This window comes from Carica papaya, chromosome 5 (assembly GCF_054855325.1).
Source record: "Carica papaya isolate Zhongbai chromosome 5, ASM5485532v1, whole genome shotgun sequence".
NCBI classification, from domain to species: domain Eukaryota; kingdom Viridiplantae; phylum Streptophyta; class Magnoliopsida; order Brassicales; family Caricaceae; genus Carica; species Carica papaya.
The window spans coordinates 32618635-32690723 of NC_142313.1; the positions used below are offsets into that span (position 1 = coordinate 32618635).

The following is a 72089-nucleotide window of genomic DNA, read 5'->3' on the forward strand; positions in this document are numbered from 1 at the left end:
TTTGTATGTAGTTATATATATGAAGGTCTGCTATGTGTTTGTATTCTATATATATTCATAAACATTCTGAAGTTATAATTAATATATTTGCAGTAGTTTATCTGTTAAATAGTAACTATAAGTAATAAATATATGTTGTAAGAAAAGTTTATTTTAAGCATAATTAGTATAAGTTTATGGTTGGATATAATTGGTACTAATATAAATATATATATATGTAATATGTATAGGTATGGGTTATGGTTGCTTATTGTTTATATCATATGTTAGGTGTATGTTTAATATGATATGAACTATATACATTGGATATATATATATATATGTATGTATGTGACTACTTGCTTAAATGATTTTTTATGTGTGTTTGATATACATATAAGTTCGTTGTTATGTATACTTGTTATGAGCGAAATGAGTGAGCATCTAAGTTGTGTAAATATGTGTTTTAGAATGATGAGATTGTTTGGCAAAATGATGATATAAGAACATTTAAAAGACAAAAAAAAAAATTTAATCATGCATAAGAGGGTGTGGGAATAGAGTATGTTTGCTATGAGATTGAATAGGCAAACATTTAAGTTATGCATGTATGATATATGTGGTGAACCATGGTGAAACCTATTATAGATACGACCTCAGTCAGACATGGCTGGGAAGTCTTATACTGGACGGGGTTAGGAAATGGTTTAGTGGTGCCTATACTGGATAGTTTATTGGGACGACTGATGATTATGACACTCATACCGAATGGGGTATGAGGAAGGTCATTAATTATGGCACTCATTACTGAACGGACTATGAGGATAGCCGATGATTATAAAAATGTTTGAATATCCATATGTAGAGGGGATCCTTATGGGCCCTTGATGATACTGGTAAAAATAGCATCACTCAATGAAACACTGAAGAATGTACAAAGAAAAATATTCAAATATGTGAAAATGTGCATTTGTAATTGTGGCTATGATTCTTAATTAATGTTACGTAATGATTTTTGTGACTTTGAAAAATATTATATGAGTTGGTTTGGAATAATAGTGATTTGAGAAAGTAATGTATGAACATGAAGTTTGATGAAAGAAATGCAATATGATTATGTGAAAGGGTATATGATTATTTGGAAGCAGATATGAAATTTGGATTTATGATATCATTATCTACAAGAAGGAAAAAGTTATTTAGAATGGAAAATAAAAAGAATGATGTTATGATGGTTATGGTTATGTTTCAATATTGGATTTTCTCTAATGAAATTTGCATTTGTCTTATCAAATTGGTGTGAATTTTTGTTTTGTTTAAAAAATCTTTCAACAATATTTTTTTATAATTAAAATCTCTTTCTTATAATGTGATGCCCTGTTGGAGATTTTTATTTTCTACGGATATTGATGGATTGTTCTGTGAAAAGATAGCATATTTATTCTTACTAAGTAAGTGTGTGCTCACTCAAATTACCATCTCAGTTTTTCGATCAGGATAAACTATCAAGAATACCAGTCCCTTAAGGAAGAATCAATGAGTCAAGTATGAATGATTGCAAAGATCTGAAGTCAAGGTAGTTTAATTTCATTAAGTACACCTACTAAATTCAAGTAATAGAATGTTTATGTGCATTGTCTCATGTATTGGTATTCGATTTGTAAGGGATGTATAATATAATGCTCTATTAATTGTTGCAGATTAGTAGTTTTTACACGTATGATAATGTCAATTCTCATAAGAGAAATTGGGACATTACAGAACCATCTTGCGCTCACACTCCATAATAGGATGAAGTAGCATATGCAAGAACAGTCACCTTTTAACCACCAACAGAGCTTTTCCCTTCCAAAACATCAAAAAAAAATATCGAGGCAAAGTTGTCCTTACCACCACCTACTTTATTAATCATTTGTCCACAAGTGTTCTTCACTTCAAAAGTCTTCTTTAAATGCATCAACAGTTTTATCTAGTAGTAAATATGACAAATTATCTGATCCCTTGAATATTTAGGTGTGTTGTTTTTCTTCATATTGATTCTCATCAAAGAGAAAAACTTAATCGTTAAGCCCCAGAATGTGTTTTGGCGATATATTTCTCATCTCAAAAAGGGTAAGAATATTATCATTTGTCAAGTCAAAATTCTATGTGTATGTTGACGTTAAATTTGTTGAACAAGAATCCTAATTTACCTAACCTTATCTGCAGGAGAGTGTATATGGAAAAATAAAGATATAAAATTCCTAAAGGATTTTAATGTACTACTATTGTCACACATCTCAAAACCATCACCACAAAAGAACGTTTAGAATCCACTAGGAAACTCACAACTTCTTAGGCTTTCTTAGGTACATACAATGAGGGAGATGCCAATTATTGAGCCAAAGCAAGTCCAAGAATTTAACGTTGATCCTAGAACTGAGGTAATCATTTGAAAAGTATACTTTAAATACACTATCAAATATGACCTTGACTTTTGTTAGATATTGTTTTATAAAGGTATAAAAGAATTCACTAATCATCTTTTATATCCTACCTTATAATTTATGTCATTTGATATTTTTCATTAACCTATAGAAATTTCTTCAAAAGTTTAAGTAATAAGTATACCTCTAATACATTATCTAAGAAATTATTTTGTGAAAATAAAAAAATGCTCTGTGCCTGGAAATGCAAGCATTTGAAAAGAACTGGACTTGAAAAATGGTAAATCTACCAAAAGGTAAGAAAATGATAGGATGCAAATGAGTTTTCTCAATCAAATATAAATAAGATGACAATATCAAAAGATATAAGTGAGAGTAATAATAAGAGATTATATACAGACATATAGAATAAACCACCAAGAGATATTTGCACTAATAGCAAAGATGAATACTCTAATCTTGTTGTCATTAGATATCCACTTTGACTAGCAATTATAAAGTTTGATGGAAAAAAATGCATCATTACATAAAGATTTAGAAGAATGAGTCTATATTGATATTCCAACAAACTTTAACAAAGGAGCAGGACCATATAGGCTATGTAAAATAAGAAATGCTCTTTATGGACTTAAACAATCACTAAGAGCATGATTTGAAAAATTAGCAAGAGTGATGATAAATCAAAACTTTAAGCACGCTCAAGTAGACCACACTCTTTTCATCAAACACTCAGGGACAACGAAAGTTACAACTCTCATAATATATGTAGATGATATTATCGTAAAAGAAACTGATGAGAATAAACAATGAACACTAAAATAATATCTAATAAAAGAATTCAAAATCAATAAACTAGACAAGCTAAAGTATTTTTTAGGAATTGAAATTGTCCACTCTGAATCTAAATTTTAAACAAATTAATTTAAAGGGTAAAATTATATTTTTAGTAATTAATTATCTATTTCTTTTTCTGTTCTAAAAAATTTATATATATAATTGTAATATTTAATAAAATAACGTCAATCAAAAAATTATTCTTAACAATAACAAACTCAAATAGAGAATTGGTATTCAAATATCTAGGAAATAATTTTCATTCATCTTCAAATTTTGTTCTAACTCATTAAAGTTTTACTTACAAGAGTGAAAAAAAAAAAAAAAAAGAGAACTATATAGAGCCATTCATTTAAGCCTTCATCCTTCTTGCTTACCCTCTTATTCTCTTCCTTAAATTTTGTTTTAAATTTTTCTTTTGTCTTTTTTTCATGCCCCCTTATTGTTTATCTTCTTCCTCCATCCTGAGTCTTATTCCGGACCCCCTTTTTAATAAAAAATTTGGCTCCCTTTTCAATCAACATCGTCATCAACCCCTCAGCCGGTTTCCACTTGCACCATCATTATATTTCTGTCACCTTCACCTGAATTTCTTACTGAGTCCATTCTCTCTTTGGTTCTCCCTCATCGTGTGCGCTTCTGCTTCAGCTAGCATCATCATCATTCCCTACTTCTTTTTTCCCTTGCTTTTAACTGCTAGATCTCTGCCTTTCTTTCTCTAATTTTGGCACTAAAATCCTTGACTCCCTCTTCTCTTTTCTTCCTCCATTTTCACATACAAACCAAGTCCTAAACTGCCGTCCATTTTTGGGGAAGGCAGTGGAAGAGGCCCAGGAAAGCTTGGCCAATAAGGGGAAGACAGAAAATAGGCTGGGTTTTGAGTCTATGCCGAGAGCAAAGGAAGAAGGAAAAGAAAAAAAATAAAGAAGACTGGGTTGGGCTGATTTTTCATTTCATTTTGGGCCAATTTAAAATGAATAGGGTTTGACACTTTTGGATTTTAATTGGACAGGGTTTTTAGGTTCAAATTAAAAATAAAAGGAGTTTCGGTTTTGGATTTTAAATTAAAAAGATCAAAAAGAAATTTTAGGGGTTTGGAATTGATTTAGGATTTAGAAGGGCTTCACAAATGGGTTAGATTTTCAAGCTTTGAAATGGCTTCAAAATAAAAGAGGAATTTTAATTTACAAAATGAGTCTAATAATAATAATAACTCCATGCAAGAAAAGCCCTCGTTTGCTATCACCTAATTTTATTTTATGATTTAATTATGCTCTTTTCTCTTTGTCTTATCCCTCTCTTTTTCTCTCCTATTTTTTGCTTACTTCCTCTACCTCCTCTTTCTCCTTTAAACCAAAACATCTCCTACATTTTTTCCTTCCTTTCACAAACATCAATATGTAAAAATATAACACCATTTAAAATAATTATAAAGTCATTTTCATTAAAAAAAAAATTATAAAATCATTTCAATTGCCGTAATTCTTCCTTTAATACCTATTTTCAATAAAAGAGAAAAACAAAATCATAACAGGAGAATTTGTTATTCCTGCTTTCTAACACAACATAAATGAGAGAGAAGAGAGAAAGACAACTGAATCTAAATTTTTATTATCACAACAAATTTCATCTATTAGAGAGGAACAATATCATAAACTTTTAAATTTCACATATTATAAACTACAAGCAAAAGCGTATGAGAAAATCAAAGAAAATAATTATCCACCACAAAAATCAGTACATACCTTGATTGATGTTATGTTTTGTGAAGCAAGTTAACACTAGTGGAGACTCTCGCAACAAGCAGAAGCAGAATATGGAAGTGAAAAAGGCAGAAGCATATGAGGAGGAGAAGCAAGCTGCGATGAAGAAAGAATAACTAGGTTTGGGTAGAAGAAAAACAAAATTTGGGTTTAAGGGTAAAACAAAAATTAATAAATAATTGTGATGGTAAATTCAACCACATAAAAACTACAAAATCGGTGGTTTGAAAAATCTGAAAAAAAAAATGGAAAAATAATCTACCACTAAATACCATCCAACCAACCATACCATCTGTTTGAAAGTTATCCAAACAATACAAATTCATTGAATTATCATACCACACATTAATAATCCATCATCCAAATACAATATAAAAGATACCCTCTGTTTACTTTACGAGCCTTCACCAAGCACTCTCTTAATAGCAGCTAAAACCTTGAACGAGCCCATGACCTGCTTCTAGGCCAATTCTATCCACAGCCTCTATGGCTTGGATTTTAATCCAACTTTGGCCTTCTCTTACCTCTAAAAACCTTTTAAAGTATCATAACATAGCCCATTTTTCCCATGTTTCTGTTTCCCCCATTAACTCCACTCCAACTTTTTTATATTGATAATCACCCATGGGAAGCTTTTTGTTGATTTACTATTTGCATGAAACGTCTACATAATCCAACAACCACTCCCTTCTTCAATTTTGTTCTTTTCAACAACCGTCATAGAATTCACTTTGGCATTGCGTTTCATGGCTTTGCATGCTTCTATTAAAAATTCAAAAGTTTGTTTTTTATAGGAATTACATGAGAGAGTCCTCAATCTCTCTCTTATAGAGAATCTGATAATTCACTAGTGTCTTTGGACCTATCATATATTGACTCCACCTCTTCCATCTGAATCCAAGATATCTGGCCATTAACTTCCACTGATAGATCCTTGGAAATATGTGGATCTCTCGGTCCCTCAATGCATAACATAACTTCTTTAAAGGATATCTCTTTTTTGTTTATTTGCTTAAACATACCAATTTCTTAAAAGTGCTAGTTAGTTCCATGAAGAAGCGATTTGACCATACATGTAAAAGGATTCCTCTATAGTTTATCCATACCTTCTTTTCCTCTATATGTCATTCTTTTACCTCCTTAATTAAAGTAGTTTCCTTCCCCTTTCATGCCTTCACTCACTTCCTCATTGCATCTAGATTTAGAAAGCTTACTATATCTCTATTGATTTTCCACCTTTTGCTGTTCAAGATTTGGCCCCAACACTTCCTTTTTAACATATTCAATCTCTACTCCCTAATGGAGTTGGAGTAACGCACTTCAAAGTAACCACCCATATTCCTTCTTCCTATTTTTCTACCACCCTGCTTATGTTTCATTTTTGCTCATAAAGGTGTCTCCATCTAGTACCCATTTCAAACACCTTAGCATGTCGCATCTCCCCCTCTTATATTTCGATCCATCTACTTTCTTTCCTTCCCTAAGTTTCTGTCCTTTTTTATTTTTTATTTTTTTTGTAAGTCTTGCTCTAGTGTTTTTGTCTTTAACAACCAATGAACTTCATCCGAGATTTTCACTACAATCTTTTCACACCATTGAAGATTACACCTTTGGCTTCTTCAATAGCTATGGCGGCCTCCTCCAGTGAACCATACCTAACAATGCCAAAATAATTTCTCGTATTCCTTCTAACCTTGTTTGATAATTACATGTCCTCCATTCTTCCATGCTTGCTGAAGAATTATCCCATCTTAGCACTGATATTGTATATAAACACGGTTACAAGTATGTTTCTCCATTCCTTAATCTTGTTCACCTGTAACTCTTGGCTCTATCCTTCTCTTCATTTCTTTCATGGCTCTTTTCCATTGAATGAGTTTCCATTCCCCTTGAGATGAACATGAAGCTACAATCCTTACTATTTCCTTCATTACTTTTTTTCTACTGCAGTATTTTTTTTCATTCTTGTTGTTGGAAATTCAAGCTTGTGAATGTTTCTTTGACTTGATTAAATTTCAATTAAACAATCAATGTTTCTTAATTGAAAATTGAAACCATGTGATAATGGAGAAAATTTAGAGTAACTAAAACAGGATTAAAGAAATATATTAACTTTAAAAATTAATAGTTTTAAATTTATACCAATTTAAAAAAATTAATTTAACCTTTATTTTTTAAGTGGATTTACACTAAAAAAATTACTGGTCTTATAACTTAAATGGGCCATTTTTTAATGCTTTTGTTCAATAAAATTACTACCTATTACAATGTTCTTCGTCCAAATAAATAAAAAATAAAAAACTATTACAGTGTCCAATTTATCAATGTAATGTTAATAGTCTCCCAATGTAATGTAAGACGAGTATAAACATAATATTATAAAAGTAACAATGTCACTTGAATGAATTCTTATATGCGAAAATAATAGTGTACATATATATATATATATATATATATATATTACTGAGTAGGAGCAGGAGAAGAGGAGATGCATTGACGCTGTCATCTGTGGACTTGCAGAGTGCAAACAAGACATGCCACAAAATAATAGCACACACACACACACACACATATATATATATATACAGATAATCAGACTATTATTTACTTGCCCCCAAACAAATAATAATATATCAAGTTTTTTAAAATTAAATGTAATTTGCCTTAAATGATTATTTACCAAAATTAAAAGTTTGAAAACTAAATTGTGACAAAAGAGTACTTTCATGACTAAATTGTCCCTTGATTGAAAGTTCAAAAACTAAATTGGGTATTTTCACTTATTAAAGTTATACACATTAAGGTGTTAGGGGAATAATATGCAATAATACATGTTGCGGGCTGGATGTTTTGCATTTTAGATTTAGTTTATGATAAATTGGAGACCTTAGTGGTATGAAGGATACTTTAATTAGAGTTATTTGGAATATACGATTCCAATGAAACTTCCACTGGATTAAGATTTCTCTTATAAACATATACAAAAGTTCAAATTATGTTTATAGAAATCTAAAACAGACTAGGAAGAGTCTTAAACTTCCAAGTAAATTAAGATTCTAAAATTATGTAAGAATTAAAAGTACAGGAATGTAATTAATGCAAGATTTAAGAAAGCCCCCTAAGTGATAAAACATTAATATTCCTAAGAGATAAGAATTTTAGGCCAACTTATGTTCATATAATTTATGGCACCAATAATTTTTTTTGGTTATTTAGTTCTCAGAGTTTTGCACTTATTACAACTCAGATCTCTAATATTTTGTTAGTTAGAATTTGGTCTATTATTTTTTTAAGAAAAAATTTATTTCGATATGTTAGAAGATAATTTAAAAATAAATTTGACTAATTAATTTTTAGGATAATTAATCAAGTCATGTCGAGGACCAAAATGTTACCAAAAAATTAGAGATCAAATTATAGAATGTATTAAACTTCGGAGGAGAGTAATTTGGTGATTTGCTTTAACTTTTATTGGTTGCTTGAAGAATTAATACAACACAACTATAAAATATAAGAACTTTTTACCATAGTAACGTCAAGTCCTTAAGCACTAAAAAAACTTGCATCTCAAATAAATATTAGATAAGACCTAAACATTAAAAAATTACTTAAATTTTTTTCTAGTGTAAATATAAGATATTAAATCGAAATGGGTAGATACTTGAAGTGCTAATCATAGTCTTGCATTATGATAATAGAGAGAGTGGATTTTTTATGATTTAAAAAGTTATTGGCACGGCGAAGTCTTTTCTATGAATGAGAAAAAAACATTACACGGTAATGCATGTTAGAAGTTTGTAATTGGGATTTTGTGTTATTTACTTGTCTGGAGACACGCCACATAGATAGCCTCTTTTTTAGAAATAGGATTTTGTTTAACATGAAGACCTATAAAAAAGGGCACACCTAGTTGATTATAAGACAAAAAAATTGCAAAACAAGTCAAAATTATATCATATATAAATGAGAATTATGTCTAATTAAGAAATGAGTAAAAGAACTTGAGGTCACTCCTAATCCTAAAATATTAGGGTTGTGACCCCACTTAGTCCAATGAAACTTGCTTTCCACATTAACAAGATTTGAAATTTAAATTAAATAATAGGCAGTAAACATGTATTAAGATCTCATATATGTGAAATATATTTGAATTACATATTATATTTTTTTCATGTTGTATTTCCAAGATAACATAAATTACTTCAGTTAGAAGTCTACTTAAACCAAACAAACTAAATAGTCCTAACTATCAAACAGGAAAAGAACTTTAAGATAGTACTCTCCCATCAAAAGATTTTTCATGTTATCATTTAACCTATCAAGGAGGAACTTTATTCTAAACCAGAACTTGATGATCATGTCGCCTACATGACATAGAAAGATGAGGATAAATCTATCAATATCCATAAATTAGCATCATTGTCTAATGACCTTAGAAGACACACAAAGACTAAAAGACTATGAAAAGTATCACGAATCATTTACTAGAGTTTTTTGAATATATGTGAAATATCTTTCAATAGAATATTAGCCTTTTTCATTGTGTATTTCTAAGACAATGGAAATTACTCTATTTAGAAGTCGACTTGAACAAAATAAGCTACATAGCCTTAAATTTGAAAAGGAACCTCAAGATAGTACTTTCCCATATAAAAGATTTTATTTTATCACTTAACCAACAAAAGAGGAACCTTATTCTAAAGCAGAAGTAAATGATCATGTCGTCTACATGACATGAAAGGATGAAGATATATATGTTAATGTCTACATAGTGTTATTCTCTAATGACCTACAGAAGAAATAAAAATTAAGGGACCATGAAAAGTATCATGGATCATCTGTAAAAGTTATTTGGTAAGAAAAAGAATACCATGGGGTTTTTCAGTTAATTTGAGAGATTATTTGTAGAACTCCATGAGACATAAATGAAGAATGTAATTGATACTTCAAATTCATATGCCCTTAAGCTAAATAATAACGTGGGAAATAATTGATTTTACATTCCCTTCCTACATTATTTTTTACTTTTGTGATCAATTATTAGATTATTGGTGTGAAGCCTCAAACAACTCAACTTCTAAACATGTTTAAAAAATTTAAAAGTATTTTGAAGTAGAGAAAAAGTTAAACCCTTTGTTCAAATGCCAAATTGTTGCATTTAGTGTAAACATAACCCTAATATGATCCCTCGTGAGAATTATGCCTATAGTAGATATCATTCCTTTAATACATGATCCTTTCTTAGTTGGTCATGATTTCTCTTTTGGCATGTTATGGTAAGTTGGTGCTACCATAACTAAAGGGAAGTCACATGTTCTTTATAAGAGAAAGTCTGACACATACCTTAAAACTACTAAAATTTAGTTTGAGCCAAAATAAAAAAGTAAAATGCCAAATATGTTCCTTTTTAGTGAATTAGACCATGTTATGTAATATCATACAATGTATTAGCCTATAACTAATATCATACTATTTTTTTCAAACTTTTTGGTTAGAAAATATAATCCCTCTCATAGTTCATGCATTATTAAAGGTACTTACCATATTAGAATAATTAGACTTCTTCATCAGACAATGTCCTTGAATTTCTCATAATCATTTTTTGCATATACTTTTTCCTTAAAAGAATCACACAAATTTTAGATATCCTTATATACCACTTGTATGGTTGATATAAGGTTGAGAGGACTTAATGTTATATGTCTTTTTGATTACCTATATGCATGGAATATATGTATACATGCTTAATCTTAATGTTTAATTTTTTAGCCACGAAAAAACGTCTTTGCCTAAGAAGGAGGTTATAACTCTATAGTAGTGTTGAAAAGCGAAAGGTTTAAAGGAGAGGATGTCGAACCAGAAAGGGTTTGAGGAGACTTGTGGAAAAATATGGGCACTTAATAGTGAGGTTATCCAAACAATCATGGGACTATCAAAATTGGTGAACAACTTCTTCATTACCTTGATTGATATCAAGATAATCTAAAAGCATCTTAATGAAGATTAAGAGGAGATAAGGGTTGAGGAAAACCAACTGTAGTTGAAAGACAATAAAGCTTAAAAAGAAAAATGGCTTAAGGAAATAAATTAAAAATATAAGAAAAGGATCAAGGTTAAAAAAGTCCAACCCAAAGGAAACAAATTCATGAAGCCGGAAAAATCCCAACTAAGTTAGGAATAAGACTTGCAAAAAGGGTAAAGCCCAAGGAAAAAAACTTACATGTTTCATAAAACCTCTATTTGAGTTATGTTCAACTCAAGTAAAGAGTTCGAATGCAACCCTTGAAGCCAAGAAAGGTTTGAAACCATTGTCTCAAGGATTTAAACTCGGCGTCTTCTATGTTTTTCACAAGTAACAAGCTAAGAAAAGGATAGCCATGATCTCATATATACGAGATCTATGTACTTTAAGAAGTGAGGTCCTAATTTAAAAACATAACACCACTACTTGTCAAGTCTAAATAATTGGATAAAAAAATATCATTTTTATCATTAGAATGAAGACCATCATCATATAAATATACTCAAGGTTGGGTTATCCAAGGTGATATAGAGATCAATCAATGTCTTTACTTAGCACTCTTATATTTGAAATATGCATTTCAAGTTTTCAACTCTTATGAATACCCCTTACTCTTTTTAAGCATCCTTAAACATTATCTTATTTTCTCTTAAAAAGAATGGAAACCTAAGAAATAATATTCTTAGTAGTATTTTCCTGTCATCTTAGTTTATAACTACATGAAATTTGTCTAGTAAAAATAAGTATCTTAAAAGCAAAAAAAAAACAAGAAAACAAATAAAAATGGTATAATAAAAGAAGAAAGTAAAAGAACTTTTCGAAAAAGAATTGTTCACTACTAAAATAGTCTTCCAAAAGAAGAAAAAAGAAAAAAATTAGATAAACAAGAAAGAAAGAGGTAAGAGGAAATAAAACAAAAGATTAAAAAAAAGCTACAAATAATAGGACTTGGGCATAAAATTTTGAGAAAAATAAGTTAAGAAAATATGCCTATAGAGATCACACTATCAAGAGATCTAAAATTGGGATATAGAAATCGTACCTATTATAAGATTATATATAAAAATTTTACTTGAGCAAACTCTAAGAAGGCTATAAATTGGGGCATAACAATTACACTCTTAAGAATATAAATTATCTTTAAACTGAGGGACAAAATGTTCCTTTTCGCTTCCTTTCTAAAATTGAGCCTTATCATGATTCTTAAAATAATCAACCCATGTTTAAATCTTTCTCTTTATTGATTATTAACATGACTAACATATCAACCATAATGTTTAATGTTTATAATCCATTCTCAAAACAATCACTCAACAATTTTAAATGCACCTTAAATGACCTTTAAAAGAAAAAGAAGAAGAGATTCTTTCCAAATGATCATAATAGTGACGAGTGACTAAGAGCTTTTCACACATAAAGTTTTAAGTAGACATTGAATCATCCTTGTTATCCTAGCCTTGAATAACTCTACTTATTGATTGTCATGACTACCCTAACCCTCTCTTTTTTTTATAATTTTCCACAAGTCCTCGTCATTCTCGTGATAAATAAAGCTGGGAGTTTTTCTTCATAAACCTAAAAACTTGTTAATTTTAGTTTCAGAGGTAAAACAATAACTTTTAGACAATAATTCTTATCCAAAGTAAGGTATATATATACACGCATGCATATTGTAACACTCGCAAACAAATTATGTTTCAAATTTGTGAATTTCTCTTTTATAAATTTTGAAATTTTGATATTTTTTATCTTTCAAATTTAATCTGTTTAGAAGTACATGTGAAATTCCCAAAAATTTTCCCAAATAATTGGAATTGAAAAAATCCCCAAGCCCACAAGTTCTTCATTTTTTAGGGCACAAAGCTATAAAAGGGGAGAAAATTTCCCCCAACCCACGAGGGAAGCAGGCCACGCGAATTCACAAGCCATGTTAATGTGCACATCCAAAAGAAAACCTATGGGAACACGAATCCGCGAACATCTGCATTTTCCCTCCGCCTGCGGAACACCTAACAATTGAAAAGATGGCGACATGAGGCCCTTATTTCATGTCCGCCACTTCGGGCCAGGTGGCCACCCACGACCGCCCAAGACAGGAACCAGTCGGCCACCCAAAAGCTTCAAAGGCCTAGATCACTTGCATATGATTTGATGACTAGAATTGAGAGGGAAAACCCCTTTAAAAGGGAGAGTTCTTTGAGTCTTCTTCTTCTTCTAGACTCAAAAAGAGAAAAAACCACGAGAAAGAGAGGGAGTCAAGAGAGAATGAGAGAGAATGATTTATGTGAGACTGAGCAACACTGCAGACGATGAAGCTTATGCGAACTAGGACCTTGTGACACATTTTTTTCTTTGAGAAGTAAGCCTTCTCCTTTGCCTTCTGTTTTTGTTTTCCGCCGTCGTCCAGTAACACTCTTCTACATACAGCTAACTCCTCAAAGTCGAACACACAATAGTGTCAAACCAAAGTTCTATTTTATGACAAAACAGCTCCTTCAAAACAACAGGTAACAACTGACTTCCTTTTTCCTTTTCTGTCTCCTTTTAGACTTCCATATGCCTCCTACGATAGAAATAATTGAGCTTAAATATTAAGATCAACTGGACTGAACCCTGATAATGGAATTTCTTTAGAAACCCACGATTTGACATCGTTTTATTACTAACACTGCAGGTTACTTTTTCTGGTTACTTATAGGTTTTTTCCTCACATAGGAACTCAAATTTCTGAACGTTAGACTCCAAAAGAGAGGTCGACAGTGTGGTAAGAATATGGGTAGTTTATTTCATGCAGATGATTGGTTTTCTAAAGGCATTTAATCAGTAAAAACTTTGCAAAGCTCATTCATGCATACTGTTTTGATTTAGTATGAGTGTGTGCGTGCGTTCATGCATTTTTCTGGTATTTAATCGGTTAACTTGATAAAGATTTATGTTTGTTTTATGATTTCGAATGAATGATGATGTGTTTGAATGATTTATAGAATAAGGAAATTGATGAAAAACGCAAGGGAATCGGGGATAGGCTAAACTGCCTCTGCCCTCATCTACCAGGTGCTAAAAGTGCTAACAAAAATGGGTGGACACGACTCTACCATGCACGATACGCATGTGGGATGTTGTCCATGCACCCATTAATGCTGGGACAAGGTCCCTTGGCACGCTACATACGCTTAGCCCGTTACACGAAGACCCACAGGCTCTGTTAGGTGCCCAGGCGTCAAAAGAGCCCAGATTGGCACTATTCGTACCGCGCAAGAGAATGTGCATAAGTGTGTGCGGGGTTCCATGCCTAGGTGCTTGAAAACATTAGGACAGAGTCCCCTTGGCATGCTACTACACGCAGCAGGCCCTAAAGTGTTGTGCGGCTTTATCAGGCACTAGGCGCCGAGAGGAAAAAACATTGTCCGTGTCGTACGAGCACGGTAAAATATCCCCCTTCAGCGGACTATACTCCAGCTCTTTTTTCGGGCCAAATTAAATGAATTCGAAATTAAACGAACATGGAATTTAAAGTGAAATTGGGCCAAGAATCAAAATAAAATATTAAAACATTAAAACCAAAAAAACGAATGTTAAGAGACCAAACATTTTTTTATGTAGAGCAGGATGTCACACATATATTTTGTGTTGTTAAACTGCAGCAGTTGAAAAATCTAGCTCCTTAAAACATGGAACCAAGGAAAGGAAAAAGGTTAAAAGGTTAAGAGACCAAACTCAAAGCTAAGGTATTTAAAAAGTATGCCAAGTACATACTTCAAAGCAAAATTAAAAAATAAATAATAAAATAAGTTTGGAAAATGAAGAACAAAATTTATAATAATAAAGACTAACTCGAGCTCTGTAACTACAATTATCCTGCAGCCACGTTATTAATATTAGATAGTGGTCTTCTTATGTTATTATGCTTTCAAAATTTTAAATACAAATTTAAAAAAACAAAATGTATTAGATCTTTTTAACTCCTTTGCTTGTTAAAATGGAGGTTGTATATTACGTGAAATAGATAAAGAAAAATTTCAAACCACATCATTTTGGGTGTGACAAATTTTCTTTCTAAACTCCACATTTTTGGCTTTCAATTTTAGATGAGTAAAATTACGAAAATTACAAAAAGAAAAAAAAAATTGAACCAACATATGGGTTGACTATTTTCTATCAATAATTGCATCACTAAAATTAAATAGAAAAGAGTTTCTAAGTCCTAACCTAATATGATGTGTTTATCATGAGATATATGTTTTTCTTAATGAATTTATAAAGTAAGAAGACAAAAAAATGGAAGGATAAATATTCCAACAAAAACTATATTAAATAATATAATTCTGATAATATAATGATTAACTCCAAGTTAATTGTGGAATATAAATACTGGTCCCCACAGACTAAAAGTGGTCCCCTTTTTCTCTATTTTATTTTATTATTATTATTATTTTGGTGTTTCATTAAAAGAAACAATGTAAATGGTCTCAGACTCTTGAGTACGATAAGAGAATTTGGAAAACGCCATCCCCTTCATTTACACGTGGCAAGCACCCACAGAAGCAAGTACTTATCTCTTTCCCTGTTTTCTCGGAACTCACTCTGTATTACAATTTCTTCATTCCCATTAATTACAAATTTAAAGAGGGAAAAGTTTTTATCCCATGGAGCCAACACCACCTTATTACCATTTTAGATTATATGAACCGTACACGTGGTAATCACTAGACATTCTGATTCTCCATTTATTGCAGTGGGACCCTTCTAAACTTTGGATACCCAAAACTGAAACAGGCTTGATCAGCCACCAGATTGTCAGCTGACAGCTGGTGAGAAAACTGTGGCCTGGTGATCTCTTTCAACTTTTGCAGCCACAGCTTCTTAGCCAATGGATGAGAGACATGTGTCTAGCGGGGGCTACTTATCCTCTAAGCTCTTGGATAACGAGTTAAATTTTATCATTATTTTTTATGAAGGTGGAAATTATTATTGTAAGATTTGAATCATATACTTGGTAAGAGCATTGTGTAACTCATTGCCACGAGAACCACATTTCTGGGTTAATTTGATTGTTAAATTAGTGGTCTCTTTGAGTAGCAGCAAATATTTGCTTTATATATTAAAACAGATAAAAGAATATGTTGGCTTATGGATTTGCTATATATATATGTGTGTGTGTGTGCGCGCGCGCGCGCGCAATACATGCTATGTTTTTTACTAATAAAATGGTGGTTAAATTTTTTATATTTTATTAAAAAATTATATTTTAATTTTATTCAGAATATATTAAAATCTTATGAAGAACTTAAAATTCATTATTCAATGAGTGTTTTATGAACCGGATGTGATTATTTTGTAATATTTAATTTAATATAATTAAAAATTTAATTCATTAATATATTAATGTAATTTCAATAATTAAATTGAGTTAATTTTTTATAAGTTTATTATTTATATATGAAATTAACACTTTATAGTTTAATTTTCTCTACTTAAAAAGTTATAACGGATTAAAAACTCAATCTACTATTTTTTTTATTTTTTTTTTAAAATGCTATGTTTTTTGCAATTATATTTGTTAATTTTTTAGCAAGATACTTTTTTTAATGTTTAATAGTTAAAGTTTATAACATTTTCAAGGTAACAACATTTTACGTAGTTTAAATCTCTCGTTATATTCTACTAATAATATATTCGATAAGTCAATTGTATATATAGATATCAATAATATTGAAATCATCTTTTTTTATAAATAAAATCATTATTTTAAATAATAATAAAAGATAATGTATAAAGATAATTTTCATATGAATGTCTAAGATTACTTATAGTTTTCAATAAACTATATAATAAGAATATAATTTATAATGATATCATAAGAAGACATATTCACTATAAACATAATTTACATAATTTTTTTAATCATAAAATCAATATGGAATTTACAATATTTTCATATAGATTAGTATAAATAAACTACTTCTTTAGCAATTTTTTGATTTCATTATAATTTATTTTAAAAAATATTCTAAAGATTTATTGTACTAATAAAGTACAAGTTATCAATTTGTTCCACTTAAAAATTAAACTCAAAATTCATAGCTTAATAATAGCCAAGACATTGTCTCATACTAAAGTTAGTTGAGTAGCCGCCTCAATTAATTTAAAAAGCACAAAGCTAAAATTAATAGGCTCCACTATAAGCATTTTGAGCAACTTGACATACATCAAAATGATAATAAGTCTATGAGATACAACATATGGGAATTTTAGGAGGCAAATAAATGGTTTTTAAATTATTTTTTATGATAAATTCTTATGCTAGTTATTAAAAAATGTTTATATCGTGATTTTTTTTGTGTGCAAAACTTAGTAAATGGATCATATGTTTCTTCCTTGGAAGCAATAAAGAACTCAAGTATCTACCATGTTTATCAACAATTATATATACATATTTATGTCATCTCATACTTACTGTCTTAATTGAGCAAAACATACATATGAAGAAGCTGCAAGAGTCTTGTGGTGGATACAATATTTTTAGATTTAAAAGAAGTTCTAATTTGTTTCCTAGCTAACATGCTTTATAAATTTTATTTTATTTTTTCCAAATTTTAGGTTTGGTAATCTAATTATTTTTAGTTAATTTAGAAATCAAACCTATGCTCTCTAATTTATAGGCTATATATTAAGATCTTTTACTTATAGTAGAACATATATATATCTGGACTCTTGAAACGTATGGGAAAGACAAGAACAATAGATTTTGGCTAAAAATAAACTATTTTTGAATTGTTTGTAACACAAACTTTTGTATTTAATTTTAATTAGGTTTTAATATTTGTAGCACACCAAAATTAGATTTTTTTTAAATACATAGTACACACCAAATATGAAAATAAATACAAGAGTTTTTTCAATTTATTCAATTCTCTCTCTCTCTCTCTCTCTCTAGTTCCTTCATGGCATTAGAAACATGAAAAATTATAATTACTATTTTTCTGCAACTTACCCCATACCACCATACCCACTACTCTATCATTAGTGTACTATAGAAATAAATTCTTTTGCTACAAAGGCAGAAACTCTTCTATTTCCATAAGCGAAGGATTCTCTGGATCATTTGTTATCAGGCCTGTATAAAATAAGGTGACCTGGCCCAATGACAAAAGACCAAAATGCACTAGTTCACTAAAGAGTGATCTGGTGCGTTCGAGCTCATGTAAGCTCGAGGACATAACATGTATTTAAACTCGTTTTTTTTTTCTTGAGAAACCCTAATTTTCTCTCCTCTCTGCTACTGTCGACGGACACCGAAAGCTTTCAATTTGTTTTGTTTTCTTGCATTTTATTTATGGTTGTTTTGCAGGTGAATATATACACACATTGCACACACACTCTTGCAAAGAACTTTTCTCTCCGTTCACTCGACTTTGTGCCTTCCACCTTTACCGAGCTTCTCTCTTCATTCGCTCTCCTTCGTGCCTTCCACCTTTACCGAGCTTCTCTCTTCATTCGCTCTCCTTCGTGCCTTCCACCTTCACCGAGTTTCTCTCTCTATTCACTCGCTTCCGCAGCTTCCATCCGCAGCGAGGATCACCTGCACAATCTAGTATTTTCCTTCAACTTTATTTGTTGTTTTTTATACAAAATGTTGCTTTCTGGATAGCTTGAATAGTGAACTTCATTTTCTTTCATGGTATCACATCATATTAGGAATAGATAGTCAAAATTCTTACCAAACCACTGCAAACCTGAACCCCTTAAATGTCAACAACGCATATTATCTTGATAAATCATTACATTCTACGACGGTTCTTATCCCAGAACTACTTAATGACAACAACTATTACACATGGATAATTTTCATGGAGCGAGCATTGAGTATACAAAACAAGATAGGATTTATAAATGAAATCCTAACACAACCTACAGATCCAACGGACCCATTGAGAATGCACTGAAAATGGTGCAATGATATGATGATTATTTGGATACAGAATGCACTATCACCTGATATTAAAACCGACACATTTTATTCTCAAACAGCATATCGACTATGGCATGAACTATAACAAAGACATTCTGAACAAAATGCAACTAGGGTGTATCAAATTAAGTAGTCGATATATACACTCATGCAAAACCAAGAGCCAGTACGAGCTTATTTTTTAAAGCTCAAATTTTTTATTGATGAACTCCTAAATTATGAACCCATTCCTATTTACAGATGTGGGGGACTTAAACCGATTATTGGGTACCAGGAGAGGGATCACACAATAAAGTTCTTAATGGGACTTAATGAGTCATATGGCAACTTGACATCCCAAATCTTGGCAAGGAAGCCTCTCCCTAATCTAAACGAGGCATTTTCTATCATCCAATAAGAGGAGAAAATGAAGAAAATTTTTTCGAAGTTTGTCACTAACCAGGCTATGGCCTTCAGCATAAAAGAGGCCAACAAGACACAGAGAACTATCAACCCAAATAAGGAGAAGTATTATTATACCTATTACAAGAAAACTGTACACTTTTTGGAAAGATGCTTTAAGGCCAATCCAAATAGACCTATATGCACTAACTGTAATTTGCCAAGACATATAGCCAAGGTATGCTATAGAGATAAGAACTAAGTAAAGGGACAAAGGACCTAAAATAAGATAAGACAACCCACTATCAATCAGGTATCCTCTGTTGATGCACAAACTAAACTCAAGGGAGAAGAGCACAATCTATTGATAAAGGATCAACTACACCAACTTATGACCTTCATTCAACGAAGTTAAGCTACTGTCAATATGGTACAAATAACTTCAGAGCAAACTCAAGATCAGAAACTCATTGCATTCTCTAGTATGTTTTTTTGTTTCAATATATGCACAATAGATAGAAATATCACACACACACAACTTAGATAATTGATACTAGGGCCTCAGATCATATAGTACATACACTACAATTATATGTTGAGATAACATCGAATGTTAAATCTAAAGTTGAATTACCGAATGGAGAAACTGTAAATGTATCTCATGTAGGAGTAGTAAAATTAAGTGATAAACTTATGTTAAATAATGTGTTGTGTGTGCCTTCATTTAAATTTAATTAAATATCTGTAAGAAAGTTAACACAGGATATTAGGTGTTGTCTAATTTTTTACAACAATATTGTGTTATTCATGACCTTTTGACCTGGAAGACACTTGAGATGGGCTAGATTAAGGATGGACTATATCAGCTTAGACAACCTAAGGATTCAGAAAAGGCAAGTCAACAAATTTTTGCAGGAATAACACTACAAAGCTCCAGCAAAGAGGAGAGGGACTTTGATTTGTGGCACTACAGGCTTGGACACCCTTCATTTAAATCTAGTTTTGATTTTGATATGTTAGCAAACAAAGACTTTAAGTTATGTTATGTATGCCCATTGACAAAGATGCATAAACCTTCATTTTTTGATAGTAGTAATAAAGCATAACAATGTTTTAATTTAATATATTGTGATATTTGGCGACCTTATAATGAAATTTCTTATGTTAGTTTTAGATATTTTTTAACCATTGTTGATGATTTTACTAGATGTACTTGGGTATATATGATGCAAAGTAAGGCTAAAATAGGTTTACATTTGCAACATTTTTGCACCTTTATTGAAACCCAATTTGACAGGAAAGTAAGAGTAATTAGAACTGATAACGGAAGAGAACTCGAAATGAAGAGATTTTATAATGAGAAGGAAATCATGCATCAAAAGAGTTGTGTGGAAACTCCACAATAGAATGGTATAGTGGAGAGAAAACGTCAATAAATACTCAACACTGCAAGAGCGTTAAAATTCCAAAGTGGAATGGACACCAAATATTGGAGCAATTTTGTTCTTACTGCTGCATATTTAATTAACAGAGCACCCTCCTCCATATTAAGTGGGAAGACCCCTTTTGAGATTTTACATGGAAAGAAACCAAATTATAGTCACCTGAAAGTATTTGGATGCTTAGCCTTCGTCTACTTTATTGAGTGGAAGACGAAAATTCGATGCAAGAGCAAGAAGATGTGTGTTCATTAGATATCCTTTTAGTACAAAGGGATACAAATTACTAGATAAAGAAACTGGTGAGGTCATTATTTTTAGAAACGTAATATTTCATGAGAAAGTATTTCCTCACATGGAAAGGAAGTGTATAAAAGATATGCAAACTATACATGAGTTAGGAATATATTGATAGACGAACTAGAATCAAACATATTTGTGCAAGATAATATCAGGGACCAAGTGATGGGTCAAGATAGCCCAGATATAGAGGTTAGAGACCTCACACAGATAGAAGAGGTATCCAACAGTCATGATATGATTGATGAGGAAAGAGAAAGAAGAGAAGACCGTATGAATGACAATGAGATTCCAAGGAAAAAATCAACGAGGACAAAGAGGCCATCAGAGTACTTTAAGGACTATATATGTGATCGGATTCAAGGGAACATCGATTGCATAAAGCTGTCTGAACCACAAGTCTACAATGGTGATGTTGTTCCCCTATCAAGCACAGTTGCATATAATAAATTTATGGGGGAAGATAAGAAGTACATACTTGCTGTAGCATCCCATAATAAACCAAGTTCATATGAGGAGGATAACAAGGACCCAAACTGGAGAAATACTATGGAAAACAAACTCCAAGCTCTTGAAGAAAACAAGACTTAGAAAGTAGTTGATTTACCAGCAGAGAAGAGAGCCATAGGGTGTAAGTGGGTTTACAAAGTAAGATTCAAAGTAGATGGAACCATTAAAAGACACAAAGCTAGACTTGTTGCTAAGGGCTTCACTAAAAAAAAAGGTCTAGACTATCACGAGACATTCTCACTTGTGGCCAAAATCATCTTTATAAGAGTATTATGGCTCTAGCTGCAATCAAAGGATGACACCTTCAATAGTTAGATGTTAACAACGCTTTTTTACATGGAGAATTAAATGAGGAAGTGTACATGGAACTTCCTCCTAAACATCCTAAAAAGAAAAAAAAGGAAAAGTATGTAGACTTCAAAAGAGCTTGTATGGACTTAAGCAAGCATCTTAACAGTGGTATGCCAAATATTTTGAGTTTATTACTCAACAAGGATTCAAGCAATCCAAGGCCGACTACAGTTTGTTTATAAGGACCAATGGCGAAAGCTTTACCGTACTACTTGTATATGTTGATGACATTATTATGACAAGTATTGATGAATCTGTTATTAAAGAACTAAAGATAACATTGGATAATAAATTTAAAATTAAAGATTTAGGAAACTTAAAATATTTACTTGGTATTAAAGTTGCTAGGTCAAATGAGATGGGTTTATATATGCCAAAAGAAATATGTCCTAGACCTTTTGAAAGATGCAGAGGTTTTAGGAAGCAAGACCTCATCGCTCCCCTTGGACCAGAATATTAAACTTTCGAAGGATGAAGGAGAGCCAATACAAGATCCAACAATGTACAGGAGGTTGATTAGAAGTTTGATGTACCTCACATTGATAAGACCTGATCAGGTTTACTCTGTTCAAGTTCTAAGCCAGTTCATGGAGAGTCCTAGAGATTATCACTTAAGGGCTACATATAAAGTTCTAAGGTATGTTAAGGGTACACTAGACCAAGGTTTATTTTACTCAAATACATATGATAAAACTAAATGCTTATACTAACAGTGACTGGATGGGATGCCCAGACATGAGAAAGTTTGTTACAGGATATTGTATTCTTCTAGACAATTCATTGATATCTTGAAATTCTAATAAACAACAAACAGTTTTTAGATCTTCAACAAAGTCAGAATATAGAGCCATGGCCAGTGTGTGTTGTGAGTTAACTTGGATAAGATACTTACTTGATGACCTTAAGGTATGTAATTTAAGGGCAACAGACTTATACTGTGATAACAGGGCAGCCATACACATAGCTACTAATCTTGTGTTCCATGAAAGAACTAAGTACATTGAGATAGATTACCATTTAGTTAAGGATAAAGTACAAGACGGGAGTATAGTTACGAGACATGTGAATAACAAACAATAACTAGCAGATATTTTAACTAAAACTCTATCTAGTTGGCTTTTCAAGGAGCATATGATCAAGATGGGAGTAGAAAACATCTACTCACTATCTTGAGGGGAGATGTTATCGGGCTTGTATAAAACATGTTGATCCGGCCTAGTGACAAAAGACCAAAACGCACCGGTTCACTAAAGAGTGATCCAGTGCATTCGAGCTCATGTAAGCTTCGAGATAAAACATGTATTTAAACCCGTATTCTTACCCAAGAAACTCTAATTTTTTCTCCTCTCTAGTACCGCTGGCGGACATTGAAAGCTTTTAATTTGCTTTTTTTTTCTTGCATTTTGTTTCTGGTTGTTTTGCAAGTGAATACATACACACATCTCACACCCATTCCCACGAAAAACTTCTCTCTCCATTCACTCGACTCAGCGCCTTCTGCCTTCATTGAGCTTCTCTCTTCGTTCGCTCGCCTTCGTGCCTTTCGCCTTCGTCGAGTTTCTCTCTCCATTCACTCACTTCTGCGACTTTCACCCTCACTGAGGATCATCTGCGCAATCTGGTATTTTTCTTCAACTTTATTTGTTGTTTTTTTTATACAAAACGTTGATTTCTGGGTAGCTAGAATGGTTAACTTCATTTTCTTTCATCATTGTATGGAGTAACTCAAAAAAATAACAATAGAGCCTTTAGAATGTAGGAGAGTTAGCAAATTGGTGTTTTGAACCCATCACATATGAAATGAAGTGTTGCCCTAAAAAAACGTGTAAGTAATGGAGCTGAATCCCTATAAAATAAATGTGTTAGTCCATAATGTATCAAAAATAGGCTGCAACATAGAATTTCACATGGGTGTTAGACTTAGATCTCTTAACTAAGAATATAATTAGTTGTATATACTGTATTTCTTTTTTATTTCAATATATATTACGCATTTATCATAAATAATAATAATAATAAGAATATATATGTTGTCTGAAATGGAGCAAAGATTTTAGTGATATAAAGTCGATTATAGCGATGAGCTGACTACCGGCCAAACGAATCTACAAAGATCTTCCACGAGTATCACAGTCGTCGACCGATTCCAGCGCGTCTCCGTCACGGCCATTTCATGCAGGATAAGTAAGATAAGAGTAAAAAACACTTGGGGTTTTACGAGCGCTTTACGTGGCGACTGCATGAAAATTTTGTTTTTAAGTCGACGTGTCGTGCACGCGCTCGTAATGCGCTTGAGAAAAATATACAAGTCATGTTTTAAACAGAAAATCTGAATCATCGAATCATATCGGGTCATATCAGATCTCTGCTTCTCTCTCTCAGTTACTTGTTGCGGTGTAATCAACCCACTTGGGCCCCACTCTCCTCCTCTTTTCTTCGCACGTGCGGCCATTCCCTCCCACGTGCCAATCCAACTGTAATAAAAACATATTGCAGCTTTGAGAGGGGAAAAAAAAAAAAAACAAAGGAAAAAGTGAAGAAAGAAATCTCAAACTCTCATTTCGTTTTTAATCTTCCCGTTTGGAATAGTACAACGAGAAAACATCCTGACTACTTAAGAGTACCTTTTTCTTCTTTTGCAATTGTCACAGGGTCTTTCTGTATGGACAAAACCAGGAAAAAAACTACGGGACTGCCATTAACCTATCAAAGTTCATGATCAGTATCCATTTCAGGACCTAGAAGCCGTAGATTTAGAGAGATGGAAGTTGGTGGAAACATTTTCAGTAACAGTATTGGTAATAATTGGGACATATGGGAGCTCAACGTCAACGCCTCTGCATCCGGCAACCTCTACACCCCACAGCCGCAGACGGCAGGCAGCACGAATCCGCAGGTATATCAGCACTCGCTGTATTGTGGAGATGGATCTCGGTTGCACCCGGACCCGCACCTGATGTGCTTGAAACTTGGCAAGAGGCAGTATTTTGAAGACGCTAATACTCCCGTCGTTGAGCGACTCAAGAGAGGTAAATCGTATTACGGCCTTAGTGCCGGCGGGAGTGGAGGAGTCGTGTGTTCGGCGACGGCGGTGCCGGTGCCTAGGTGTCAGGTAGAGGGTTGTGACGTGGCGCTGGTCAACGCCAAGGACTATCATCGGAGACATAAAGTTTGTGAGATGCACTCCAAGGAGGCCAAAGTGGTGGTACTAGGGATAGAGCAGAGGTTCTGTCAACAATGTAGCAGGTAACGTTATCATTGCCTTTATTCATAAAGTAATTATGTCATAATATTGGCCAGCTTTTTTCACTTTTTTTTTTTTTTTTTTTCCATAAAAATTATTATGTATTACTTTAATATTAATATGAATTTTTTTCGTGGTCAATTTTCTAATTAGTTAGCAGTATTTATAATTAATACTTAATATATCTTTGTGGGAATGTATAGTGTTTGTTGTGCATATAAGTGGCTGACGTGTACACTGTGTATATATATATATATTATATAGGTTTCATGTAGTGTCAGAGTTTGATGACTCGAAGAGGAGTTGCAGGAGGAGATTAGCCGGGCACAATGAGCGAAGGAGAAAGAGCTCCCACGATTCTGTTGCTAAGAACTCTTCTCAAGGTTAGTGGGGAATGGTTTAAATATTTTCTTTAACACTCTTTCCCACCATAATTTGCATGCCGCATACCCTTTTATTTTTGTTTCCCAGTTTGATTTTTATATATTTTTTTATTAACAATTAATTGCTTTTTAGATAATTGAATTTAGAAAAGAATCATCTCTTTCATTTGTATTATATATGAATATTTAACAGTCAAAATTAAAAATAAATCTTAATTGTAAGTAAGATCACTAAGAAACACTCCTCTATTTTTTAACTACTTAAGGTCTTTTTTTTTTTTTCCAGTTTTTAAAATAGTTTGAAAATAACTTTCAAGAAAAATATTTTAAGATGAAAAGTAATATTTAGTAAAATTTGATTAAAAAGTAATTTTAGTGTGTGCTATTATTTTTAGCTGATTATCTTATAAAATTAGTAATAAATGTTGAAATGATAAAACTTGCATAGTCCTTAAAAAAATTAATTGTTATAATTATTTAAACAAAGTTAAATTTAAAAAAAAAATAATAATAATTTATATTATTGTAAAATATCTATTTTATTTTAATTATTTTCTTTATTTGTTTCACATAAAAATTGATTTTAAATTATTATTATTTAATTTAAACAATGTATGATAAACATAAATTATTGATAATAAATTATTATTATTATTATATTTTAAAAACATTAGATTAATAAATTAATAAAATATAAAGCTAATGAACGTAAGCATCAAAAAAATATTTTTTATTTTCTATTATAAATATTATTTCTTAAAAATATTTATTTATGAAAACTGAAAAATATAGATATTTTAGCCAAAAACACTCTTGATTTTGAGTGTTTGGTGGTTAGGTCTTTTCTTTTTGATAGAGACAAAAAAAAAAAAAAAAAGGAAAAAGAAATCAGGTTAAACATGTATTTAAACATGCTTTGTGGTAAAGTATAAAATAATTAGTTGAGCCATATTTAAATCAACTTGAAGTTCTTAGGGTGATCAATTTAGTCAATCATTTAAGATGGTATCAGAGACAAATGCCTAAGTATCTGAATGCAAGTTGTCCTAATTCGTAAAAAGTTAATTTTCCACAAGGTTGAACGCGTATCCAAACTTCTATGTAACTCCTATGCACAAATTTTCCAAATTATCAACTTTCCAAAAGTGAATGTAGAAAGAAATTCAATCAAACTAATCTTGTAGAGTGAAAAAAGGATGCTCAAAAGCCTATGAAAACCGATTTAGAACTAACACAAATTGATATTGAGAGTGGATGAACCAGTAAGTCGAACAAGATGAAAGTATAGAATAATTAATTGATTCATTTCCTATTAGGTTAAGCTTTTGTGATAATCTAATCAATTTTCATTTTCATACATTTGAAGAGATTTGATTAGGACAGCCTTACTAATTTTTTTGTAATCTAATATTTTGATAGTGGATATTATTTTTAATTTTAGATATTTTCATGTCACTTAAAAATATTTAGTAAAAGTAAATATAATTATTCGTCAGCCCATTTAAAAAAAAAAAAAACTTCACTTTTTTAATGGTTGGAATTGATTGTATTTGATGATACACTATTTGGGCTTGCAATATCTTTCAACGTTAAAAGCTCAAACCCTTTTCGCCATAGTTCCTCTTTTCATTCTTGTTAGTGTTCACCATGTATAAGACATGTAATATTGGGGTTTATTGTCTCTAAAATTTTCTAGGTTAAGGAGTTTGAACTTTTCTGTGTCAAAAAAATTACTGTCATTTTCATAAGAATGAAAACAAGTTTATAAAGTTTATTGTTGATGTCAATATATATATATATATATATGCATAAAAGGCACCCTTTCAAGAATATAACAGTCGGTTCTTTTTTTGAGTGGAATAGAAAATGAACCATTAATAAAATAATAGGATGAACGTCATCCGGTTCAAGCGAAGGAACCAAAAAATTAGATGGTTCTTGACTAAGAAAACTCCCATCCGGAGTATAATGTGCCTTATTTTCCAGTACATAGCAACCGAATTCAAGAAATCCTTGTAAAAGAAACATATAAAAATAAACATGAAAAAGAGAAAACATCTTCTGTTAACAACACTTTCAAGTTAGATGTATCACTCAGAATTAAGCATAGAATAGATTCTCTGTGCATCTCCTTCAACTTGAATGGCTTACATGTAAGAAATTTGATACAAAAGTTAATTTGTGTAATTTTAATACATCTTAAGAAAATTAAAAAATTAAAATTACGTACCATTCGAAAAATAATGCGACTATAGTATGATTGAAAGATCAAAATTTTAAAAAACCTTCAATTCTCTTATTCACTTCTTTTCTCTATCTAAATAATATACATAGATATTCATCAAGATACATTTTTCTTTATAACGATTATCTATTATTTAGTCGTACTTTTAGTTGCCTCTAACCGTTATAAATGAATGTGTAAAAATAAAAATTATATTAATGAGTCGTTTCACTTCATTACTAGAATTAACATTCTCTTACTTGACCAATTAACCCGATTATTAAAACTATAATGATATATATACATTTTATACTAAAATATATTTGTTGATATATGAATTTAATACGTGATCATATAAAATTAGCCAACAAACTCAGCATTACTATATCATAATACTCAAATAATCTTAGATTATAAATGCGAACAATAATATGACTTTAATGTCATATTTTTTTTTTATATACCATATATCAATAATCCTTACTAATTCAGTCCATAATACCAAAATTTTGCACTTATAATTGAAAAAGGAAAGAATAGATATAAACTTTATGCAAAATATCAATTACACCACCACTCAAATATCCATCATCATATATATTATAAATTACTCAAAAAACTCATTCTTATAACATGTTCTACATATATTTTTGGAGACTATTTTAATCAATGAATCAACAATCATAAGTATAGTTTTAATATTTTTAATTGACACTTGTTATTTTTGGACTCTTTCTTTAACAAATAAGTACTTTAAGTTTATGTGTTTAGATCCACTGGAATATTTGTCATTCTTAAAGAAGAAAATAGTTGCAGAGTTATCACAAAATATTCTCAGTGGCTTGGTAATAGAATCGACAACTCCAAACCCTGAGATGAAATTTTATAACCACAAAGCATGACTTGAGACCTCAAAACGTGTTATAAACTCGACCTCCATTATGGATGAGGCAGTAATTGATTGCTTTACACTCTTCTACGAGATTGCCCCATTTGTTAACATAAAGATAAAATCAGAAGTTTACGTTAACCTATCAAAGCAACCACCATAATCTTAGTCTGAGTATCTAATTACCTCTAATTGTTATGATATTTTATATATGAACATATAATCCTTTGTCCCTTAGAAGTATCTCATAACCTTCTTTACAACTTTTCAGTATTCATTTCTGGATCATTTTGGTACCTTCCCAATATACTAACAACATAACTGATATCTAATCTAGTACAGGTTTGAGTATATATCAAACTTCTTATATCAGATGCATAAAGAATTTTCTTCATCTATTCTCTTTCTAAGTCATTCATTGGGCACTGACTTTAATTTGTCACCTCTCAGAATAAGTACAACATTGGTTAAATATAACTGCATATTTAATCTCTCTAAAACTCAGTTAATATATCTTTTATGAGACAAATCCAATAATCATCAAGATCGATCTCTGAAGATTTTTATTTCAATAACATAGGTTCCTTCACACATATCAACCATCTAAAAATTTTTAGAAAGATACTTCTTGATTTCGTATAACAAATCAAGATCACTATTATATAATAAAATATCATCAACAAATAGTATCAGAACTATAAATTTACTCGAACTGATTTTTAAATATATGCACTACTAATATTGTTTTTTTAAAATTTAAAAGATGTAATGCTATCATTAAACTTTATATACTATTGTCTGAAAACTTGTTTAAGGCCATATATAGATTTCTTTAATTTGCAAACTAGATGTTCTTTTTCTTTCTTTGCGAGTTCTTCAGTTTGTTCCATATAAATATCTTCATTCAAATTCCTATTCAAGAAGACAGTTTTCACATCCATTTGACATAATTCTAAATAAAAATGTACTACAAGTGACATAATAATTCTAAGAAAGTCATTTTTAGAAATTGGAGAAAAGATATCTCTATAATTTATACCTTCATTTTAAGTGAAACTTTTGGCTACTATCTGGTTTTAAATCGTTCGAAATTGCCTTTAGTATCGCGTTTCCTCTTGAAGACCCCACCCATTTACAACTGACACTTTTATAATTATTGGACAATTTAATAAGATCAAGATACCGTTATGGTCCATAAATTTAAACTCTTCTTTCATAACTTTTATTTATTTATTAGAATCATCACTTTTCATGACCTGTGAAAACGAAACTGAATCTTTTCGTATCCTAATATCAAAATCAGATTCTTATAGATATACCATTTAATCATCTAATATGACATATTTTTTTTCTCTTTGAGATCTTCTCAAAGGCTTTAATTGAGGTTATTTCACAACATTTTCAATGACGACATCTTCTTGTGGTAATGGACTATTTCCATTATGTAACTCATTTCCTGTAACTTGTTGAAAAAGTTGAGAAAAAATTGTTTATTGAGGCAAAAAAAAAAAAAAAAAAGTGGGATATCCATTTTTATTTCCTTAAGGTATAGTTTTCTTGGTTCATCATTCCTACTAATTTCGTTATTATTTAAGAATCTGACATTATCGGTCTCAACTATTCTCGTACAATGGTTACAACAGTAAAATATATTTCTTTTAGACATATTTGGATAGCTAATGAGATATCTAGATACTGTTCTTGAATTTAGATTTTGTTGTGAGGATTTAAGATTCTTGCCTTCGCTGAATAACCCCATATATGTAAATATATCAAATTAGGTTTCCTACCGATTCACAACTCAAAAGGAGTTGCAAGAATTACCTTACTAGAAACTTTGTTCAAGATATACATTGCAGTTTTTAAGGATTCATCCCATAGAGAAATAGGTACAGAAGAGTAACTCATCATATTTTTAACTATTTTTATTAAAGTACGATTACACCTCTCAACAACACCATTTTGTTATAGTGTAGCTGGCATTATGTATTGAGCAAGAATGCTATGCTTTTCTAGTAATTTGGCAAAGAGTTTAGCATTTTGTCTTGACCATCATATCTACCATAATATTTACCATAATGATTTGATATGATAATCTTAATAATTCTATCTAATTTTCTCTCAAACTTTATAATGTACACCTTAAATATATCAATGGCTAGAGACTATCATGCATTGAATATATACAACCATATCGATATAGATTATCTATAAATGTGATAAAATATCTCTTTAATAAAATAAGAAATGGAGAGTGGTTCACAAATATCTGTATGAATTATCTCAAGAAGCTCATTGCTTTTTGTGACATATTTCTTTATACGCTTAGTTTGCTTTTATTTTATGCAATTTACATATATTTGGAAATCAGTGAAGTCAATATCTTGTAAAATTTTATCATTCATTAATCTCTCAATTCTTCCCTTAGAGAAATGTCCTAGCCTTTTATGCTATAAGAATGAAAATTTTTTATTCATTAAGCCACATTTTGAACAAATTGAATAAAGATAACTAAAATTTGTACAAATTCATGATTCAAACAAATTTTATATAAACCATTATATAAAATAACAAAAATAACTATCATTGAATTAAATACCAAACTTAGTTTTTCACAACTAAAATAAATTAAATATCCAATAACATTTAATTTGGATAGAGAAATTAATTTCTTAAAAATCAAAAGTACATAAAAAATGTTCAAAAGATCTATATGATGACCAATCTCTAATAGCAAACGATACGTATCCACAGTTATCACATCTCCAGAATTAATTCATCAAGTATTAAAAAGAACCTCAGCAAGAGTTAATTTATAACATACGAAAAAAATATATACATCTCTTTTTGAACTGAGCCTTACAGTCATTACATTCATTCTTTACATAACATTTCTTATAAAAAAGTAGCAATTCAAAGTAAATTTTCCATCATGACTTTAACTAGTCTCCTAAAGTCTCATCTGTTCTTTGGTGGAATGTTCTTTACTTTTTAGGAGTTGCTTTTATTCTTTATAGCTCCGTGGATTACGATAAGCGTAAAATTATGCTTATCTTGCTTTAATCTCATTTCCTCCTTAATACACTTACTAGTAAGCTCATTCATATTCATCTGCACATTATTACTATTATAGTAGATCTTGAATGGAGGAAACTGCGAAAGAAGTTAAGGACAAACTGTACTAAGGACTCATCAATGCTCATGCCAAATGCCTTAAGTTTTGCAGTATTTTCAGCCGTGTTCAGAATGTGTTGTTGAATTCCTTTATGACCATCATATTTTATGGTAGTCAATTAACACATTAATATATCTGTAAGAGACTCATCAGTACATTTGAAAGGTTCCTCCGTAGATTTTAGAAATTCTGAGGCTATCTTACTTTGAGAGAGGGAGGTCTTGATGTTTGTGGTAATGATCATTCGACCTGGTCCAAGCTTTCAATTGTTTCATCTGCTCTAGAGTACTAGCATTCGTAGCTTTAGGAGGTTTTTCAATTATTAAAGCCAAGTTAAGATGTAATACACCCAGTGAGAATTTTACATTTTCATACTACTATGAAAAATTCAACTAATCGAAAATTATCATTCCAGATATAAGAGAATACATGGAAGTGAAAACTATACATATAGGATAATACTCATGGTAAGACCTCAACTATATCCATAATGTAGAATTGAAATTTATAAATAATGAATTATTGATATCACTGTAGTTTTTCCTTTGGATAAAACTTTAGCATATATAATGTTCGAACACTTGAAAGGAGCTTAAAATATTTACTATTTTGTGTCATTTACATGTTACATTTGGGTATTCATCTAAATAATTAAAATAAATCATCAATTCATAATTAATAAAAAATGACTCTCATTTGGGTTAGTGTCAATCTCCTAATTATGAATATTTTAAAAAATATATTATTCTTTTATAAGTCTCCCTTAATTTTTTAATGTAGTTTAATTAACTTAAGACTTAGTAACTAAGTAAATAAATTTTAAGTTATAAAACTAGTCAACCATCATTTGTATAAAAATATATACATATATATTTACATTCTGAAATGATACTGTTAATGTAAATCACAATATTGGTTAGGTCCAACTCTATATTTAATAGTTAGCAGAATCAAAAATTCATTATGCTTTATAATTTATACATGTTATCATGACATGCAATCATCATATATACAACCATGATATATAAACATATAAGCCAAACGTCATAAAATGTTGTCACAACATATGAACGTGTCTTGCTTTTCAGAAATGAACATGTGAATTGTCAACAATAAAATATTCCAATGAACTAGAATAAAAAACATTAAAACATCATGAAGGAATCATCGCATCATTAATGGCATGTAAGGATAACATGGGTACTTATGCAACATATTGGTAAGGATGCAGAATCAACAAACATGTATTGGTAATAATTGATCAATGGAACAGACGTAAATTGAAGTTACCAAAAACATGTCTAATGAATTCAAAAATTTTCAATCAAGGGTTATGCGTAAACTTTAATAATCGCATATCAAAAAATCGATTGCCATGATAAAGATCAAAATAAAAATTCGAGATAAAACAGAATTATAATAAAGTCATATTTCTAAGATGTATGAATTCTACCAATCTCTAATACCAAATGTAAGAAATTTGATATGAAAGTTAATTTGTTTAATTTTATTGAATTCAATACATTTTTAAAAAATTAGAAAATTAGAGTTAAATATTATTCGAAAATGATGCAGTCATTATGTGATTGAAAGACCCATTTGATAAAACTTTTAATTCTCTGATTAACTTTTTTTATCTATTTAACTATTATGCACAGATATTTGGACTATAATTGATGGAAGTGTACTATGAAAAGGAATATATGCTTCTTTTATAGATAAAAGAAGAGGGTTAAAACATGTTCATGATAACTGAATATATTGATAACCGTTTTTCTATAATTATCTATAATTATTTATTTTATTTTAATGTTATCCATTCCATCAAGACATTTTTTCTTTTATAATGATTATTTATTTTTTAGGCATGCTTTTAGTTAACTATAATCACTATAAGTGAATGAATAAAAATAAAATAATAAGTTAGTAGACCATCTACTTAATTACTGAAATTAACATACAATTCCAATTATTGTCATTTGCAAAGCAAATCATATCACTTGAATCTCAGCCACATCTATTGGCAAGGGTGTTCTCATACTTCTCATAGCCACTAAAGCCACTATCTCATCATATCCCATATACATAAAACCAAGTTCTAACTAGCCATGATCCCCAATAGATGTTTTACAATTAACTTATACATGTCATAAGTAGGAGGTAACCATGATGTAGGAGCCAATCATCATCTATCGCCTAGATTACCATCATTATAATAGCAATCTTTAGTTATTTCTAATTCTTCAATATTGTTTAATATTCTTTGATGTAGATCAAAAGGCCTCATCAATTTTCGTTGTTGAACCTACTGGTTCTTACTCCATCATACCTGTACTGAGCCAATTATTTTGGCTAGAGCACTAAATAGGAAAACCTTTAAAGGAACTCAATTTCCAAAACTCTGTAGCGTAAGAGCATAGATGCAATACACTTTTTCTAGGTTAATTGTAAGTGTTATTATTTTATTATTTTTAGTTTTTTCTAGTTTAATTATGATATTTATTGTACTTTTTTAGTTTTTTTTAGTATATTATGTTTTTAGTTTGATTCTTAATTTCTTAGGATTTTCTACTCCTTGTTGGATTCTTGTTACAAATTTTATAAAAGAACTTATTTATAATAGTTTTATATATAACTTAATATAATTCAATATTGTTCTTTAAGGTTTTAACATTTATTGTGAGTAATCTAAATATTCTATGTTTGATCTTTTTAAACAAAACTTCTGCTAAACAAAAATTGGTTTCAAAACAAGGATTTTCACCTCGAGCTGACGACTGGGGACGGTTCTAGTGGACAACGAGCCATCAATGATGAATGGAGGTCCGAAAATATTGAATAAAGACTCAGTGGAATCAATGGAACTCTTTGATAGATAACCTAGATGTTATCTGTGTTATCTTACTAAAGAAGATATGAACATGAACAATGACAAATAGATTTGTGCAATGAATGACATGACTCTGGCAACTCTAAAATTGGAAATAGCGAAACAAAAAATGGTTAGGGATTCTTGTGTGGTGTAGACAAGTTCACATGAAACCTTAGGGAAATGGATCATGCGAAGCTAGCTCCTAGGGCACTACAGTTTGTTGATCCAATTAGGGGTAATTAAAGGATGTCATCGCCTTCGTCAACAACATCAATTGTTGCTAGTCACAAATCTATTCAGAAATCGATGTGGATGAACATCATTTCAAATATTGTGAACCAAATATTGTCTTTCGTGATTGGTGAGGTTTGTCCCCTTTGTAGGCGTACGAGCAATAACAATTGGGCAAACAACAGTAGTGTTAAGGTGGATGGATACAAGCAATCCCTTTGACAGCCTGTATTAAACCTAGATAAGGTTTTCTAGGAGTAGGTTTTTGAAATTTCGTCAAAATTTTGAAAATCCATATGGACATTTCCACCTTTAAGTGAGAAAGGCAATCTAGTACACCAATAACGTTGAAACCTCTATTAAAGACAACCATTTAAATACTGACTAATGAACGACATCATAATAATCAAGAACTGAAGATGAAAATGAATTTTTCCAACTTCAACAGAAGCTTAAATATTAAAAGATTTTCTCGATTAGATCCATGCTGTTGAAAACTTTTTTGTATTTGAATATTTTAGAGAAAAGTTAAGTGAAGCTTGTGGCATATAAATTTAAAGGTGGCGCCTCTATGTGATGGGAACAACTTCAATATAATTGCTAATGCCAAGGGAAATGTGTCTATTCCTAGCCCAAGATGAAACGGTTATTCCTAAGATAGTTTTTACCTCCAAATTATGAGTAATTTTTATACAAACAATATCAAAGTTGTTGGCAAGTCACTTTTACTATGAATAAATGCACGAAGGAATTGTATCATTTAAATGCATATGTTAATTGATTAGAGACATAAGATCAATTAATTGCTTGTTAGATTTCAAGCTTAAAACTAGCTATTTAAGATTGTTTGACTCTTTGAAGTATTTGGACCTTGTCATCTGCAGTTAAATTTGGCAATAAAGGTGGAAGATTAGATTAATGGATTTTAGGTACCCCATCAAAACATTTTTAGATGACCAAGTGCAGAAGGATCATCTGGTCCAAGGGGTTTAGTGGCTTCTAGCAATAGTGGTTACATTACAAAGATACTTGATTTTTACAGGACCTGATATTCTTTGTGGTTAGACTAATAAGTTGTTTTGTAGAAATTCCTATCACCTCCTGCATGAATATTGGTAAAAAAATTCTATTTTAAAGATACAATTAATTTTTAGTTATTTTATTCATCATTTAATTATTTTAACCTTGTGAGATTTGGTGAGTGATTTTGATAGAGATGTTAATGAGAGAAAGTACAATTGATTTTGTCTTTTTTATAGATGATTGTGTAATTACATAGAGTTGTAAGAAGCAAGTTATTGTTAAGTCAACTTATGAATCTAAATATGTGGTGGTAGATTTTTGTTCTTGTCATTCCGTATGGCTTAGAAGATTTTTGGAGGAACTTTATTTAACACAAGATGGAACTACTGAAATTTTTATTGATAATAAGTTTGTATAAATATTAGTTAAGAATCTAGTGTCTCATGAATGAAGCAAGCACATAAATACAACGTAACATTTTATTAGGGGAGTACGTTGCTAAAAAAGAAGTTGAGCTCAAGTACGTAAAGACTCAAGACTCAAGATCAAGTTGCATACATTATTTTCCAATAGGTTCTTACAAGTTAAAGGACAAAAAAATTGGTCCATTTCCAATCTTTAGAAGATTGATGATAATGTTTATAAGATTGTGTTGACCAGAATATTATGTTACTCCATTAGTAGATATATTTTTCATTATAATTCTTTCTATAATCTTTTCCATAATAATGTAATTAATTATAATCAAATAAAATTCTTGCTATAATGTTAATTTCTTTATCTGTAGATAAAAATTCTGTATATATACATCAGTTGTAACTACACAAGTGGTATGAGAAAATAAAATTAATATTTTTTCTCTAAAAACTTTATAGTAAGAGTCAAATAATGTTGTTTTTGAATTCTAATTTCAGGGTTTCTTTTAAACCCTACAATAACACAATAGCCTTAATTGATACTCACCTATCAAACCCTATTCTCACTACCACCCCAAATCGGATTGTAGCCTTATTACCAGCCTGCTGCCCTACTCTGGTGACTATTTTTTCGAGAGTGTGAGCAACACACGCTACCAGAAAATTTGCAACCTAGCCCGAATCGTGTCACTTCTTCCTTTATTGGCTTTAACTTCTTTTTTGGCCTTTTGGTTTTACGCACAGGGTCTAGCTTCATAGATCTAGTGTTCCTTCCTCTTTTTCGTGCAAATCCGATCACACTGGGGATATATCACTATGTAACTTTGTTCGGATTCCTTAGGCGACTGCCAAACACGCAAATCTTTTTCTCCTGTGGGGTTTGGTCTCAAATTATGCTGCATACCAACAAATCTTCTACTGCATGATCTTATCGCGTCAGACTTCTATTCTCTCGGCGCCATGCATCCGCAGATCTGACTCTCTTAGATTCGGCTTTGGTCCTTATGCATCGCCAGATAGATCTGACTCCAATGATTGTCTTCAGGCTCACAATGTTTTTCGGCCTCTGTTAGTGTTGGTTAGAAGGTCTATTCTATTCATGTGAGATTAGTTACTGATGAGATACATTTCTTTCAGTTGCTCATCTTATCAACAGGATGCTTTTACGAATTCTAAATTTTAGAAGTCTTTTAGAGGTTTTATAAGGAAAAAAATTCATATACTGTTTCCTCAAAAGTGTTTGCATGTATTTATTTTGTGTATACTAGAAATGTTGATAAGTTGTAACCTAGAGCTTTCAAGTGTGTATTTTTTAGATGTTTCTATACTTAAAAGGGTTACAAGTGTTATTATTTATTATTTAAAAAATATTTTATGGCTATTGATGTTACTTTTAGAGAATCTGAGACTTACTTTATTTCAAACCTAATCTCTTTAGGGGGAGAGTAAGAAAGAAGAGGTTATGGCCAGATTGCTAACTCTCGATAGTTATGTTCAGAGGGAGAGTTTTATTTGGGAAGGTCTTATTCAAAGAGAAAACATCGGATATCTGGATAAATTTTTGACTTGAAAAGATATTCAAGGAGAGATAAGACAAAAAACCCTAATGTAGTTTGTTTTAGGTTAATAATCTTATTCAGCTTTTGAAGACGCTGGTGAATTATCTTTACTTTGTGATTTATCTGATAAATTCATTGTTCTTAAAAAATGAATCAAGACTTGCACTAAGCATCTTATGTCCAACTTTGTTTCTTATGACTCTCTATCTCTAATTTATAGAGTTTTTATCTTGTTTGTTTTCTCTGTATGTATTTCATAGCTTTAAAATAAAGTCAAGGAGATTCTAAATGGCAGGAAGTCATGATTGAAGAAATGAAAATTTTGGCAAAAAATGAAACTTAGAAACTTATTTCACCTCCATAGAGAAAGAAGATGGTTGCAAATGGGTGTTTCCTGTGAAATACAAAGTGAAAGGTCAATTGAAAGGTACAAAACTAGGTTGGTTAGAGGGTTTGCTCAAGCCTGTGGTGTTAACTATCTGAAGACATTTGCATCGATCACGAAGATGAATACAATTAGAATATTGTTATCTTGTGCAACTAATCTTGATTGAGACTTACAACAATTTGCTGTCAAAAATACCTTCATCCATAAATAGTAGAGGAAAAGATATACATGAAAATTCCTCATGAATTTGAAAATGAAAGAACACAAGGGAAAGTTTGCAAATTAAAGAAGGCTTTACACGGTTTGAATTGTATCCAAGAACATGGTTTGAAAAGTTTAAAAGGGTTATGGTCTCTTTTAAATATCAATAAAGTAATGCTGATTATATCTATTTATCAAACATTACGAGGGTAGAGTCATTCTTCTCATTATTTAGATGAATAATACTATAATGATTGGAGATGATACAAGGGAGATGACTCGATTGAAAGAGCTTCTTACTCAACAATTTAAAATAAAGAATTTAAGAAAATTGTAATATTTTTTAAGAATTGAAGTTGACAGAAATAATAAAATGATCTTTATTTCTCACAAAAAGAATACATATGCTAAACTTATTAGAAGAAACTAATATGATGGATTGCAAGCTGATAGAATTTTTTAATAAAAATAATCACAAACTACAAGTAAGAAATGTTATATTAGTTGACTTAGAGAGATATTAGAGATTAGTTGGAAGACTCATTTCTGTCTCACTTACCAGACCTGATAGAGCATATATAGTTAGATTGGTGAATCGGTACATGCATGATTCTCGCGAGCTTCATTTACATACTGTTTTTTTGTATAATGTAATACCTAAAATTTGCACTAGAAAAATGTATACTTTTCTCCAAAAATGATCATCTTAATATAGAAATATTTATAAATGCTGATTGAGTTAGATTTTTAGATGATAGAAGGTCATTTACTTGTTACCGCACACTCGTAAGAGGCAACTTAGTTACATAGAAAATTTAGAAATAGAGTGTAGTTGCGTGCTTCAATGCTGGAGCAGAATATAGAACAATGATTCAAGAAGTATATGAATTATTATAGTTGTAAAAGTTAATGAAAAATTAAAACTATTCAAAAAGAGAACATATCTTTATTTTATGACAATAAAGCAGCTATTAGTACAACTCATAATCTAGTTCAATATGAGCGGACAAATCACATTGAGATTGATCGACATTCATTAAAAAAAAAGTGGTTGATGGCTCCTTAGTCCTATATCATGTACTTTCTAGTGAGCATGTGACATATATCTTCATTAAAGTACTTTGCAACAGATCTTTTCATAACTTGGTCTGCAAGTTAGACCTGTATGATATATTTTTGCATCAATTTGAGGGGGAGTGTTGACCAAAATATTATGTTACTCCATTGGAAAGATATTTTCTCTTATAATTATTTCCGTTATCTTTATCATAATGATGTAATTAATTAAAATAAAATATAATCCCTACTGTAATGTTAACTTCCTTATCTGTAGATCAGAATTCTGTATATATACTTTAGTTGTAACTACACAAGTAGTATAAGAAAATAAAAATAACATTTTTTATCCAAAATCTTCAGATTGATCTTCCTGCCAATATAAATCTCTAATACTTTCAACGTCTATATTTTCAAGTAGTATCATCTTGATGAGCTTTTTTTGCTAACCATATAACTCGTGGATAAGTTTTCTTCAAGAGGAGAGGATTGATACAATACACTTTTTCTGGTTCAATTCTTGGTGTTGTTATTTTATCATTTTTAGTTCAAATCTAAGATTTATTTTAGTTTTTCAATTTTCTCAGTATTTTCAATTTTTATTTAGATTATTATTTTCTTATGATTTCCTATTCGTAATCGTGTTCTTGTTATAAATATTATATAAGGACTCATTTCTAACAGTCTTAGATATAACTTAATACAATGCAACATTATTTCTTAAAGTTTCTGCCTTTATTGTGAGAACCCTACATTTGATCTTTTCAAACAAAATTTCTGTTGCACCATGTACATTCTAAAAAAATGGTCAACATTTTATTCATCCTCCATTCCTAGGACATTTTGTCAAAAAGTACCTTCTTGTTCACAAACAACATTCCATAGACACTATATCTCGAAATAGTTGCCAACCATAATGCTTTATCCTAGGCAAAGTGGACATATTCCAGAGCCTCTTCCATAGTGGATCATTCCCTTATGTAGAAGTTTTTAGCTCAGTTACTGTTCTCTCTTTCCAAGCTACCCTATACTCGGACTTAATTGTATTAATACCTGATTGTTTAATTTCCTACCTCAACTTGTCAGAAGACCTTCTAAAAATCAAAGGAACAGAGATTATCTTTCTTGCTTCCTGACTATTGAATGGACATTTAATAAGTTGTATTTTCCATTGGGTTGTTGTGAAAATATCGGAATCCTTCCCCTAGGTTGAGAGTGAAACCATTTATCTCCCAAAATCCAAATACTTTGGCCATCCCCTACTCTTCATGAAAGACCTTGCGTCAACAATATCCTCCCATACAAGATACTCCTCCAAGTATAGCTAGGTCGATGTCCTAGGGTCACATCCATAAAATCCCCTTTGCGGTAATATTTAGCCTGTAACAGCAGAGAAAAAATAGGGTTAATGTTACACAATAACTGCCACACTTGTTTGGCACAACATCGTTTTGTTGAAACAGTGGAAGTCTCGGAATTCCAAGGTGCCTACTGTTTTTGAGGAGCCTAGATATGTCCATTGGAGCCAATAGATATTTGGTTTACCCCTTCTGCTTTTTCCACCAGAAATGTAATCTGTCTCTCTACGCTAGCATTGGATTTTTGAAGTACAAATATTCTCACAGCATATGTGGGAATTGAGTGAGCCACTACTTAATAAGAGTTTCCCGACCTGATTTAAAAGAGTCAATGGATTCAATTTCTTCGGTCTCTTTGTCATCCTGTCAACTTAGCACCCAAATGTCTCATTCAGTTATCTACCTAGCATAGCAGACAGTTCTCAAGTATTTACTATGTGCATCAATACCACGAACACCTAACAAATTACAGAGCTGCTTCTTTCTTTCCTTGGTAAACACTTTCAAGAAAAATACAGAAGACTTCTGAAGATTTATAACTTGACCCCATAACTCCCCGTGATCTTTTAAAATAGGTTGTATTACAACTAGTTCCTCCATCTTCTCACTCAAAGATTATACTATGTTAAAATCCTAGAAAATCATGAATAGTTGGAATGGGTGATGGGAATTCTCATGCATCTGAATAGTTACAATGGTTGATAAGAATTCTCATATAATTGAATATTTGCAATGGTTGATAAGTATTTTTATGTATCATTTCATGTTTATAAATGAGAGTTGGAAATTAAACACAGAATGTATAATTTTATTGAATAAAATCTCAGTTAAATTTTTTTATCTTTCTCTTCTCTCTCCTCTCTGCTCTCTTCTTTATTTATAATTTTCTCTTTCTCTCTCTAACAGCCTCTCTCTCTATATATTTCTCTCTTTTTCTCTGTCTAGATATTTCTCTCTCCTTCTCTATCCAACAGTCTTTCTCTCTTTCTAAAACATTCTTTCTTTCTCCCTATTTCTTTCTCCCTCTAAAATCTCCACCTTCTCTCTTACAAACTCTCTTCTCTCTCCCTGACTTCCTTTCTTCTCTCTTTCCAGAACCTTCTCTTTTCTTTTAAATTCATTTTTTGCTCCGCCCCAATCTTTTAAATTCCTCAATTAAGGTTCTGAAGAATTACACGTCAAAGTCGGGTCCTAAAATACTATCTTTGCCAAGCATAAGATGATAAATAGGAGAGGCAGATTGTGATATCTTTACACCGTGAATCCTGCCATCACACTCTGCCCCTGTGTAAAAGAGATGAAAAAGCCTTTGGACAGAGTTAGCAGGTAAGGCGACGAAGGTTCTCCCATCGGAGTCCCTTTTTACAATAGATGACCAGCAACAGTTCCCCATTGACTAATATGGAAATATAAGACCAAAGACAGCATGCCATTGTAAGAAAGACAAGAGCATCATGAAAGCCCAATTTGCTCAACATTTTCTCTGAGACCAAGCTAGTCAATCATAAGTCTTACTAACATCCAGTTTCAAAGTAAAGGTTCCATGCATTATTCTACACTTCTTAAGAAAATGAGAAATTTCAAAAGTAATGAAAGCATCATTAGTTATTAGTCTGCCAGGAATAAAAGCTGATTGAGAGGGTGTACAACTTTGTTCAGGAAAGTCTTTAAACGATTTGCAATACATTTAATAACATTTTTCATGATGACATTGCATAGACTAATGGGTCAACAATCCGACGGGACATTTTGGAGAAGGCACTTCAAGAACCAATGGAATAAAAGTATGATTTATCGATTAAAAGATGCAAGATTTTTAAGAGGATTTAACACAAAGTGAACGAAATCAAACCTGGGAATAGGCCAAAATTTTTGAAAGAAAATAGATGACATACCATCAAGTTCTGGAGTCTTTGTAGGGTGCATTTGTTTTAATATAACAATAACTTCTATATACGGTACAATAAGATGTGCATTCATTTTCTCTGTAACCTTACAGTCCACACAACTCAATATAGTGTCAACATTGCTCGCAGCACTCTCCCCAAATACCCTTCTGTAATGATTTACAAAAACTTCCGTGATATGTTGTTGATTAATCATCCAAGCTCCTCTATCATTCTTCACCTTCCTAATTGTATTCCTTTTTTGTCTATGAGAGGCCCTCACGGGAAAAAACTTAGTATTACAATCACCCCATTCAAACCCAATCAGCTCTGGTTCTCTGCACTCATAAAACTTCTTTTTTATAGATTTCCATCTCACTCTAACAGTTTTAATGTAGTCATATTCTCGTCTCTCCCACTCTCAGCTTGTAGTATGAGAATCTCCTGTTTGCTCCTTCCAATTCTTCTCTTCGCATTACCTACCACATTCCTCTCATTGTTTTAGTGAGCAAGCTACTCTATTCACTTCATTAACAACACTCCCCCTTCACTATCCAATACATCGGATATCAATTTATGACATGCAGGTTCCTTTAGTCTCATAGAAAAAGCTTATTTTTTTCTTAACTAAGGTTTATGGGTCTAACAGTATTTAAAACAATTGCAGCATGATCAGAGGCATACCTCAATAATTGTTTCACCTGATAATCTGAGAACAAATGCTTCCAAGCCTCTGTAGCGAGGAACCGGTCAATTCGCTCTCGAAAATTACCTGTCCATTTCCTTCCATTATAAAAGGTGTAATAACCAGAATATTGCAAATCTGTTAAATTGCATTCAACTAAGGCCTCCCAAAACAGATCCAACTTTTGCCAAAGAATATTTCATCCCCTTTTTTCTCATGTCTTTAGAGAATTTTGTTGAAGTCACGTCCACTATCCAAGGACCAAAAAAAATTCCCAATAAAGTTTTTGAATAAAGTTCATGTTTTATATTTTTGATCATTAGCAAACCACTTCTATCACCGGTAAATCAATATTGTGTTTCAGCAGAAGATAACAAAATATCAATATGATGATCAGAGGAGGACAAAACTTTAGCAGTACAATCATCCGGCCAAAGAGCACAAAGACCTCCTGATCTATTTGTTTAAAAGTTGGGACTCCCTGCTGGAGGTTATAGTCCCCTTAATCACTTCAATACTTACTGTAACAAGTGGAGCATAGTATGACTCGAGTTAAGGAACTCCTACTACTGAGGGATCAGTTCTTAGATCGTAGACAATAACTATTAATTACATATATAAATTTAATGATTGAACATATACAAGGTCCGTAGTCCAATGACTTCCTATCACTGGAGTGATCATCTCTTAGGTGGCAGATTAGTTATATATTTATACAATTTAACGAGTGAATACATATCATATCCTGCCAAGCTGAGTGCGGGAGCATGCACAAGTTGACACCCATTGCAATAAAAAATGTTTTGAAGTAAATCTCTTTGCAAATATATCTGCCAAATGGTCTTGACTTGGGAATCTATTTCAACTTCTAATTGTCCCAAGTATTTCCAGTCTCACATGTTTAAAATGAGCAAGTTGAACTAAATTTGCTTACATTTAATCATATATATGTATATATTCTTTATTACACAACATGTGTGTTTTTTGTTGAAAAGAACTGTGTAATTATGTTATTAGCTTACCAAATTAGCAGATGTCTGATAACTAACTTGAGCAACAAAATGATATTTGTCCTCTGTGGGTAATCATAATATTCTTAGGTTTTTTTTTGGCGGTCGAGGAAATAAGATTAGATATAAGGGAAACGTAGTAGTTTATGATTGAATCGTATCTTTAATTTATTTGGATAATCGCCCCAGTTAACATCCAAAAAACCTTTGATATTGAGGTAAATAACAAAGGCATCTCCATATAGTCATTGATTTAAGAAAGAACTTTGTTATGACTGAATTCTTTAACTAATAAATAATGAAGACTAGCAAAATCATTCATCACAAATTTTTGATCTCAGTCGCTGTGAAACCAGTCTTATCAATTTTGCATGTAGCAGGACTAATATGCCAATACTGCATTACTTAATAGAACTTTTTGCCTTCATAATCCATGCCTAGATAAATTAACACATGGAGGATCAAGGATTGTTAATGATCTAAAAATTTTTCTTTTCTCTGTCAAAGTTGAAGAAAAGAGGTGAAGTAATCTAAATCTGAAGATCTGATAATTTCTTTGCAGGTAACAAATTGATGACAGGAAGATTATCGTACTTATCATCTCCGACAGGACGTGCTCTCTCTCTTCTGTCATCCAAGTCTGAATCCTGGGTTTCTCCATCTGATCTCTCCTTTAGATCTAGTGAAGCGCTACGTGAGCTCATTGCAGAAAACCGTGCTGCTACCTTGGCTCATCAGCTCATACAAAACCGGGAATGGCACTTGCACCATCAGGGAGTCCTAGATGTTAGAGAATCTGACGCCGGCCCCAAGTATTTAACAATCCAACAGCGCCAGTTGTTACTTGAGTCATCACAAAGTTGGAGCAAACTTCATGAGTCAAGTGCTCATGTAACATTGAACCTCATGCATGGTACGAGCTCGGCATTCGGTTTATTGTCTGTGAGAGGAAAGACTAAGGAAGAGGAAGAAGATTCTGAACTATGGAATTATGGAACTAGTTTGGAGGGAGCCAGTGTTGGCTAAAGTACTAGACAAGCAATTAACCTTTTTCCTTTTCCATCTCTTCTGTGCGTTTTTCCTTTTTTTTTTTTTTTAAAATTCATTTTTCTATTTCCTGTAACTTAAGTTCCATTCAATCTTCTTGAAAATATTAAGTTTCGATTTATGAAAACCTGTGAAAATTTCACTATTCGGATTTCTTCTTGAAAATATCTCAATATATACGACATGACAATGTTGTATCAGTTTAAATATCTCAATAACGTGTATTTTCTTTCTTGAAAATATCTCAATATATACAACGTGACTATGTTTACAAGAGAATGAAATGAAGTGTGTTAGAGGATCGCTAAAAATCTGTTGTATATTTAATAAACAATAAAAGGTTATCTAGATTAATTGGGTTGGAACTCCATTCAATTTAAATAATACGAGAGTAAATTCATTAAGTTTTGTATAAAAAAAATTTAATAGTCTATATATGTTTCTCATGTCATTTATATAAATAAAATATCATATAGGTTATTGTTTCATTAGAAAAAAGTTCTCACATATATGAATAGAGTAATATATGAATTTTTCCATTGAGAAAAAATCATAATATTGAAAGGCAGGAAAATTTCCTAGTGCACAATAACTATTTGATTCCATATACTCTTACATGCAAGAACCCAATATGTTTTTCCAACTAAGGAACCGAGGTCGAAAAGATAGAGAAACAAAACCCTTTCCCTTATTGTGTCTTTATATTAATCTAGTGTTATTCCAACACTTTATCATCTATGTAAATTGAAGCTATCTTCGCCTTCCACTTAGTTGGGATTTCTTCAATCTTGAAGTATATATCTTTAAACTTTGAAAATCCATCCATTCAAATTTTCTCCTTTAGAGTTTCAAAGTTCGTTTTGGTTTTTGGAAATTGAAGTCCTATCCAGGTTCTATACTTCTATTCAAGCTAGCTCTTGAAATTCCTTTGTCATGTTGTACTAGACTTTTCTTAAAGTTAACTATATTACCACTATTTAGTACATGGATCAAGCTCAAGACAGGGAGGATTGAAGACAAAGGAACCCAAGAAATCCAAAAGAGAGAGATCGAATGAAAGTAGGATAACAAAAGGGAGTTCAACTTTAATCTCATTCCTTACTATTTCTTCAATTTGATAGGTACTTATTTACGATTTAGTTATAAATAATCATCCATACCAACCTACTTAACTATATGTTAGTGAAGGTTTGCGATTTTGTTATTTCCTCTTTTTTATACAAAATAATTGTTGCATAATAGTTTTTTTGCATTAATCCAAGTCTTTTATTTTTAATAAGCTTTTCTTTTAAAAAGTAGGTTGATACAAGTTTGTTTAGACATAGAGAAGTTACTCTATTTGTATCTATTTTACGGTTTTATAGAGCTATTGTGTTTTAATAGAATTAATACAAATAAGAAGATACTTTTAATTAAAGGTTATGATTTTTATGCTTCCTGGATCATTTTACAGTATTTCAGCAACAAGAATAAATTGACATGGAAAGATGAAGTTAAAATAATGTTTACTCTAAAGAAAAAAGATTATTTTTGCAATTGTTTTTTAATTTTGAGGCCTTGAGTAATTTTATACAAATATTGGATAATAATTAGATGTTGATTATTTTCTTTTCACTTATAAATTTCTACCTTTTATTGTTTATCCATATCTATCTAGAATTTCATTTCAAAGAATGTTTTTTGGTTCTTTAATTTTTTCCTCTACCTATAATTTAAAAATTAGGTCCTTAGCCTATATTTTCTATTATTTTTTCAATAATACCGTTAGTCATTGAACTTGTTGAGGTGGAACCCAAATCATCCCTAGTATTTCTAAAAGTTTTGGGTTGTCTTGGTATTCTTTCACTTTTGTAGATTCAATTACTTCTCGTGCTCTTGGTGGAGCTTGTGTTTTTTGCTCATCCAGCACCTTACGATTTATTTTATGCGAACACCATGCCCTAGATTCCTCACTATGTCTTTAGCTAGTCGTTCACATTTTTGTGCTTTATTTGTTAGCATGATTGACAACCTTGGGCATCAGTTGTAGCACCCGGAAAGGAGGAGAAAAAAAAAAAAAAAGGGGCCACGTCAGCAGCCACGTCAGCAGGCCCGGTCAGCAGTCCCGGCCAACCGGGGCCTGCCACGTGGCAAGACCGCGTCACTCCGAAAGGAGCCACGTTGGCGATCCGCGTGGGTGCGATCCGACGGTCCAGATCAATCGCGCGATCGGACGGCCCAGATTCAATCGCACGGACGGCCCAGATTCAATCAAAAACGAACGGCCCAGATTAAAACGAAATGAACGGCTGAGATCAAAAGGCAAGGGGTTATAAATAGAACCCCCACACCAGACCACAAACCCTAGCCGCCCGCCGCTCGCCGGAGAAGACGAACCAGAGGCCGACCGCCGCCACCCGCCGCCGCACCGGGGAAATTTCCGACCGCCGATCGAGGTAAATTTCATACCCCCGACTCGTTTTTCTCCGCTGATTCCTCCTATGGCCAAATCGAGGCCGAAATCCCGGCCAAACGGCCAGAATACGCGGCCGAAGCCCAGCGGCGCCGCCGCGCCCCCTCTCGGTTTTTGCCTCCGACGAGGCCCTTCCCGGCCTCCGTTCGATGCAATTTTTATATCACCGTGATCACCATTCTTTTCTCTACAGGTTGACCGGAGCCGAATCACCAAAACACGAACCTCGCTGGAGAGCCGCCGCACCCGAGAGCACCGCCGTCGGTAAGCTCCGTTTTTCTGTGATTTTTTGGCCCCCCGAGGGCCCTAGGGTTGTTTTCTGACAAGGACCAATGCGAGTGTGGCCGAATTCGGCCGAAAACGGCCGAAAACAGCCAACCCGAGGCGACTCGCCGCCGCCAGCGGCGGCGCCGTCGCCGGAGCACGGCAGAGCCGCCGTGCCGGAGTTGCAATTTGGGCCGAAAGAGGCCCTGGGCCTAATTTGGGTTTTTTTTGGAACACGTGCAGGTACTGTTAGTGTGTTTCAGTTCCCCGAAAAAAATTCAGGGGAAAATTAGGGACGGCCTGCAGGCGCACTCTGAATCGTATTCGGATCCCGAAAACAAGTAAGGACCCCTCACCCTATTTCCTATCACGGTATTAAAGTTCAAAATGATAAAACGGTATTTCTTGAATTAACGAATGTGTGAAATTGCTTAAGGTGGCTAATGGAGCCCGAGTCTAGTGTGATTGGTGATTTACTGTTATTTGGCCTGTTTACAGCTTTAAATGCAAAATGAGGTTCGATGTGTTCATTTTACAGATTTGTGTGCATATACTACGTTTTTATCAATTATGGTTGAGTGACTGAAAAACTGATACTGTATGTTGTCTGTTTGGCATGAATTACGATTTGTTTGTTAAAATGTGAATTGATGATGCTGACTGAGGAAAAGGAAAATGAAAGATTGTGTAGACTGATAATTGTATTATGGGGGTCAGCCTGACTAGATATCCTGGGAGATGGTGGACGGACCGGGTCCGTAGGGAACCCTACCGGGATTGTGGTCTCACATGCCGGACGGGGTATGGAGATCTTATGGTTTTGGCGCCCATACCGGACGGGGTATGGGGACGGCCCGTTTCACCCTCATACCGGACGGGGTATTGAGGTTTATGGTTTTGGCGCTCATACCGGACGGGGTATGGGGTCGGCCCGTTTCACCCTCATACCGGACGGGGTACTGAGGTTCATGGTTTTGGCGCCCATACCGGACGGGGTATAGGGACGGCCCTGGAAACTGGTTATGAATGTTAAAGGTTAACGGGTGGCGGAACCCCTATGGACCCCCACGGATACTAGTAGGCAGGTAAATGAGAAAAAGATATGTTGTACAATGATTGAATTACAAGAGGCGTGATAAGTGTTATGTTTTACAGCTTATATTATTCAATGATTATGATAATGTTATTGTTTTTCTTATATTGTTTTCATAAACTCCACCGAGGTAAGTGGATGGTAAAGGTTTTCATGTTAATAAACGAGTTTGTTGTAAATTATGCTCCATTGGTCTTTTTGTGTTTTTCTACCCACCTTTACCTCCGTGACGGTGAGATATCGTGATGTTCTTACTGGGCTAGTGTAGCTCACTCCTTATTTAACCATTTCAGATCAGGAAGACATGGTTCCCGAGCCCGTTCCGCAGGAGGACGACGAAGGGGATGCCTAGAGACTCTGTAGTCATACTCATAGTTTTATTTTCGAGTTTCTCTCTTAGTTAGTTTAATCTTTTATATTTTAAGTACGTTTTTGGTTTTTCGTGTAAGGGATGTTAACTGAAATTTTGATATCGCTTCCGCATTTGATATATTTAAATACTCATTTCATTTTAATATTTCCGTGGCCGTTACATCAGTAGTGGATCCCAACATTTGAAAATACACAACTTATTTTAGCTAGAAATTCTTGCTATGGGACTCTTGAATTATTTTATATGTGCTTAATTCAAGAAAAGTTCATTGTGTTCTTCCTAAGAGTTCCATATCCATTCTTTCAAGAGAAGACCTTTACTTATATAGCTCTTCGGCAAGAAGAAATTTCTTAAACTATATTCAACCTTTTAAGTAAAATTCCTATGCTAATATTTTAGTTTTAGGCTTTTTCTTCTCTTGTTTGTCATTATTAAATTGTTTTAGGGTCTTTTCCATTATAGAATGTCCACCTTAAGGTGTGGGGTATTATTTTTCATTCTTTCTTTTCCTCCTCTTAAGTATATATATGTTTTTTTATTTCAATCAATTTTACTTACTATATGTGCATGCTCAAAAGATAGTGCACACCAACTGCGTGGTAGGCACAAACATACCACTTCAAGATTATGTTTGTTGCACACAAAACCTTGATCTCAACCATTTATAGAACACTAGATGGACATCAATAGTGGAATCGCAATATGAGTAGTAATTGTGATTCTAATTGAAAGACAGGTACAAGTTTAGAAAGTAATCAACGAATGTGCAAAATATTGTCAAAATGCCATAAAATCAACATAAAAGTATGATATTACAATGAAGGGACTTGCCAAAATGGTGTAGGATCTAGAATAACATAATTAGACTTGAATAAGATTAAAAATCTATTTGAAGCAACATGAAGGGAAGCCAATAGTGTGTGAGAGATCAAACAGTATGACAATTAGCAAAATCACCTTAAAGGCATATCATTGAGAAAAGAACCATTAGATGACCATGAAAAAGGATGAGATTTTTGAATGGAAATGGATTGAAATGAAACTTCTAAAGGGGTATCAATTTAAAATAACATTTTTTATATAATATGATTTGAAATGGAATTATCAAATATGAACCAATTAAGTAAGCATTATTGTTGAATGAACATTAAATTAGAATCAAAGATCTGAATGGGCCCTAAGTTAAAATAAGATTAAGAAAAGTGAAAGAATTTGAAAGATCTAATGCATTTTAGCCAAATTACTAACTTCATGAAGATGTTTAGTAATAGTTGAAGATACAAATATATCCAACATCTAGTAATTTTATTTGTGGGAAAGCCCTAGAGACCATACTAATAAGTGTTTTTAAAGGTTTAATAAATGCTAATGTCCAATAATTTTGAGCCCATGAAGATCTCTAAGATGAGAATCTCGAGAATATCAAGGATCGACATTAGATATGATAAATGCTATTAAAGAGAAAGCAACCTCAGGTGAAAACGTTGATGTATGTATCACAAGGAGGTGGAATGCTCTCTTTTAACATTGACTCCTCATATATGCACTTATTTTCAATTATAAGCGGTGGTAAGTAGATTGATACCGCAAAAAAGAACCAAGAGGTAAAATGAGAGGAAGAAGAGCTCATCATATTTTACTTCAACAAAATTTGAAGAGAGAAGTGTATAAAAAATGAAAAAGTTATTATTTCTACTATACATATTACCAACCATATAAGTACAAAAAAATTTACAAGCAAATAGTAAATAGGAAATTATAATAAAAAAATTTAAATATTTTTAAATAATTAATTGTTAACAAAACCAAAATGAAAAAAAAAAAAAAAAAAAAACCATGAACGAAGTACAATCCTTTAAATCATTTTGAAGACAGCTTGAGAGGATAAGGGGGGCAATTATTTGAGGTGAAAGGTTGTTAGGAAAAGGACTTTCCTCTCCAACTCTTGTTTCATTCACCGACAGAATGAGACACTCTTCAAAATCCTTTCAACACCGACTTTTATAGGGCATCTATTCTATGCCATGGGGCTTCATGAGCGTCCAAGGTCACCCACTGGCATATACTTACAGAACGGGTATATACATATAATTTATATATGTAACTATATTTACATTTCTTTTGTTTGTTGTCTATATACTTTTGACGGTAAATTAGGCATGAGGTGAATGAGGGTCCAAAGGCACCCACCGGTAAGTGGGAGTGGGCGAGGGTACATTAATGGGTTAGAACAAGATTTGTTTTTCACATGACACCACCCATAAATTAATTTTGGTGGGTCATGCAAAAAAGAAAATTGGTCCATTGCTTACACAAATTCATGTGGCTCTCACTCAACAATTTTCACTCTTTAATATATATTAGTAATTAAAAAGTATCACTTAATATTATTTTATAAATTAATCCCTGGACAACTATGTTCCTTTAAGAAAAAAACATTACTCCAAGAATCTATCATATTATATAATAGTTAAGTTAATATAAAGAAAAGTGTAATTATTTAGTTAATTGTTATGTATTAATTATTTCAAATATAATAAATGAAAAATTTAAAAGGAAAAATTAAAGAAAAAAGGAAAATTTAAAAATAAATTAAAGAAACAGTAAAATTGTAATTCACTATATATATATATATATTTAAATATATATTTTTAAATATCTGTTAGAATCAAGAACTTTCTTTGAGTCACACAAAATTGATAGTAAAGCCTAAAAAGCGAAATACAAGAGATTAGCTAATGTAGTGACTCTCATACTCCAATTAACTATAGAAACAAGGTGAAATCAAATTGGTAAATTAAAGGGCCAAATGCATCCATGGGGTAAAATCACCTATGAGATCCTTAAACTAGAATTAAAGCCTTATAAAAGTAGGTATATTAGAAGTTAAAGATTCATTTCATCCTTTGTGCCCGACCTAGCCTTAAGGAAGACAAGTCAAAGCCTTTGTCTGTCTTAAAGAGGTGATGTTAATTTTAATATAAGTAGATGACCCACTATCCAACTATTTTATTTTTCATCCATTTATAACCGTTGAAGTCAATTTAAAAGATACCCAAAATAATAGATAACCGTTATAATAGAAAATGTATATTGATGAAGTAGGTAACCTTAAAATATATTATAGAATTATTATATTTTATGAGTATTAAACTACAATAACAGAAATGGTTATCAACACATTCAATTACCTTGAATATGTTTTAACCTCTCTCTCATCTATAAAAGGAATACAAATTCGCCTTTTAAGGAGTTTTCCATCAATTAAAGTTATAAAGTTCTTGTACATAATAGTTAGATAGAGAGAATAAATGAGTCCGAGAATTAAGGATTGTTTTAAGGGATCTCTCAATCACGTTATGATTGCATCATCTCATAATGGTACGTAGCTCTAATTTTCTATTGTTATTCTTTTTTTTTAAGAGATGTTGAATTAAAATAAAAAATAACTTTCACATAAAATTTTCTTACAGGTGAACCAATTTAAGGAGGCTGAAAAATCCTAAGAGAAAGCTATCTAACAAGGTGAAGCATATTAGGAGATAGAGTTTTCTAAGAAAGAGATGTTAATAAGGAGAATAAGCTACCTTCAAAGGAAAAGCTCCCTAAGAAGGTAAAGTACAACTTTGATTTAACTAATGAGAACATTAAAGAAATGACTGATCTTCAGAAAAGGAAATAAGTTTAAGAGAAGAGAATAGTTTTTCATAACTACTCATCATACATATAGATATACACAAAAATATATAGACTAAATCCATGTAGGAGAATCCAACTTGTACAAATGTGCAGATGAGGAGTTAGCATTTTACATTTATAATTAAATCCCTAACATCTTCAATTATATTAATTATATTAATTAGTTTTTCAATTAACAATTTGATTAACAAAATCAACTTCTATACTTTGTGCCATACTACATTGTAAAAGCACCACTTAAACATGCCACATGGATATACCATGTGACTCTCTATATTTTACATAAATCTTTTTTTGTAACTCTAATATGGTTGGTAAAAAAATATTTATCAGACCAAAAAAGCCATAATTTTGATTAATTAATAACCAACATTAGTAAATATGTGGGTACATTTCTCTTAAAAAATAAATAATTATGTCATTGCTAGCTAACTCTAATTTTTTAAAAAAAATAATCAAGAAAGACTAGCTAGTTAATCATCTCTTCCAGCAGGAAGTAAAGAAGAAACACAACCAAGTAAAGGGAAGTGGTAAATTCAACTAGACATTCCACTTTTTTATCTTCTTTTCACTCAGTTTTTTCCTTTTAATTAATGATAACCTTAATTGACAACAATAGGATGGTTAAAAATAACCTCATCCTATGCATAAATATAAGCTCTTTATATATATTGATCACATTAAAATATATTAGAGAAAAACAAATATGTTATTTATATATAAAAAAATTGTTTTACTTAAGACAAGTTAACCACCAATAAAATGAATATTACATAATCCTAAAGTAGCTAATAGTAAACATAGAGCTCTTTTAAGGTTAATACGCAAGCTATATATGGAGTCAGTTTTTTATTCCATCAATTTTTCTCATGAGTCATATGGGTCACATTCCTCCAATATCAAATCTTTTTTTCCATGCATCCCATGGAGCATAAGGATTCTAGCTCCGTGCCATTTGCTCCATGCATCCATAAACCATAAGGATTCCAACTCTATGCCATCTACTCTAAGTAAGATTGCAACAAGGCCAATCCCATCATTGATAGAGAGAGATCACATGTTTTAACACATTTTTAGCATAGGTATATTGCTCTCTACTTCTTATTTTTGTATTTAAGAAATTGTAAACATGCAGAAAAAATTTAGCATTGAGAAAGCTTGCACCAATATTTGGCTTTCTAGTGGCATCACACTATAAATGGGATTACTCTATATGAGTATGTGAGTTGCACATAAGGTCTGTGTCCAAGCGTTACAGGTGACATGCCACCTACACACATGAGCTCATCCTCTTTTTTGTGTGTTTTCCTATTGTGGTTTTGTCTTGCATACCTTTCATGAGTATTTTTAGGTCTAAAGGTGCATGTTTGTATGTTTAGTTAACCTCTAATCATTTTAACGAAGCCTAAAAACAATATAAGTGACGTGGGAGGGGCCGAGGAACGATTGTTTAGACTCTCAAAACCTCACACAACGTATAAATCAAAAGACTTAATCACCTAATTTACCCTGCCTACTTGAAACTATACTCACCTATATGACATTCAAAATCAAGATAATAGGAAAATGAAAAGAATAAGGAAGGATGTTATTACTTATCTAATAAATCAATCCCAATTTCTCGGCTTAGCAAGTCTTCAAAAGCTCCATACCTTGAAGAAAGTTGAAGAAACTTAAAGAACTCTCTCAAAATTAGCCAAAGCTAATTTAGAAATAAAGCAAACACTTTAATTTTATTGATCTTTTGAAGTTGTGATTACGACTTAAGGATTGAGGCCTTTATAGAAGCTTTTATTTACTAATTCGACTTGAAGTAGGATTACAAATTCCTACTTAAACTCTTAAAAAAAATTTAACTAGAAAACAAAAGCAAAAATATTAAAATAATTAACTCTTATATGAACTTAATTAAAATAATAAAAAACAATCAAGATAACTATTAAAATAATCTTCTCTCATTACCCAAATCTCCATGTGGCTTGATCTTTTTTGGACTTCCAATTTGAGTAGAATTTCTCCTCCAATTTTGTATTTTAAACACATGATAAAATTTGTAGAAGTCCCTTGCTATAGAATCCTTGGAAAATTAGGAAAAAAGTGAGAAAAATAGTTCAAAAGGACTCACTTTGCTTCTACCTACTAGGTCTGTGTGGGTAGAATGCAGATGATATGCAGGTTGTGAGCTCTTGGCACGTGGGTCGTGTGCAAGTTAACGTAATAGCTTCGCATGTGCGCACAATCTCCTAGGTGTGTGCCTGGGTCTATCTACACATATGCAGGTGCTGCGTATGCAGGTGGGTGGATGCGCGCTTATGTTCGTGCATTGTGGCACACAACTGCTGCTACCTACTCATGCCGTGTGCTTTTTTGCGTAGGTGGAAATCCCGTATGCGCGGGTGTCTTACCTTGCACATGTTTACGACCACATACGTATACCCAATGGGCACCCATACCTAAATTATGTTTTGGGCTTCCATTTATAGCAGGATTCGTGGGCTGAGCCTTTCCTTGGCCATGAGGCTCAGTAATTTCTTCGTTTTCCATTTTTTCTGATTCCTCTTTTTTTAGGCCGAGGTTCAGGTCCATTTAACTTCTCTTGGGTTTTTAACTTACTTTCCTTCAGGTCCTGGACTTGGATATGGTGGGATCCGGTTTGAGTGCTTTTAGTTCGGGACACTTCCTAACGTGCTCTGAAAACACATTGTTATATGATGATTTCTGCCCTTTTATTATCATAAGGCTTTTCCTCATTTATTATCGCATCAATAAAGAGCTGGTTTTGTTATCTCATATGTCATCTCTCTGGTATCCTCAATCATCATCTTTTTCATTATCATCACAGGACTCAACATCTTCATGTATAAGTTTTCGTCTAGCTGGGGTGGACTATTGTTTTTTTTTTTTTCCAACCATCATTGCTTCTAGATTCTTAATAGCTAGACTGAGCTATGTAAACATGGTGTCTACATGCTCTCTTAAATTTGCTATACTATTGTTTTCACTTCGTTGAGACTTATGAAGCACCTACAAGAAAAAGGTTAGTAACAAAATACTCTCCCTTATAATTCACTCCTATTTACACTCACCTCACAATCTCTCAACTCTCAATCTTCTTCCCTCAAGTTGAGCTTCAAAACTGAGCCCTCTTGAATCAAGACAATCAAGGTTATATTAAGACTTTGTAAGGAATCCTGAGGGGATCACCTTTTTAGAAGCTCAAATTTAAGCACACAGATGAAGAATATGTGTAGCTTTTATTATTCTTATGGTAAGTAACTAGAATACAATTAGCTGCTTAGATATGTCTCGGATCAAAAGCTTGACTAAAAGAACGAAACATGGAGTATAACAAAGACAAATCGAAACATAAAATGTAATGGATTCAATTTACCTCTATGGATGAAACCGAGAATGCAATCCTAAGATTTCTACCTGATGACGTCTATACTCTATGAGATGATTTAAGTTTATGTTATATATATATGTGTATGCAATGGATGCATTATGATCGATGATGGGAGTAAAAGAATCACATACCTTTTATTTTGTGGTGGATAGTTGGCTTGATTGATGAAGAATGAGATGGATCAAGCTTTGGATGCAATAAACAATTCCTACTTTGCCTTTTTGATGAACTATTAGTTTCTTTTACATGCTTTTTTTACTTTTTTTTTTCTTATTGTAATAATGAAATCACTTGAAGAGCAAAGATTGATGAATTTTCATGTGATATGCACAACAAAAGATTAACACTTTATGATTGTGATGCTAATCATGTAAAATTTGAATCTAAGGTAATAAATCGAAGATAATGGATTCATTGGAGTCTAAGCTTTGATACCAAATGATGTAGAACCTAGGATCAACACATGCAATCCAAGATGCTACATATAATTTTAGCATGCAAAACTTATATCCCCTAAGTTAGCTTACATCCAACCTATGAATACAAACTAAGGTAATCGAAAATTAAGAAAAACAAAATTAAAAAATGCCACGAGATTACCTTGATAAATAGATTTAATTCTTGATTCAATAAGACAGTTGAAAAACCTCCTCAAGAGTACTCACACTTAGTAAAAGCTAAAAGTAAATAATTCTGAAATTTTATTAATTTGAAAGTGATGAATACAACATAATGGTGAGACCTTTATATAGGCATTCACCTTGCCAATTCTACTTGAACTCAAAAATTAAAATCCTATAGTAATTTTAGCTACAACTTAATTAAGAAAACTATTAAAATAATAATTAAACAATAAAAATCAAGTAGAAAATTTTTTTTCTCTCTTGGAAAGAAATCCTTGGTGTGAACGAATTCTATCTCCCATTTGTATTCGAATTAGGCTTCCAATATTTCTCAATCTATTGTTGAAGTGTTTGTGTTGAAGATGATCCAAGAGGCTTCCAAGTTGTAATATATTCCAAACTCCTTTTTCAAGTAGAACTCCAAAGAAGAATTCGGCTAGGAGAAGAAGTTTCCCTCTCTTGATTTTTTATTTATGATTCTACCTTATTGAAATATGAATTTATGAAGACTAGAACTCATTTAGGATTCTAAAATTACTCTCATTCTACGTAGTCGATCTTGCTACAAATCCTAAAGCAACTAGAGGTAGGAATCTCGTCATGACCAAGATTTCTCCCTTCCATGCATTGGGGTTGGAGAAGACTCCTCATTAGAGGAGGTTTCCCTTGTGAGAAGGAGTTCTCCCTCCTTTTATCTCTCAACCATGTGTGATAATCAACAAATTCACACAAGGCCACATGGGCCGCGTTCTGCCAAGGCCACTCGGGCCTTTCCTTCTTTGTGGGCCTTCAACTCTTCTTCCTTATTAATCTATTCTTACACAAGTAATTGGAAGGTTTATTGAGACTTTTTTAACCTTGATCTTGTGATTGTGATGTGATAATAACTAAGGAAAAACTTGGTGAAAAGTAGGAGATTCTTATGATAACAGAAAGGTTAAAACGATCAAAGAATAATTTGCTTCCAAGGCATAGTAGAAAGAGTTCTCAAACTAAAAGAACTCAGACAGGATCCACCTAGGTCCAAGTCTAAGCTCTAAAGGGATATACATCAGGAACCCTAGAAGAGTTAAATAGACCTAAACCTTGGTATAAGAAAATGAGGAAGTTATTGGGCCTCACAGCCAAGGAGTGGTTCAACCCATGAATCCCACCTCAAATGCAATCACAAAATGTAATTTTGGTGTGGGTACCCAATACGTGCACATGTGTGCCTACACACGTGCATATCATGGCACCTGCACATGGGGGAGTTTCACATGAGGGGACAAGCATGCAGGGCGTGTGAGTAGGAGCAGCTGTATGCCACAATGCGTGCACACAAGTGTGCACGGTGTAGCCTGCATACGACATCTGTGCATGTGGAGACAAGCCCAAGTGCACACTAAGGATGCTATGCACGCGCAAAGCAGATTCGCCCGCCACTACTGCGCAACCCGCGCATTTGCAACCCATGACCTGCACGACAATTTGAAGCCACCCCCACTGTAACATTTCAGATACCTGGTGGGGTAAAAGAGAGTTTGATAATAGAAATAGATATGAGTGCAATTATAGAATATATATGTAGTAGAAAATTAAAAATCCCTTACGACAAAATCAAAGGTTCATTTACACTTGAGGCCAAATGTTGGCTACCAAAATATAAATATAAAAAATTAAGAGTCATTGTAATAATTACAAACAAATGTCATCAGTCTGCAGACAAAATATTGCACTCGTGAAAAATCCTAAGGATCCAAGAAGGGATCCAGACAAGCTTCAAGGGGCAACTTAGCGAACGAATCATCACTTTCATCATCTGGGGGGCATAGATTGGGGTGAGTTTCATAAACTCAATAAGAAAAATAATATTTAAACTACACAACTAAGGTTTATAAAGGCAATTAGCTTTTAAAATAAGATATCATTTCTCAATTAAACAACTTACCTAAGAAGTCTCCATAGGGTGAGCTCAATTCAAATACTTAGAAAAGGCCGTTATTTTTTTTAGAAAAGCATATGGTTATAATCAACATATCGAATAATAAGGACAGAGAAAGTATACAATCAATCATAAACAAGCATTGCAATAGAAACTAGTTGAACCAACTACGAACACAACAAGATCAGGATAAAATAAAAAAACCTCATAAAAAATTGCCATAGGATATCAACAACTATCTTAATCATGTTTTTGTCTTATTAAGTCTTTTATAGATCTCCACATAAAGCTGTTCTAACATATATCCACTAAGGGTAGAGGGGATCCCCGACTACCATTGTGAATGACCAATTAATTTTATTTCCATATCGGGTTAGTTTCATTTCCATATTGGGTATAAACTATGACCATGGTCATACATCACCACAGTGATCCTACATATCATATTGCAAATCCATTCCTATTAAAAGGAATAGTAATCATTCATAGGGAGCAGTTCACCAACATTTCATATTCAGAGTAGGGAGAGACAAACACTCCTTAGAGATAACAGTTAAACGGATTTTCATTATGTTCTCTTTCATATTTAATGTGCACTCGTAATAGTCTCATACTTAGAATCTAGCGGGGATCTAAATACATATATGGCCCAAGGCCTATTTACCAAAACTTTATATTCGGGTCATCCTCTTGAGCCAAAATTCACTAGAATAACCCTCTTCGCCATTATCAAGGTAAAGCGAAGGGCCAAACTCACATGCATTTCCAATCATCATGTTTTTGTGTATCATGCCCAATATTCACATTGAAATAAACAATGGTCACTCACTATAAAGATTTATGCATTAAAATCATCATGCTTCAATAATTTCGTATTTCATGTTGAAATAAACAATAATCATCATAGAAATTCATGAATAAAAAATCATCTAATAATTAAGTTTATCTTTATAGAAAACTCACTTACAAATATAAAAGAAAATAATAAAGAATTCCTTATCATAACTGAAGTCAAATTAATCTTTAGGAAGAGGAAGGAAGGACTTTTAGTTGTCCTCGAACAACTCCTTAAACTTCTACTTCCTTCTCTTCCCTCTTGCTTCTATCTCTCACTAAGATCCTCACCCTCTCTCTCTCTTTAAAGTTTATATAATGAAGAAGGGAAAATAGTGGGAAAAATGTGAAGAGAGGTGGGTCTTTAAATAGCCATGGAGGGGCCATGGATGGGCAACAAGTGATGCTCATCCAGACAGGACACATGGCAGGTAGGTGTCCTAAAAAGCTGCCACAACACGGGGCGACGTACCTGCAGAGGTGACAAGACTGCAGACGGGACAACTTGTCACGTATGCATGTGGGGAGACGTGTCCGCAGAGTTGTTAGCATATATGGCCTGCACGGCTGCGCACGTGCAGACAACCATGTCATGCACTGTGTGAGGATAGTGCCTACACAAGAACTTGCGTGCACATCTGTGCACATAGTGTGCGTACACGCTCGCACTATATCACATAGGGGCTAACACACGGGCCTACACGAATGTGAGCAGGCACAGTGCCTGCAAGCCCCTTTTCGTGGGTTTTTCGGGGATTTTCCTTTCTTTTTTTTTCCTAAAAATAAACTTAAAAGAATGTAAAAATAATTTAAGGAAAAATTAAAATAATTAATAAAGATAAAAATAAAATAAAAATAAATTTTAAAGTAAAGTACTGATAAAATTTAAATGCTCATGAGGCCAAATATAATAGATTTTGATATGACGTTTAAGCGCAAATATTTGGGGTGTTACAATCGTTTCACCTTATAAAAATTTGGTCCTCCAAATTTGAGAAGTTTTTAAAATAATTTGAAAAACTTGTCCCATATTTCTTCTTCTACTTCCCACGTCGCCTCCTTCATAGTGTGGTACTGCCATAACACCTTAACCATAGGAATCCTTTTATTGTGTAGAACCTTCTATGTCTGATTGATGATCTCTGTAGGATACTTCGCATAAGCCATGTTTGTGCAGATTGGAGATTTCAGGCGCGAGATGATGTGAGAAGGGTCATGGTGATACTTTTTAAGCATGGAAACATGAAAAACATCATGTAGGATAATAATTTCTAGGGTCAATGCGAGGTGGTACGCCACTGGACCTACACGTTCTAAAATCTCAAAAAGCCTAACAAAATGAGGACTTAACTTACCTCTTTTTCTAAACCACATTCTTCCTTTGTAGAGAAAGATCTTAAGGAAAACATGGTCACCAACAACAACTCCAAAGGTCTCCTTTGATTGTTAGCATAAATCTTTTAACGACACTGGGCAATAATAAGGTGCTTCCGAATGACATCAACCTTCTCAACAGTTTCCTATACATAATCTGATATAGGGAGATGCTTATTCCTAACTTCATTCTAGCAGATTAAAGATCGAAAACACCTACCATAGAGAGCTTCAAATGGAGCCATATCGATACTGAAGTGGTAGTTGTGGTTATAAGCAAATTTGCAGAAGAGAAGGCATTGATCCTAACTGCCACTAAAGTCCAGTACACAGGCACGCAACATGTCCTACAGTGTTTGAATGGTTCGTTCTGATGGCCATCAGTTTGAGGGTGATAAGCAGTGCTAAAGTATAAGCTGGAGCCAAGAGCTTTTTAAAAGCTATCCTAAAAATGAGAAGTGAATCGAGGATCTCTGTCTGATACTATAGAGGTAGGAAGACCATGGAGTCGGACAATCTCCTCAACATACAGCCGGGCTAATTCCAAGGTTGCGTATGTGGTTTTAATTGCAAAAAAGTGGATGGACTTAGTCAATCTGTCCACAAGGACCCAAATACCATCTTGATTCAAACTCATCCTGGGCAAGCCTATTATCTCTCGAACCTTTGTGCTTTAATATATGGTTACAGTCTATTTTAAATCAGAAATTAATTTCTTAGTATTTTAATTATTAGCATTTTCGCATTTTAATTTTATCATATTTTATTTAAAATTAGTATTTGTTTATTATAAAACTTGAATTTCTTCTTAATTATTATTTCAAGTGTTTTTCAAAAAAATAGGAGAAAAGAGAAAACGAGAAAAATAGGGGAAAAATCACATGGAACTAAAAAAATGACATGCACATCGCGTGGTATGCTTCCCCATGCCTGCGTGTGGACATGGCTTGTCTGCAACATGCTTCCCCATGCCATGCAGGTCCCACCATTGGCTATTTACTCCAAACCATCACCACGTAACGAGCATCCATAACCCTCCAAAATCTATTTAAAACCCCCCTATTATTCTCATTTGCACACACATCCATTTTTTCTCTCTTTTCCATCATTTTTCATTCTCCCATTTTTAGAATTTTAGAGAAAGAAAAGAGTGAAGATTAGAGAGAGAAAGAGGTAAGAAAGAAGAAAGTAAAGTAGAAATTTTAAGAGCTTGTTCAAGGATTACTAGAAGTCCTTTTCTCCACTTCCAAAAGACTAATCAATTCGATTTTGGTAAGGGATTCTTTAGTATTTTCTCTTACATTTTTAAGTGCACTTTCTAGATATATTATATTGGGATATTACTTGACTTGATGTATGAATTGCTATGTTTGTTGACACTTGGTTTATTTGAATATAAAATGTGAGTTGATATGCATGAGGGTTATAAAAATATGATTATGAAATGTATGTGGGATTGGCCCATTACTTTACCTTTGGTAATGGTGAAGAGGGTTATTCTAGGAGCCCTAAATTTGAGGAATATCCTGATGGTCCCATTCAGGTAATAAAGATCTTGTGTTGGATATGTTAATGGACCCCCTCCGAGTTCTGGATATGTGATCATGAATGTGGGCCTTTGGCCAGATATGTCATTGAACCCCATCGAGTTTAGAACGTATGATTGATATGAATACTGAATAAACAAGTGAAAAGAATGAAAATCCATTTGATTGTTATCTCTGAGGGGTTTCTGTCTCTCTCTACTCTATGGTTTGAAAAGATTGGTGAACCGCTCCCTATGAATGATGGCGTTCCTTCTGATGAGAGTGGATTCGTGATTGTACATGTAGGAGCTACAGTGAGAATGTGCTATCGTGGTAATTAGATTATATTTGAAATGGATATGGAAATGGAATTGGCATTTCCTCTTATGAGAGTGGATTTGGGATGATATATAGGGGTACAGTGGCGACATACAACCGTGGTCATTAGTTTATACCGATATGAAATGAAATGAAAATTAATTGTCACTCATAATGATAGTTGGGGATTGTTTTGCCCTCAATAGATATATGTTTTGAATGGCTTCGCGTGAAGGTTGGTAAAAGACTTAAATAAACATAGTCATGAAACTTAGTTGGTTATCTAGGATGATTTTGTATGATAGTTCTTCTGCTTATTCAGAGACTATTGAATATTCTGTTTATTTGGTTTCTATTAAATACCTGATGTGTTATGATATGCTTGATGTGACTTAATACACCTGCTTATGACATTAGTTATTTGCCTTCTCTGCTTGGTTTTATAATATGTTCACTGGATTTTCTTGATAAAGACAAAAGAGTTTTCTAAATACTTGAATATGTTCATCTTGTGGCAACCTTCCGAGGTAAGAGGTTTTATGGAAATTTTGTTTAGATTAATTAATTTTTAAACCATAACTGTGTGGTTTAAATACTATTTTCCTTACTGAGTTTATGTGGAACTCACCCCTAATCCGTACCCCCCAGATGATGTGGAAGTTGAGGAATTATTCTTTGGATTGCCTTTGGAAGCTTGTTTGGACCCATTCGCGGATCCTTAGTGAATCTCTAGAATATAACTTGAGTACAATAGTTTATCCATACTCTGATATAGTTATTTTGTGAGAACTCTACTTTGTATTTTGATATCTAGGTTTGCCAATTTATCGCTTGATGTAAATAATCAACCTAGAGCACTTTGTAAGGGATTTCTATCTTTCGCATCAATGATAAACTTGTTATTAGCACTCATAACTACTTGGTAGTTGGATTCTTTTCACTCTCTAAGTATTAGGTATGTTACAAATTGTATGACATCACGATCCTAGGAAAATCCCTTACACGTAGGTCTACAATTTAGATTAGAATAACGTTAGAAAAATTCTTAGAATGAGAAATAACATTTTCTTTCTAGTCATCCATTTATTGTCTTCCTTTTTTAGGGCTTAATGACTTGAGGTAGACCTTCTATAAAAAGACCTGAGGCCCAGGATGCTCCAATTTGGGTTGAGTTTGCCGAACTGTTCCAATCCATTCAGGGACTGACAACTGCTGTAGGTAAGAACTAACACCAACCACCCCTAATCATAACTTTCATCCAGTAGAATCCCATAATGTCTCTGAATTTAGGAGACTGAACCCTCCTTTCTTTGATGATAGATCTGATCTTTTCATTACAGAAGTTTGGATTCTATAAATAGAAATTTTTTTCTCTATCTTGGACCTGATTGAGGAACAAAAGGTCCCTCTAGCTGTTTTCATGTTTATAGGTGAAGTCGAGCACTGGTGGTCGCTTAAAAAGGATATTTTGTTGACACCCACAACCTGAGACATTTTTATGGGTGTTTTTTTAGATAACGTTTTTTCAGCCTATGTTCAGGAGAAGAAGGAGAAAGAGTTCCAAGACGTCCTTCAGGAAAATATGTCTGTCAAGCAGTATGCTGCCCGTTTTGTCTAGTTATCCTGTTTTGTCCAGTTAACCATAGAGTCAGACAATCTCTTCAATATACAGCTAGACTGATTTCATGGTTGTGTCTGTGGTCTTAATTACAAGAAAGTAGGCGGACTTGGTTATTCTATCCACGATGACCGAAATAGAGTCTTGATTTTAACTCATACTGGGCAAGCTAGTGATGAAGTCTATGGTCTTGTGCTCCCATTTCCATTCGGGGATGGGGAGACCTTGAAAAAGACCACAAGATCTTTGATGCTCTGTCTTGATTCTCTTACAAGTGAGACACCAAGAGACATCTCAAAGATATCCTTATTCATTATAGGCCACCAGTAATAGTTCCTCAAATCACAGTACATTTTTATATTTCATAGGTGGATGGGTAACTTCGATGAATGAGCCTCTTTGATAACATCTGATCTAAGATCTGGGTCATTCGGTACCCATATCTGATCTTGAAATTTGTATAATCCATTATCAATTATTCTAAAGTCATGGACTTATTCGAAGGTGAACTTGTTGATGTACTTCAAAATCTCCTGATTCGTCGTTTGGCCTTCTCAAATTCTCATAAAAAGTGCGGGCTAGATTTGGATCTGGGCAAGGTATGCACCGTTGCCATAATGGTTCAAGTAGAGATCTTGAATCCTCTTGAGCATCCTCAAACTAGAAGCCAATAATTGGCCCAACATGGCCGATTCCTTCCGTCTTAGAGAATCTGCAACTAGATTACCATTATTAGGATTGTATAGGATCTTACAGTTTTAGTCCTTTAAGAGATCAATCCAATGTCTTTGTCTCATGTTCTACTACTTCTAAGAAAACAAGTACTTCAGACTTTTGTGATCAATGTAGATTTTAAAAGTATGACCATATAGATACTGTCACCATATTTTCAAGGCAAAGACAATGGCGGTAAGCTCGAGGTTGTGTGTGGGGTAGTTGGGTTCGTGTGGCTTCAGTTGCCTAGAATTATAAGCCATTACCCAACTATGCTACATGAGTACACATCTTAGACCAATATGAGACGCATCACAGAAAACCTAAAATCGTCTAGTGTTATCAGGAAGGATCAACATTAGAGTAGTGGTGAGTCGAGGCATAAACTCGACAATACTTTCTTCACATTCAGAGTCCCAATTGAAGAAAAAACCTTTTCTAGTGAGACGGGATAAGGGAGCAACAATACAAAAAAATCCTTGATGAAACATTGATAATATTTGGCCAGTCCCAGAAAATTGCGATTTTTTGTGATGTTGGTTGGTTGGCGCTAGTTTATGAGAGCCTTAACCTTGGAAGGATCAATAGAAATTCCCTCACTAGAAACCATATAATGGATAAAAAATTTAATCCAACCAAAAGGAGCATTTTCTCAATTTGACGTAGAGGTGGTGCTAATGGAGGGTCTCCAACACTTGAGCAAGGTGAACATAATGCTCTTGAGGGATCTTTGAATACACTAGGATGTCACTAATGAAAATGATGATGTATTGATACAGTGCAGGCTTGAAAACTCTATTCATGAGATTCATTTAAGCAGCGGGGGCATTGGTCAACCCGAAAGGCATAGCCCTGAATTTAAATTTGCCATATCTATAACAGATCGCTATTTTTGGTATATCCTTGTCCCTTATCCTCAACTGGTGGTAGCTCGACCTGAGATCAATCTTAAAGAAAGCAGATGCTCCCTACAATTGGTCAAACAAGTCGTCAATACAGAGCAGAGGTTACTTACTCTTAATGGTCATTTGATTAAGCTCCAGATAATCGACATAGAGCCTGAGGGTTCCATCTTTTTTCTTCACAAATAGTACTGGTGTACCCCAAGGAGAGTTACTGGGTCTAATTAATTTTTTCTTTCTCAATGCTGTAATATAACGTCCTAACTCCAAGAGTTCTATTTGACCCATCAGGTATGTGGGTTTTGAGATAGGTTGCGCTCTAGGGACTAGATTGATGAAGAATTCAACTTCTCATCAGGGAGGTAAACCTATCAGTTCTGCTAGAAAAATAGCTGGGAAGTCACAGACAATGGGGATTATCTGAACTGATGGCTCAAGATCCATTTGCCTATGCTTCAAAGGGGTTAGAAAAAGACAGGAAACGATTTTCGAAATAGTCCCTTTTTCATGTTTTTTATAAATTATATGAAATTTAGTAAATTCATTCAAAGAAACATTTATTCATTTATAAAACAAAATTTCATTATGGTTTTAAGATTGTTTTCTTTTTGGCGAGCATAGGGTTACAATTTTGTCATCACAATCTATAATAGCTCGATAATTTTCTAACCAATCCATTCCTATAATTATATCAAACTCATAAAAGTATATGAGTATTAGATATAAGATTAACACCTTACTTGAAGCATTCACTCTACAGTTTTTATAAAAAAGACAAGCTTCCAAAAGTCCTCTAGAGAGGGTCCTACTACTAAAACTTGATCCAAAGGTTATAGTTTAATTTTTAAGTTCCTAGCAGATCTATATGATACAAAGGAATGAATAACACCAATATCAATCAAGGCATGAGCAGTAGAATTGTAAATAGAAAGTGTATCCTAAATAATGGTTGATGTAGTTATGGTAGTAGACTGATCGAGATGGAAGACTCTTTCTTGTGCGACGGGCTTCACCAGGTCTCGAGGCTTCTAGAGGCAATCCCTGTTGTGTGCTCTCGCACTTATAATAGGAATTGTTTAGACAACAACAGAGTTGGTCACCATGATTGCATCCACAATGTGGATAGGGCTAGGTAGGCTGAAAGAGCTTTATAGGAGGTGGAGGCAAAGTAGGATTAGGTGCTACACGGGGTCTCTTATTATGACATCTCAATACAAATTAAGGCATGTGGGTGTCAGATACAGAAATAGAAATATAAGTGCATAATAAAAATTACATGAAGTGGAAAAAATTAATACCAAATCCCTTACAAATTTATGAGTTCCAATTACATATATAACTGAGGCCGAAAGTGGCTACAAAATACAAAAGATGACCACTTCTTTCACTATACTATTAGACTCATCAAAGTTAGGGAACAATCATGCACTCAAGTTTTGCGGATCCATGGGATCCTCATAAACTTCAATGGGTAGGTTAGCTGGTAGTTCCTAATTTTCTTCCTCATCTAGGGGGGCATGAAAAGAGTGAGTTTCATATGCTCAATAAAGAAAATAATATTTAAATAGCATCATAAGGTTTTAAAGGTGAATTATTCTAACATAAATACTTACTATTTAGTTACTTCATAGACCTTTCTTACCTTACGAAAATAATTTATTTATTAGAAAAAATCATGTTAATGTAATCAGAATAAACACACATCATACCAGATAATAGAAAAAATCAAATATATCATGAAATGCTCTGATTTTCATGTTGTGCTTCCCAAAATCATTATGACTTCCATCTTTAAAGACAGATATAGATTTCTGACTATCCATGTGGAATTACCATATCAGATAGAGATAACAGCAAATTGCTTAGGCACATTTTCGGCTTACCAAACCATGGTACGATTTGTGACCATGGCCGTACCAATCATAATAGTCCTATCAGATATTCTATAGTCACGACAGTACTTAGCCAAAGATGACTCCTAACAGATATTTGCATCACCATTCTCGTTAAACGGTATGTAGCCATCCACATGGAACGATCCTCTTATGTGTTTCCAGACCAGATGGGGGAGGAAGAAACAGATACCCAAGATGGGGTTTGGGGAATAGATACCCCTCAGAGATAAAAAGACTAACGAGACACTTGATGCATTATGCATGTCAATACAGATACATACTCAAACCATTCATGCTTCATTCCACATTTCTCTCTTTTTTTGTTTCTTTTATTTTCCAGATAACCTTATCGGCTTCATATTATTTTAATTACATGCAAATAATCAAGTGTCTATAAATCACATAGTATGCTTGAAATCAAGAACAAGTCAATTTATTAAACCTATAAACACAAAAGTATGCAAAACAAGCAAAATCATAAATTATCAATTTAATTCTTTTTTTTAATCTAAAAATACCCCTTAGAACATTTAAAGAAATACTAGATTCTTTGTCAGAATCTTGATAATTTCTTCTACACCATTATGCTTTTCTTCATTTCCTTTTTTTTTTTTCTGTAATTCTTGAAATGTGGAAGAGTGGAAGTGTGGGAAAAATGGGATCAAAGAACCCCTATTTATAGAAATTGAGAACCGTTGGATTTACACTAAGTGGCGAAATCTGGTGAAGAGAGAGAGAAAAAGATGCTCGACATGAAGAACAAAGGAGGAAAATCTCCTCCACCGACCTGGGCGGCGGTGCACAGCTTGACGCAGTAGTGGCCTGCTTGGCACACTACAGGCTAGCCTGCAGGTGCATGACCACCCTGCCGTGTGCGCAGGCCTTCAGTGCGTAGGGGCCTGTTCACGCGCGAGGTAAGTGCGGATGGCCTGCCTGCGTGTGACATGATGCGCGCGGAGTTGACCTCATGCCGTGCACGCAGATGGGTCGTGCGAGCTGTGCGCACGTCTGCACCTACTATGAGCACGTGAGCATGCACAGTGCACAGGCGCCCGCACGGGCAACCCTTTCCCACAGGACTTTCTCTTATTTTTTCGTTTTTTTGAAATTTTTTTGAAAAAAATAATTAGACTAAAATAAAATTAATTAAAATTAACTAAAATTAAATAAAATTAAATAAAATCAAAATAAATAAAAATTGATATAATTCTTGAATTACAATAAAAATTCGTGGAGTAAATTAAATGAGTTCAATGTAGCCTAAAGGCCTGAATAAATAGGGTTTTTCAAATAAATTTAGCACATTGATGGGCGGGGTATTACATCCCTCTCACCTTAAAAATATTTTGTCCCAAATTTGTCTCGAATAGGTCCAAAAACTTCTCCCTCATCTCATTTTTCAACTCCCACATTGCTTCTTTCGGGGTATGATGTTTCCACCGTACCTTCACCATGGGAGTCGTATTGTTGCATGAGACCTTGTTGGTCCATCCAAGAATCTTCACTAGGATTTTCTTATACGTCATATCAGCTTGTATTTGCGTTTCATTGTGAGGAATGATATGAGAAGGGTCAGGGTGGTACTTTTTGGGCACTGAGACGTGGGAAACATCATATAAACTTGTAAAGCCTTAGGTTAGAGTAAGGCAGTACGCCAGGGTCCAATTGCCTCAATGATTCAAAAAGGTCTCACATAACGAGGGCTTAACTTTCCTCTTTTCCCGAACCGCATCTTTTCCTTATAGGAAAAATCCTCTAGGAAAACCTAGTCTCCAATGGTGAATTCCAGGGGTCTCTATGATTATCAGCATAACTCTTTTGATGGCTCTAGGCGGTAGCCAAGTTCTTGCGAATGATCGCGAATTTCTCAGTAATCTCTTGGATGAAGTCCGGTCCCAAATGATGTTAGTTTTTGAATTAACTCTAATAAGTGGGAGAATGATAAAGCCTACCATGCAATGCTTCATATAGAGCCATGCCGACACTGGAATGATAATTATTATTATAAGCAAATTCACATAGGGGAAGGTACTCATACCAGTTATTGCCAAAATCAAGAACATAAGCATGCAACATGTCCTCCAATGTCTAGATCATACGTTCTGACTGACCATTCATTTGGGAATGACAAATGGTGCTGAAATACAATTCAGACCCCAAAGCTTCCTGAAAGCTGTCCCAAAAGTAGGAGGTAAATCGAGGATCTCAATCAAACATAATGGATGAGGGAACACCATGAAGTCGAACAATCTCATCAACATAAAGGCAACTAATTTGCTGGTGGATTTAGTTGTCCTGATGAGCAAGAAATGGGCGGTCTTGGTTAGTCTGTCAATGATGAGCCAAATAGTGTTTCGACTAGAACACGTCCTAGGTAATCCTGTGACAAAATCTATTGTTACATACTCCCACTTCCATTCAGGAATCGGATGGTGTGATAATAAACTATCAGGTCTCTGATGTTCTGCCTTAATTTTCTACCAAGTATGGCATCGGGAGACATAGTCGACTATGTCATTCTTTATACCCAGTTACCAGTATTGATGCTTCAAGTCCAAATACATCTTGGTACTCCTGGGATGGATGAATAGCTTTGAAGCATTGGTGGTCTTAAAAATATCCACCCTTACAGCAACAGAAACCTAAATTCTAAACAGTCTATCATCTGAAATGCTAAAATCAGAAAATTCATCAGAAGAGAACTTACCTAGATTCTTGGTGAGTTTTAGGTCCATAGACTGAGCTTCTCAGATTTTCAAGAAGAGATCCGGCAGGGCTCAGATATGAGTAAGATAGGTATCTTTGCCATAGTAGCTAAGGCGAAACGACTGCATGGTATCCATCAATTTCTAACTGGAGGCTATAGTTTGGGCCAACACTGGGAACTTCTTTCAGCTTAGTGCATTAGTGACTACATTTTCTCTATCGGGGTGGTAGATGATCTTCTAGTTATAGTCCTTTAGGAGATCCATTCATCGTCTTTGTCTCATATTTAACTCCCTTTGCAAGAAGATGTACTTCAATGTACTTCAAACTCTTATGATAAGTGTAAATCTCGAAAGTCTGACCAAACAGGTAATGACACTCTATTTTTAGGGTAAAGATGATGGCCACCAACTCTTGGTCGTAGGTAGGATAGTTTCGCTCATGAGCTTTCAACTGTTGGGACCCATAAGCGACTACTCTACTATGTTGCATCAAAACACACCCCAAACCAACATGAGATGCATCACAGTAGATGTAAAATTTTCTAATAGAGTTGGGAGGGTCAACATAGGAGCTAAAGTAAGATGACACTTCAATTCCATAAAGCTTTCATTTCATTTGTAATTCCAGACAAATTGTACGCCCTTTTGGGTGAGTTGGATCAATGAAGCAACAATCTTAACAAATTCGTCGATGAATCGCTGATAGTAACCTGCCAAGTCAAGGAAACTACGTACCTTAACC

The 72089-nt window shown here is 33.0% G+C and overlaps 1 protein-coding gene and 2 long non-coding RNA genes across 3 annotated transcripts; 2 read left to right on the plus strand and 1 right to left on the minus strand.

The window, feature by feature from the left end:
• Window positions 1-12916: 12916 nt before the first annotated feature.
• LOC148265781 (uncharacterized) lies at window positions 12917-14867 on the plus strand. The gene is made up of 4 exons (XR_015819105.1): window positions 12917-13383; window positions 13452-13531; window positions 13723-13788; window positions 14009-14867. It is a non-coding gene; the product is annotated as an uncharacterized LOC148265781 (long non-coding RNA).
• Window positions 14868-24483: 9616 nt separating this feature from the next.
• Window positions 24484-45769, plus strand: LOC110808224 (squamosa promoter-binding-like protein 7). The gene is made up of 3 exons (XM_022033637.2): window positions 24484-25223; window positions 25486-25604; window positions 45140-45769. Exons 1-3 carry the CDS (start codon window positions 24739-24741, stop codon window positions 45601-45603), a joined length of 1068 nt encoding a protein of 355 aa, XP_021889329.2. The 5' UTR covers window positions 24484-24738; the 3' UTR covers window positions 45604-45769.
• On the minus strand, window positions 31363-45308 carry LOC148265782 (uncharacterized). Its single transcript, XR_015819158.1, has 2 exons — window positions 45172-45308; window positions 31363-43654 (listed from the first exon to the last, which is right to left on the minus strand). It is a non-coding gene; the product is annotated as an uncharacterized LOC148265782 (long non-coding RNA).
• Window positions 45770-72089: the final 26320 nt, after the last annotated feature.

Excerpts from the sequence above, each read along its gene's own strand:
- LOC110808224 (XM_022033637.2), top strand. The coding sequence starts at position 24,739 with ATGGAAGTTGGTGGAAACATTTTCAGTAACAGTATTGGTAATAATTGG. Across the intron at positions 25,224-25,485 it reads TTCTGTCAACAATGTAGCAG|GTTTCATGTAGTGTCAGAGT; the intron begins GTAACGTTATCA and ends TATATTATATAG. Across the intron at positions 25,605-45,139 it reads TGCTAAGAACTCTTCTCAAG|GTAACAAATTGATGACAGGA; the intron begins GTTAGTGGGGAA and ends ATTTCTTTGCAG.